Below are 72,089 nucleotides of genomic sequence, written 5' to 3'. Positions count from 1 at the left end.
CGGGCTAGACTTCCATGATCTAGCCCCGAACTCTTTCTTCAATATCTTGGCATTCTTTGTCGTGTGTGAGGCCTTCCTCCGCATCCAACCCCACTTCGGGTTGTGGCTCAAGGTCTTCAACGTGAAGCTGAAGGTGGTGGATGGCCAGCACGCGGAGTGCGGAGGCGCCATGGTGAGAAAGCTGACCAATGTCTCCTGGCCAAAAGGTACTTTCGTGGAGACTGTCAAGGAGTGGCAAAAACTGCAGTTCTACATCACAGAGCCCCACGGCGCCACCTGGGCTGCGGCTACCGAATTCAACTCCGGAGCTCCAATGTGGCTCACTTCCTGGATTGAGAAGGGCCCAAATTGGTCTTCATCAGACGAGCTGATAGCGTCGCAAACGCGCATTCAAAGCATCATGGACAAAAACATTAAGCTCGTTGACGTAATCCAAGTGATGCTAGTTCGCCAGATCCTCCCATGCCAAAGCCGAAGCTGCCTTTATGGGAATTCAATCCGAAGAAGCAGCAAACTCTGGAAAAGGCTCTTCAGAACCACTCATGAAGACGCATGGAAGTTACTCTTCAAAGGAAACGAGACGCCGCCAGCCATAGACTCAGAATGCGGGCACGACATTACCCACCCCGCCAACGAGGTAAGCCTTTAATGCATCCTCTACTTGATTGCTTCAAGGAGGATATCTAAACTTTTATTATTTCAGGTATAGACGGAGAGAGCGGAGCGGATTCGGTGTCCGGCTCCACTACCCAAGGAACCAGTCATCCCGCGCCTGGCGAAGGTGCTAGTAGGCGCCGGAGAAGAAGGCCAAGGGGGTTCGGAGTGGCCCCCGTCACAAGGGCGCTTCGGACGTGGCGTTCGAAGACAAGACCCGCTCCTCTGCCGTCGAAGACGATGATGAGGAGGAGGAGGACAGCGACTCTCCCCCTGATGGGGGGAGGAAGAAGAGGGCAGCCTCCACAAATCTGGAGGCAGCGGCGCCCAAGAGGGGGAAAGGCCCTCTCGCGGATAACTCCGCATGGGACGTCGATAGCAGCCCAGAGCGAAGCTCCCGAAACAAGCCTCCAGCCGCGTCGTAAGTACCTAAACCCACGTATGTCCATGCGTTCGTCCTCTCTTGCTTCATAATATAATATGTTAATTTATGCCATTGCAGTCCGGCCCACGACAGCTCCCAGCGATCCTCATTAAGAGGTTCGTTGAATTCAAAGGCGATGGCTAGTGAGTCACCGGCGATCGCTCACTCTCCCGCGGCCAAGGGCGACGATGAGGTGTTGTCCCAAAGGACCTTCCCAGGCCAGGGAGAGGTTCAGGAGGCTGCCGGGGCGGCGCCAGGAGGCAAGACCTCGGCTTTCGAACACATGGGAGAGCAGATCCCCATGGCGACTGGGGACGGGGGCCTTGCTTGATTCGGCCCCCAGCCGAATACAAGTCCGGGGACCTATACGGCTCCGGAATCCGGCGAACAACCTCCTTCAAAAGAATGGGGTGTGCTTGTTCCACCGGTGACCTCTGTCCAACCAGAGGCACCGGATAATCTGCTGGAAGCGCTACGAGGTGAAGGAAATATGCCCTAGAGGAAATAATAAAGTTGTTATTTATATTCCCTTATATCATGATAAACGTTTATTATTCATGCTAGAATTGTATTAACCGGAAACTTAGTACATGTGTGAATACATAGACAAACAGAGTGTCACTAGTTTGCCTCTACTTGACTAGCTCGTTGAATCAATGATGGTTATGTTTCCTAACCATAGACATGAGTTGTCATTTGATTAACGGGATCACATCATTAGAGAATGATGTGATTGACTTGACCCATCCGTTAGCTCAACACGATGATCGTTTAGTTTGTTGCTATTGCTTTCTTCATGACTTATACATGTTCCTATGACTATGATATTATGCAACTCCCGAGTACCAAAGGAACACTTTGTGTGCAACCAAATGTCACAACGTAACTGGGTGATTATAAAGGTGCTCTACAGGTGTCTCCGATGGTGCTTGTTAAGTTGGCATACACCAAGATTAGGATTTGTCACTCCGATTGTCGGAGAGGTATCTCTGGGCCCTCTTGGTAATGCACATCACTATAAGCCTTGCAAGCATTGTGACTAATGAGTTAGTTGCGGGATGATGCATTACGGAATGAGTAAAGAGACTTGCCGGTAATGAGATTGAACTAGGTATGAGGATACCGACGATCGAATCTCGGACAAGTAACATACCGCTGACAAAGGGAACAACGTATGTTGTTATGCGGTTTGACCGATAAAGATCTTCGTAGAATATGTAGGAACCAATATGAGCATCCAGGTTCCGCTATTGGTTATTACCGGAGACGAGTCTCGGTTATGTCTACATTGTTCTCGAACCCATAGGGTCCGCATGCTTAACGTTCGGTGACGATCGGTATTATGAGTTTATGTATTTTGATGTACCGAAGGTAGTTCGGAGTCCTGGATATGATCACGGACATGATGAGGAGTCTTGAAATGGTTGAGACATAAAGATCAATATATTGGATGACTATGTTTGGACTTCAGAAGGGTTCCGGGCAAGTTCTCACAAGTACCGGAGTACCGGGGGGTTACTGGAACCCCCTGGGGAGTATAAGGGGCCTATTGGGCCTTAGTTGAGAAGAGGAGGGGCGGCCATGGTAGGCCGCGCACCCCCTCTCCCTCTAGTCCGAATTGGACAAGGAGGGGCGGCGCCCCCCTTTCCTTCCCCCTCTCTCCTCGTTCCCTCTCTCCTACTCCTACTCTTGGAAGGGATGGAATCCTACTCCTGGTGGGAGTAGGACTCCCCTTAGGGCGCGCCTAGGAGGGCCGACCTCTCCCCCTCCTCCACTCCTTTATATACGGGGAGGGGGCACCCCATAGACACACAAGTTGATCAGTTGATCTTTTAGCCATGTGCGGTGCCCTCCTCCACCATAATCCACCTCGGTCATATCGTAGCGGTGCTTAGGCGGAGCCCTGCGTTGGTAGCATCATCATCACCGTCATCACGCCGTCGTGCTAACGGAACTCTCCTTCAAAGCTCTGCAGGATCGGAGTTCGTGGGACGTCGCCGAGCTGAACGTGTGCTGAACTCGGAGGTGTTGTATGTTCGGTACTTGGATCGGTCGGATCATGAAGATGTACGACTACATCAACCGCGTTCTCATAATGCTTCCGCTTACAGTCTACGAGCGTACGTGGATGACTCTCTCCCCTCTCGTTGCTATGCATCACCATGATCTTGCGTGTGCGTGAGAATTTTTTGAAATTACTGCGTTCCCCAATAGTGGCATCCGAGCCAGGTTTATGCGTAGATGTTATATGTGTTGGAAATATGCCCTAGAGGCAATAATAAAAGCATTATTATTATATTTCTTTGTTCATGATAATTGTCTTTATTCATGCTATAATTGTGTTATCTGGAAATCGTAATACATGTGTGAATAATAGACACCAACATGTCCCTAGTAAGCCTCTAGTTGACTAGCTCGTTGATCAACAGATAGTCATGGTTTCCTGACTATGGACATTGGATGTCATTGATAACGAGATCACATCATTAGGAGAATGATGTGATGGACAAGACCCAATCCTAAACATAGCACAAGATCGTGTAGTTCGTTTGCTAGAGTTTTTCCAATGTCAAGTATCCTTTCCTTAGACCATGAGATCGTGTAACTCCCGGATACCGTAGGAGTGCTTTGGGTGTACCAAACGTCACAACGTAACTGGGTGACTATAAAGGTAGACTACGGGTATCTCCGAAAGTGTCTGTTGGGTTGACACGGATCAAGACTAGGATTTGTCACTCCGTATGACGGAGAGGTATCACTGGGCCCACTCGGTAATGCATCATCATTATGAGCTCAAAGTGACCAAGTGTCTGGTCACGGGATCATGCATTACGGTACGAGTAAAGTGACTTGCCGGTAACGAGATTGAATGAAGTATTGGGATACCGATGATCGAATCTCGGGCAAGTAACATATCGATTGACAAAGGGAATTGTATACGGGGTTGCTTGAATCCTCGACATCGTGGTTCATCTGATGAGATCATCGTGGAGTATGTGGGAGCCAACATGGGTATCCAGATCCCGCTGTTGGTTATTGACCGGAGAGTCGTCTCGGTCATGTCTACATGTCTCCCGAACCCGTAGGGTCTACACACTTAAGGTTCGGTGACGCTAGGGTTGTAGGGATATGTATATGCAGTAACCCGAATGTTGTTCGGAGTCCCGGATGAGATCCCGGACGTCACGAGGAGTTCCGAAATGGTCCGGAGGTAAAGAATTATATATAGGAAGTGCTGTTTCGGCCATCAGGACAAGTTTCGGGGTCACCGGTATTGTGCCGGGACCATCGGAAGGGTCCCGGGGGTCCACCTGCCCCGGGGGGTCACATGGTCTGTAGGGGTGCGCCTTGGCCTACATGGGCCAAGGGCACCAGCCCCAAGGGGCCCATGCGCCTAGGGTTTCCAAAGGGGAAGAGTCCCACAAGTGGAAGGCACCCCTAGGTGCCTTGGGGGGGGGAGGGAAACCTCCCTTGGCCGCCGCCCCCCTTAGGAGATTGGATCTCCTAGGGCCGGCGCCCCCCCTGGCACCCCTATATATAGTGGGGGAAGGAGGGCTTTTTGACCCACGCCTTTGGTTGCCTCCTTCTCCCTCTCCAACACCTCCTCCTCCTCCATAGCGCTTGGCGAAGCCCTGACGGAGTACTGCAGCTCCATCACCACCACGCCGTCGTGCTACTGCTGGAGCCATCTTCCTCAACCTCTCCTTCCCTCTTGCTGGATCAAGAAGAAGGAGACGTTACGCTAACCGTATGTGTGTTGAACACGGAGGTGCCGTCCGTTCGGTGCTAGGATCTCCGGTGATTTGGATCACGTCGTGTTCGACTACCTCATCCCCATTCTTTGAATGCTTCCGCTCGCGATCTACAAAGGTATGTAGATGCATCCGATCACTCATTGCTAGATGAACTCATAGATGGATCTTGGTGAAACCGTAGGAAAATTTTGTTTTCTGCAACGTTCCCCAACAGTGGTATCAGAGCCAGGCCTATGCGTAGTTCTTCTTGCGCGAGTAGAACACAATTTGTTGTGGGCGTAGATGTTGTCAACTTTCTTGCCGCTACTAGTCTTATCTTGCTTCAACGGTATTGTGGGATGAAGCGGCCCGGACCAACCTTACACGTATGCTTACGTGAGACCGGTTCCACCGACTAACATGCACAAGTTGCATAAGGTGGCTGGCGGGTGTCTGTCTCTCCTACTTTAGTTGGAGCGGATTCGATGAAAAGGGTCCTTATGAAGGGTAAATAGAAGTTGACAAATCACGTTGTGGCTTTCACGTTGGTAAGAAAACGTTCTTGCTAGAACCCTACTTCAGCCACGTAAAACTTGCAACAACAATTAGAGGACGTCTAACTTGTTTTTGCAGCAAGTGCTTTGTGATATGATATGGCCAAAGTTGTGATGAATGATGAATGATCTATATGTGATGTATGAGATGTTCATGCTATTGTAACAGGAATCACGACTTGCATGTCGATGAGTATGACAACCGGCAGGAGCCATAGGAGTTGTCTATATTTTTTGTATGACCTGTGTGTCATTGAGAAACGCCATGTAAATTACTTTACTTTATTGCTAAACGCGTTAGCCATAGTAGTAGAAGTAATAGTTGGCGAGCAACTTCATGGAGACACAATGATGGAGATCATGATGATGGAGATCATGGTGTCATGCCGGTGACAAGATGATCATGGAGCCCCAAGATGGAGATCAAAGGAGCTATGTGATATTGGCCATATCATGTCACTATTATTATTTGATTGCATGTGATGTTTATCATGTTTTTCATCTTGTTTACTTAGAACGACGGTAGTAAATAAGATGATCCCTCATAATAATTTCAAGAAAGTGTTCCCCCTAACTGTGCACCGTTGCGACAGTTCGTTCGTTTCTAAGCACCACGTGATGATCGGGTGTGATAGATTCCAACGTTCACATACAACGGGTGTAAGACAGATTTACACATGCAAACACTTAGGTTGACTTGACGAGCCTAGCATGTACAGACATGGCCTCGGAACACAGAAGACCAAAAGGTCGAGCATGAGTCGTATAGAAGATACGATCAACATGAAGATGTTCACCGAGGTTGACTAGTCCGTCTCACGTGATGATCGGACACGGCCTAGTTGACTCGGATCGTGCTATACTTAGATGACTAGAAGAGGGATGTCTATCTAAGTGGGAGTTCATTGAATAATTTGATTAGATGAACTTAATTATCATGAACTTAGTCTAAAATCTTTACAATATGTCTTGTAGATCAAATGGCCAACGTAGTCCTCAACTTCAACGCGTTCCTAGAGAAAACCAAGCTGAAAGACGATGGCAGCAACTATACGGACTGGGTCCGGAACCTGAGGATCATCCTCATAGCTGCCAAGAAAGATTATGTCCTACAAGCACCGCTAGGTGATCCACCCGTCCCACAGAACCAAGACGTTATGAACGCTTGGCAGACACGTGCTGATGACTACTCCCTCGTTCAGTGCGGCATGCTTTACAGCTTAGAGCTGAGGCTCCAAAAGCGTTTTGAGAGACATGGAGCATATGAGATGTTCGAGGAGCTGAAAATGGTTTTTCAAGCTCATGCCCGGATCGAGAGATATGAAGTCTCCGACAAATTCTTTAGCTGTAAGATGGAGGAAAATAGTTCTGTCAGTGAGCACATACTCACTATGTCTGGGTTACATAACCGCTTGACTCAGCTGGGAGTTAATCTCCCGGATGATGCGGTCATTGACAAAATCCTCCAGTCGCTTCCACCAAGCTACAAGAGCTTTGTGATGAACTTCAATATGCAGGGGATGGAAAAGACCATTCTTGAGGTATTTGCAATGCTGAAATCAGCAGAGGTAGAAGTCAAGAAGGAACATCAAGTGTTGATGGTCAATAAAACCACTAAGTTCAAAAAGGGCAAGGGTAAAAAGAACTTCAAGAAGGACGGCAAGGGAGTTGCTGCGCCCGGTAAGCAAGCTGCCGGGAAGAAGCCAAAGAATGGACCCAAGCCCGAGACTGAGTGCTTTTATTGCAAGGGAAGTGGTCACTGGAAGCAGAACTGCCCCAAATACTTAGCGGACAAGAAGGCCGGCAAAACGAAAGGTATATGTGATATACATGTAATTGATGTGTACCTTACCAGTACTCGTAGTAGCTCTTGGGTATTTGATACCGGTGCAGTTGCTCACATTTGTAACTCAAAGCAGGAGCTGCAGAATAAGCGGAGACTGGCAAAGGACGAGGTGACGATGCGCGTCGGGAATGGTTCCAAGGTCAATGTGATCGCCGTCGGCACGCTACCTCTAAATTTACCTTCGGCATTAGTTTTAAACCTTAATAATTGTTATTTAGTGCCAGCTTTGAGCATGAATATTGTATCGGGATCTCATTTAATTCGAGATGGCTACTCATTTAAATCCGAGAATAATGGTTGTTCTATTTATATGAGAGATATGTTTTATGGTCATGCTCCGATGGTGAATGGTTTATTCTTTCTCGAGCGTAATGCTACACATGTTCATAGTGTGAAAACCAAAAGATGTAAGGTTGATAACGATAGTCCCACATACTTGTGCGCCTTGGTCACATAGGTGTCAAACACATGAAGAAGCTCCATACAGATGGACTTTTAGAGTCTCTTGATTATGAATCATTTGACACGTGCGAACCATGCCTCATGGGTAAAATGACCAAGACTCCGTTCTCAGGAACAATGGAGCGAGCAACCAACTTACTGGAAATCATACATACTGATGTGTGCGGTGCAATGAGTGTTGAGGCTCGCGGTGGCTATCGTTATGTTCTCACCCTCACTGATGACTTGAGTAGATATGGGTATATCTACTTAATGAAACACAAGTCTGAAACCTTTGAAAGGTTCAAAGAATTTCAGAGTGAGGTTGAGAATCAATGTGACAGAAAAATCAAGTTTTTACGATCAGATCGTGGAGGAGAATACTTGAGTCACGAATTTGGCACACACTTAAGGAAATGTGGAATAGTTTCACAACTCATGCCGCCTGGAACACCTCAGCGTAATGGTGTGTCCGAACTTCGTAATCGCACTCTATTAGATATGGTGCGATCTATGATGTCTCTTACCGATTTACCGCTTTCTTTTTGGGGCTATGCTTTAGAGACTGCCGCATTCACTTTAAATAGGGCTCCGTCGAAATCCGTTGAGATGACACCGTATGAATTATGGTTTGGGAAGAAACCTAAGCTGTCGTTTCTAAAAGTTTGGGGATGCGATGCTTATGTCAAGAAACTTCAACCTGAAAAGCTCGAACCCAAGTAGGAAAAATGCGTCTTCATAGGATACCCTAAAGAAACTACTGGGTATACCTTCTACCTCAGATCCGAAGGCAAGATCTTTGTTGCCAAGAATGGATCCTTTCTAGAGAAAGAGTTTCTCTCGAAAGAAGTAAGTGGGAGGAAAGTAGAACTTGATGAAGTATTACCTCTTGAACCGGAAAATGGCGCAACTCAAAAAAATGTTCCTGAGGTGCCTGCACCGACTAGAGAGGAAGTTAATGATGATGATCAAGATACTTCTGATCAAGCTCCTACTGAAATTCGAAGGTCCACAAGGACACGTTCCGCACCAGAGTGGTACGGCAACCCTGTCTTGGAAATCATGTTGTTAGACAACGGTGAACCTTCGAACTATGAAGAAGTGATGGCGGGCCCGGATTCCGACAAATGGCTGGAAGCCATGAAATCCGAGATAGGATCCATGTATGAAAACGAAGTATGGACTTTGACTGACTTGCCCGATGATCGGCGAGCCATAGAAAATAAATGGATCTTTAAGAAGACAGACGCGGATGGTAATGTGACCATCCATAAAGCTCGGCTTGTCGCTAAGGGTTATTGACAAGTTCAAGGGGTTGACTACGATGAGACTTTCTCACCGGTAGCGAAACTGAAGTCTGTCCGAATTATGTTAGCGATTGCCGCATACTATGATTATGAGATATGGCAAATGGACGTCAAAACGGCATTCCTTAATGGTTTCCTTAACGAAGAATTGTATATGATGCAGCCAGAAGGTTTTGTCGATCCTAAGAATGCTAACAAGGTGTGCAAGCTCCAACGCTCGATTTATGGGCTGGTGCAAGCATCTCGGAGTTGGAACATTCGCTTTGATGAGATGATCAAAGCGTTTGGGTTTACGCAGACTTATGGAGAAGCCTGCGTTTACAAGAAAGTGAGTGGGAGCTCTGTAGCATTTCTCATATTATATGTAGATGACATACTTTTGATGGGAAATGATATAGAACTCTTGGACAGCATCAAGGCCTACTTGAATAAGAGTTTTTCAATGAAGGACCTTGGTGAAGCTGCTTATATATTAGGCATCAAGATCTATAGAGATAGATCGAGACGCCTCATAGGTCTTTCGCAAAGCACATACCTTGATAAGATATTGAAGAAGTTCAATATGGATCAGTCTAAGAAGGGGTTCTTGCATGTGTTGCAAGGTGTGAAATTGAGCTCAGCTCAATGTCCGACCACGGCAGAAGATATAGAAGAGATGAGTGTCATCCCCTATGCCTCAGCCATAGGTTCTATTATGTATGCCATGCTGTGTACCAGACCTGATGTAAACCTTGCCATAAGTTTGGTAGGAAGGTACCAAAGTAATCCCGGCAAGGAACACTGGACAACGGTCAAGAATATCCTGAAGTACCTGAAAAGGACTAAGGAAATATTTCTCGTTTATGGAGGTGACGAAGAGCTCGTCGTAAAGGGTTACGTCGACGCTAGCTTTGACACAAATCTGGATGACTCTAAGTCACAAACCGGATACGTGTATATTTTGAATGGTGGGGCAGTAAGCTGGTGCAGTTGCAAGCAAAGCGTCGTGGCGGGATCTACATGTGAAGCGAAGTACATGGCAGCCTCGGAGGCAGCGCATGAAGCAATTTGGGTGAAGGAGTTCATCACCGACCTAGGAGTCATACCCAATGCGTCGGGGCCAATCAAACTCTTTTGTGACAACACTGGAGCTATTGCACTTGCCAAGGAGCCCAGGTTTCACAAGAAGACAAGGCACATCAAGCGTCGCTTCAACTCCATTCATGAAAATGTTCAAGATGGAGACATAGAGATTTGTAAAGTACATACGGACCTGAATGTAGCAGATCCGTTGACTAAACCTCTCCCTAGGGCAAAACATGATCAACACCAGAATTCGATGGGTGTTCGATTCATCACAATGTAACTAGATTATTGACTCTAGTGCAAGTGGGAGACTGTTGGAAATATGCCCTAGAGGCAATAATAAAAGCATTATTATTATATTTCTTTGTTCATGATAATTGTCTTTATTCATGCTATAATTGTGTTATCTGGAAATCGTAATACATGTGTGAATAATAGACACCAACATGTCCCTAGTAAGCCTCTAGTTGACTAGCTCGTTGATCAACAGATAGTCATGGTTTCCTGACTATGGACATTGGATGTCATTGATAACGATATCACATCATTAGGAGAATGATGTGATGGACAAGACCCAATCCTAAACATAGCACAAGATCGTGTAGTTCATTTGCTAGAGTTTTTCCAATGTCAAGTATCCTTTCCTTAGACCATGAGATCGTGTAACTCCCGGATACTGTAGGAGTGCTTTGGGTGTACCAAACGTCACAACGTAACTGGGTGACTATAAAGGTAGACTACGGGTATCTCCGAAAGTGTCTGTTGGGTTGACACGGATCAAGACTGGGATTTGTCACTCCGTATGACGGAGAGGTATCACTGGGCCCACTCGGTAATGCATCATCATTATGAGCTGAAAGTGACCAAGTGTCTGGTCACGGGATCATGCATTACGGTACGAGTAAAGTGACTTGCCGGTAACGAGATTGAACGAAGTATTGGGATACCAACGATCGAATCTCGGGCAAGTAACATATCGATTGACAAAGGGAATTGTATACGGGGTTGCTTGAATCCTCGACATCGTGGTTCATCCGATGAGATCATCGTGGAGTATGTGGGAGCCAACATGGGTATCCAGATCCCGCTGTTGGTTATTGACCGGAGAGTCGTCTCGGTCATGTCTACATGTCTCCCGAACCCGTAGGGTCTACACACTTAAGGTTCGGTGACGCTAGGGTTGTAGGGATATGTATATGCAGTAACCCGAATGTTGTTCGGAGTCCCGGATGAGATCCCGGACGTCACGAGGAGTTCCGGAATGGTTCGGAGGTAAAGAATTATATATAGGAAGTGCTGTTTCGGCCATCGGGACAAGTTTCGGGGTCACCGATATTGTGCCGGGACCACCGGAAGGGTCCCAGGGGTCCACCGGGTGGGTCCACCTGCCCCGAGGGGTCACATGGGCTGTAGGGGTGCGCCTTGGCCTACATGGGCCAAGGGCACCAGCCCCAAGGGGCCCATGTGCCTAGGGTTTCCAAAGGGGAAGAGTCCCACAAGTGGAAGGCACCCCTAGGTGCCTTGGGGGGAGGGAAACCTCCCTTGGCCGCCGCCCCCCCTAGGAGATTGGATCTCCTAGGGCCGGCGCCCCCCTGGCACCCCTATATATAGTGGGGGAAGGAGGGCTTTTTGACCCACGCCTTTGGTTGCCTCCTTCTCCCTCTCCAACACCTCCTCCTCCTCCATAGCACTTGGCGAAGCCCTGACGGAGTACTGCAGCTCCATCACCACCACGCCGTCGTGCTGCTGCTGGAGCCATCTTCCTCAACCTCTCCTTCCCTCTTGCTGGATCAACAAGAAGGAGATGTTACGCTGACCGTACGTGTGTTGAACGTGGAGGTGCCGTCCGTTCGGTGCTAGGATCTCCGGTGATTTGGATCACGTCGTGTTCGACTACCTCATCCCCGTTCTTTGAACGCTTCCGCTCGCGATCTACAAAGGTATGTAGATGCATCCGATCACTTGTTGCTAGATGAACTCATAGATGGATCTTGGTGAAACCGTAGGAAAATTTTGTTTTCTGCAATGTTCCCCAACAATATGCACGAGTAGAACACAAAGGAGTTGTGGGCGTGGGTATAGACATATTTCTTGCGGTCACTAGTTGATTCTTGATTCAGCGGCATTGTTGGATGAAGCAGCCCAAACCGACATTACGCGTACGCTTACGCGAGACTGGTTCTACCGACGTGCTTCGCACACAGGTGGCTAGTGGGTTTATGTTTCTCCAGCTTTATTTGAATCAGATTCAATGAACCGGGTTCTTTCTGAAGATCAAAAAGCAATCACTATACCACGTTGTGGTTTTTGATGCGTAGGTAAGAACGGTTCTTGCTCAGCCCGTAGCAGCCAGATAAAACTTGCAACAACAAAGTAGAGGACGTATAACTTGTTTTTGCAGGGCATGTTGTGATGTGATATGGTCAAGACATGATGCTAAATTTTATTGTATGAGATGATCATGTTTTGTAACACAGTTATCGACAACTGGCTGGAGCCATATGGTTATCTCTTTATTATATGAAATGCAATCGCCATGTAATTGCTTTACTTTATCACTAAGCGGTAGCGATAGTCGTGGAAGCAATAGTTGGTGTGATGACAACGATGCTTCGATGGAGATCAAGGTGTCAAGCCGGTGACGATGGTGATCATGACGGTGCTATGGAGATGGAGATCACATGCACAAGATGATGATGGCCATATCATATGTAACATCCCAAAATTCTAAATTTTGGAATGTTATATTAAATAGATAGTTTTGATTGTTTGCTTGATTGTGATGAGTGAAATTGAGTAATATTCGAAAACTTTTGAAAGTTAAATGAGAGGGAATGAAATGACTTCCCAAACTTTCACCTTTGCTTTCTAATCTTCGTGAATTCAAATTCTTTTCAGATACAAAACCCTAGAGAGAATATGACATGACTTCTTCCATTTAAATAAAATGAAAGGGGTTCTGAAAATATTTGAATTTCATTTGGAAATATTTCAAATTCAGAAACTTTAAGAAACTCAATAGTTTCACGAGAGAAGATAAAACGACTTCTTCAAAACATATGAAATATGAGTTGGGAGTTTAAAAGGATCAAATTTAAAGTTCCTTTGAAATTATTTTCAATTTAGAGTTATTTGGTTTTATTCAAATTATTTTTCTACAAAAATAAAATATATGGGAATTAGGGTAAAATGATTCCCTGCAATAGAAAATTGGAGAGAAATAAATTTGAAATCATTTTGGTATTTTTAAAATTATTTTATGGCATTTTATTGCAATAATAGAACTCTTTGCTTTATTTGAATTTTTGTGGATTTTATTTGACGCTAGAAAAATGTTCATGTCGTAGAAAATCGTTTTCTGAAAATTTTGATATATTATATGCCTATATAATATTTTTATTTTTATTGTTTTTATTATTTTTTTGTTTGTATAGAAAAGTAGTTTTATAAAAAAATCCTTCTCCCGCCGAACTGGGCCGGCCCAGCTCCAGCTAGGCCAAGCCCAGCCGCCAACCGCCATCGCCCCGACCTCCCGCAGGTCTCCGCCGCGCACACGACTCCGCCACTACCGGAGTCCTGGCCGAACTCCTCCTCCGTCCCGACCCCTTCCCCATGCCACTCCTCGCCCCATCTTCAAAGGCGCTGCCCCGGGGCCCCTGGACCCCAATCCGCCGCCGCCAAACCACGACGCCGCCGCCCTCGCCCCACATTGCCGCTTGCCGCCGCTGCCGCCCGCGCCAGCGCTAGCTGCCGCTCCTGCGCCGTGTTACCCCTTTGCCAGCGCCGCTGCCCGAAGTCGTCGCCGAACCGCCGTTGTCCGCCGCCTCGCCGGAAAGCCGCCGGAAAATAGCAGCCGCTGACGAAACCGCCACGGACCAGTAAAACCGTCGCCCCGATCCGATCTGGTTTTTTTCTCTCTCGGTTTTCATTATAAACCCGTTTTTATTTTGTCTAGTTATTTAGAGAACGCTCGCTGGTTTAGCCTTTGGAGCGAACGAATTTGTTGGTCTAGGTTCTGTAGCGAACGTTCGTTCGGTAGAATTTTCTTTTTCTTTTTAATTTGGGCCAGGGACCCATCCATGAATATTTTATTTTCAAATTAGTCCCTGATCTTCAATCTATCACAACCTTTTGCTTGTTGGTCCAAATCCAACGAAACCAATGCCCACTTCTTCGTTATGATCCCCTCTATCCCGATAATCAACTTCAACATATTTTTGAAAAATTTAAACAGATTTGTATTTGAACTTCTTTTGTTCGTAACTTGAGTTTTATAACTCCGATTTAGTTGATTCTTTTTGCAAATCGAAGCTCTTGACCTAAACTTTTTGATAAGGCCAAATTCACAAAATTTTGGTACAGTTAGAACTTGTTTTATGTTGCAAGAGTTATTTGCTTGGTTTTGATGTTTTCTGAATTGTCTTCTTCGTTCTTTCCGATCTTTTGAGTGATTGCTTATGTGTGTTTGCTATTGCTTGCTCATGATAGATTGACCGGAGTGTGACGAATAGAACTATTAGGAGTTATGAGTGTGAATCATCTTCATCAACAGTACGAGGCAAGTTCACACTTTGATCATACTTTTCATTACCCAGTTTTTATGCATTAGTTTCAACCCTAAAACTTTGCATGAGTAGGATCTGATTAACATGTGGGGATTGGGAAGTAATTGATGAGTGTCGGATTTTGGGTTCCGACAGACCCTTGAGGTTCGAACACTGGGGTGCGCGCGGAGATCTCTCCCCTACCGATCTACATCCAATCTCCTCGCGTGATCTTAGCTAGAAACAACGAACAACACAAGGGACACGAGGTTTATACTGGTTTGGGCCACCGTTGTGGTGTAATACCCTACTCCAGTGTGTGGCGTGGTGAATCGCCTCAGGGGCTGATGATGAACAGTACAAGGGGAGAACTGCCTCGCGAGAGGTGTTCTTGAGCTGGTGCGACGAACTGCTTGGGTGAGTTCAGTCGCCTCTCTCTCTCTCTGCTAGGGTTCTACCAGATCTCTAGCTGTCCCTCTACTCTGTGGTGGCCAGCTCTATTTATAGAGGCCCTGGGCCTCTCCCCAAATAATGAGCGGGAAGGGCGCCAACAATTGGCCATTTTGAAGGGGAACATCTAGTACAAGTTATCCTAACCAAAGGTGGTCTTCGGCTGCCAAAAGCACTGGTGATGACGCCGTCTTGGGCTCCACGGTGACCTCCGTCCTGCCGCTCTGTTGGTCTTGGTCTCATTGCACCGGAATGGTAACCTTTGCCCGATGCCTTGGCCTGTGCTTGCCCCCTTTGCACCAAAGGGGAAACAGGGACACTGTGCAGGCCGGCGCCCGCCTGGTCTCGATCATCATGGCTTGCGTCACGGGCTCCTCACGAGGTATCCCCACCTTGATCTCTCCGCCTCCTCGCGAGCCTGCCTGATGAGGCTGCCTCTAAGGAAGCTTTCGGTCGTTCGCCATGCGAGGCTTGGCCCCTCGCGAGGGTCTTGAGCTTGAGTTGATGAAGATGGGCTGCGTTGGGCCCCCACTTGAGCCACGCCGCAGGCTGCAGGCAGGCAAGTCTGGGGACCCCCGTTCCCAGAACGCCGACAGTAGCCCCCGGGCCCACGGTGCGCCCGTGCTTGGCGTAGCAGGGGGCGAAGAGGCAAGCGCGAAGCGCCGCGGGCCCAAAAAGCCTGCGGCCTCGGGTGCCGCGTGGCGATTGATTGGTCGTGGGCGTCTGTGTTTCCCCACGACGCCTTGTTACCCGCCCGGCTAAGCGGACCCGTAGTTTCACACAGTTGTTCCTCCTTTCCGCTGCTCGCTTGCCTCCTACCTTTCCTTCTTCTTCAAGCTCCAGCCTCCGCCGCCAATCCGGCTCGAGTTCTTCCTCCTCTTCACCGCCATGGCGTCGACGAAGAAAGGAAGGGGAAAGAAGCCCACGCCTTCGCCCCGCACACCTCCGGCGGCGCCCCCCGCCGTTGCCCGGTCGATCATACTCAATCCAGAAGCTTTGAACAAGGTTCGCTCCGCCCTTGCCACTACCTTCAACGAGTGCGGCAGGACCACAGTCTGGCCTGCGTCCCATGCCTCCCTTGATAGGATCGTCACGGAGGTCCGATTCTTCGCTGATGCCCTATGGGCGGGTCTGGTTCCCTCCTTTTCCACCTTCTTCAATGTGATGCTCTCCCATTATCAGATCCGCATGATGCACCTCTGGCCGGAGTCCATTACTCTGCTGGCTGTCTTTGCTTTTGTTTGCGAGGCGATGATAGGCATTCCTCCTTCCGTTGCCCTGTTGCACCACTTCTTTTCCATGCGCCTGAGCGATCCCACTCATTGCTTAGGGTGTGTGAGCTTCTTAGCCGTGCCAGAGACGGCCGCTTCAGGGATCGAGTTCGGCCTTCCTCCTCCTAAGGCCAGGTTCAGAGTGCGGTGGCTGTACGTGGACGTTGGAGTGCCCAACCCTCTGCTCTCGCATCCGACCTCGCCTGCTGTTCCTCACGCGGGTTGGGACCATGAGGTGCTCGCGAGCCCCCGGCTCGCCTTCATCTGGCGCCGTTTCCAGAGTTTGAGGGTGCTCAATGTGACAACACCCAAGGTGGTGAAGGAGTTCCTCCAATGTCGCATTGCTCCTCTCCAGTGCCACTCTCGCCGGATGTGGCACTTTGCGGGGCACAGAGACCGCATGCGGCTTCAGGAGGAGGACTTGGTGCCTGAAGTGCTGCGGACGATGCTTAGGGTCTTGACTGGTGATCCTTCCCCAGGCAACCTTCGGAGTAATGGTGTCCTCTTGTATCTTTGCTCCGACAGGGCCAATTTTGTGAGGCAGATGCCCAGCTTCGACGAGTGGGGGCTGCGCCCGGCTGGCTTCACGGGGCCCCGCGAGAACCCAGCCACCGTGGTTGCTTCCCCTGCCGCCCACAACGGTCCTTCCTCGGGCGACAGGGCGGGGAGACGAGAACCGGCGAGGGTTGAGGCGCCCGATGTCGAGGTGCCGACGCCGCGAGAAGCCTCGAAGGCGGCGCCTCCCGAGGCCCTCCCTGGAGCGGCGACAGGTGCGGAGTCGCGGGCTATGGTTCCTGAGGCCGGGGCTTCAGAGCCCCCAGCCGTTCCTCGCAAGGCGACGCCTGACGGCGCCCCCCAGGCTGACTCCTCCAGCGCTTATCATCTTGACGCTTCTTCTGCACCAGGGGTCGAGCCCTGCGCCAGGCGCTTAGGTTGGTTCCGTGTAGACTTCGAGGCCCTCCGCAAGAGGAAGGAGGCCTTGGGTGGCAACGACCGCCCTTGCCGCTTATTGAAGCGCAGGAAGTACTTTGCCATGGATGAGTAAGTCTTCTTCTTTCCTTGCTCATTTACTTTGCTATCCCTGCGACTGATTGCGGCCCTTTCAGGCCCTGCCCTGCGAAACTCGCCGAGTCATCCCGGGAGCCATCCTCCCAAGCTTCGCCTTCTCCGCTGGCCCTGGGCTCGCCGAGCTCGAGCGGCTCCCCTGCTGCCAGACCAGTTGGTGGAGTGGTCCGTTCCATAGGGCACCTCGAGCCTGCGCGCCCGCTGTCCTTTCTTCATGATTCCTCCTGGGGCACATCCGGCTTGCCCCGCATTCCTCCTCTGACCATAGATGGTGAATGGCTGAAGTCTGTCTTTGGCTCCTCCTCCGTGGGTGGACCGACGCCAGGCCGGATTCCCAGAGAGGTCCGTTAGGGATGGCTAGGGCGCCAGCCCCCAGCCCCATGCCGGGCGGGGGCCTGCCGTATCGGGGCCCTCCGCAAGCTCCGGTGGAAGAGGGTGATGTGGAAGACGTGCTCAGGCGCGCTCGGGAGCGACGCGCCCTTCGCGAAGAGTTCCTCCAGAGGGTGGCGGATGCAGTGAGCCGGATCAGGGCAGAGCTTGCTGACGAGGATGCGCGCCTCGAGGCTGAAGGTTTGTGCCTTGCTGAGGAGAGGCTCAAACTAAAGGTTGTCATCGTCCTTGCGCGTCACCAACATGATCTCGACAACGCGAAGGCCAAAGCGTCGCTGGCAGCTTCGTGGGAGGCCTGCTCCCAGGCCATCGAGGAGGCTCGGGAAGCAGACCGACGGCGCAAGGATGCGGAGGAGCGTGTGTGGGAGCTCCAAGCCTGGAGCAACTCCCCGGAGCAGCAAGTGGAACTGCGCCAGGCGGCCCTTGAGTCGATGGAGGGGGCCCCTATTGATCGGGCGGAGCTTCTGAAGCGCGAGGAGGCGCTGACGCTGGAGGCCGCCAAGCACAACCTTGATCTTGAGCGGTTGGAGATGAGGGAGTGCCTGGTGGCTCGGGCGGAGGATGACGTTGCCGCGCGCGAAGCCCGGGCCCAAGAAGAAGTCGATCGCCGCGTGGCGGAAGCTCGCTCGGCCTTCGAGCGCAAATATGGGACGAGGTTGGGGCTGATCAAGGCCGAGGCTGAGGGCGGGACCGCAGCCCTCAGGGCCAAACTGGCCGAAGTGATGCGTCGTGCGGACTCCTCCGCATCCGCCCTCAGCACAACACAGGCGGAGCTGTCCTCTTCCCGGGTCGAGCAGCTTCTTCTCCAACAGAGGGTTGATGACGCCGAGGCCATCGCGCAGCGGAATGAGGACGAGATCCGTCGGCGGCGGGTTTTGGAGCGCGAGCATGCCCCCATGCTTCAAACACTCAGAGAAAGGGCCAACACAGCTTTGGGCAACATCTGCGAGGCTGCCGCTAAGGAGCCGCACGAGGTCAACTAGGCCGACAACCTCCAGTTTTTCACCGATGTGGTGACGCTTCTGGAGAACTGCTCTGAAAGGTCCCATTGGCTTGTCAAAGAGAGGAGCTGAGCCTTTCTCGGGCGTGCATTCTCCCGCGTCTTCAGCTATTTACTGGACAGGGACCCCCACTTTGACTTCGACGCTGCCATCGCACCCGTGCCCATAGCCGTTCGGGGTGACCTGGCGCGATGGGTGGAGAACAACATGGACGCCCTCGTCAGGGCCTTTGCATCTGATGATGATGGCGTGGTCGTGGCCGCCAATGAAGGCGGTGTTGTGGACGAGCCTGGTGCTGACGGAGATGCTGGCGGCGGCGGCGGCAATGTCAACGATGCCAGTGATGCCTCCGAGGATGCCCAAGAAGACACGGTGAGTGATATGTCCGACTGACCGCATGTCACTGCTGTTTATCCTGCACGAAGAAGGTTCGGGCTTGGCCCCGAAGAATGTAAGAGCATTTTGGGAGGGGAAGCCCCCCATGTAAAGGTTTGCAATTAGTACCCTGGTAAGTACAACGTTGCGTGTGAAATTAGCCGCTGGCCCGGTGATGGGTCAGCTGACTTGTGTACCTTCCGACCCCGACGAGTCCCGAGCGGGCCTGCAGGGCCGCCGCACCTCGGGTGTCTTCTGATTAACTTGTAGATTCCGCGATGAAAACCTCCGAAAAGGGTGCGGTAACAGCGGTCCTGGTTGTAAACGTGCCTGGCCCGGCCCGGCTCGCGAGGGGCTCGCGAGGGGGGGGGGCAGCCGATGCTAACTTGGATGCAAAGCCGAAACCAGAACGCAACAGATTGCTCGAACGAGGCTAAACACCCCTTCCCCCAAACACAGCAAGCATCAAGCTCAAATCCAACTTAAATCCAAATCGAAGAACTTTGTCAACAAGGAAAGGCAGAAGCAAAAGGCCACGTCCGGCACCTAGTCTAGTCTTCGACATCTTCTCACTAGCGCGGAGCTAAGTGCTGCCACTGGGCATGGGCGGGAGCCCCCGAGGCCCGATGGCGGCTCTCCGGAGACTCCGGGGCGTGTACAGCCCCACTCATTATTACGTGAGAGTGTCACGGGCGGCGAGCTTCACAGGCACTGGGCCTTCTTCACAGGTACTGGCCTTGCTTCATATCGCCAGACGAGGGCCCCGCCTTGCGCCTCACTCTGCTGCCATTGACGGCGACCGGAAACTAGGATGACGCCAATGAGGTAGAGCGGTCGCCAGCGGTTCCCCCGACGACCACGGGTCCCCTGCCGGGGGCAGGCCCTGGAGCACCTCCCCGGCAGCGGGCCTACCTCCTAAGAATGCCTTGCTCCGACCGTCGCGGGGACGAACCCGAATCTCGGCCCCTCTCCTACAGCTCCCTGCGCCCTCCTCCTGAGGGGTATGAGGCTGTAGAATTGGGGCAGCCAGCTGCTATGGCGACCTGTATCTCCTGCGACCCATGGTTAGCATAAGCTTGCTCCTGAGGGATGAGTGGTACCCGATAGTTGCCGCCGCCGGTGCGGTTGTCGAGGCTCTCCTGGGGTTCCCGAAAGAGCTCAGCTTCTGGCGCCTCCTCGCCCCAGCCTGGCCCGAGGAATGAGCCATGATCTTCATCTAGTGCGCACCCCTGATCCACCATGTGGGGCACATAAGCTTCTAGGGCCACCGCCCCGTGCGCCTCGCCGTAGCACCCCGTATGCCATGCAGCCTGGCTTGGAGCGCCGTCTTGGGGGTGAGGACGCGGCGGTCCACCGAGGCCGAAGGCCGCGGCGTGCACCCCTTCGCTGGCCTGAGAAGAGGCCGGCGTGACTTGTCGCCCGGTGCCGGCGGAGGTGTTGACGCTGAACGGGCCCTGGAGTCCGCTGGAAGTTGCGTGCATGCACGCGATGCCGCCATACGGCCCGCTTGGGTCTGGGGTGGCAGCGGGACGCAGAAAGGAGGTGTTCCTGAGGTGGCGGCATGCAGGAGCTCGGCTACTCTCTCCAACAACACGTCGCGGCCGCCCTCCAGCAGTCGGCACCATAGCAGCTCTCGGGCCACCGTGAGCGCGGCCCTGGAATTCGCTTGCTCCCGTCGGGTGTACGGCGTTGTGGCCGCAGCATGGTTTGAGACCCTTGCTGTGGCCCGCACCTGCCGTGGTGTGAGGGCAGGCGGCGTCTGGCCGCATCGCCCGTGCCCTGCAGTGCCCTGCGGAGCGCGGGTTGCCTGAGGCGCAAGGTTGAGGTCGCCCTGGGCTGGGGCCACGGCGTGGGCGGGCCACGCTGCCCAGCGGTCGATGTTGGCCGCCGGGTCACTTGACATCTGAACGGCAAGGCGACGGAACGGGATGCGGAGGAAGAAGGATTCCGGCGCACCCCTACCTGGCGCGCCAAATGTCAGATTTCGGGTTCCGGCAGACCCTTGAGGTTCGAACACTGGGTGCGCGCGGAGATCTCTCCCCTACCGATCTACGTCCAATCTCCTCACGTGATCTTAGCTAGAAACAACGAACAACACAAGGGACACGAGGTTTATACTGGTTCCGGCCACCATTGTGGTGTAATACCCTACTCCAGTGTGTGGCGTGGTGGATTGCCTCAGGGGCTGATGATGAACAGTACAAGGGGAGAACAGCCTCGCGAGAGGTGTTCTTGAGCTGGTTTGACAAACTGCTTGGGTGAGTTCAGTCGCCTCTCTCTCTCTGCTAGGTTTTTACCAGATATCTAGTTGTCCCTCTACTCTGTGGTGGCTAGCTCTATTTATAGTGGCCCTGGGCCTCTCCCCAAATAATGAGCGGGAAGGGCGCCAACAATTGGCCATTTTGAAGGGGAACATCTAGTACAAGTTATCCTGACCAAAGGTGATCTTCGGCTGCCAAAAGCACTGGTGATGACACCGCCTTGGGCTCCACGGTGACCTCCGTCCTGCCGCTCTGTTGGTCTTGGTCTCGTTGCACCGGAATGGTAAGCTTTGCCCGATGCCTTGGCCTGTGCTTGCCCCCTTTGCACCAAAGGGGAAACAAGGACACTGCGCAGGCCGGCGCCCGCCTGGTCTCGATCGTCATGGCTTGCGTCACGCGCTCCTCGCAAGGTATCCCCGCCTTGATCTCTCCACCTCCTCGCGAGCCTGCCTGATGAGGCTGCCTCTGAGGAAGCTTCCGGTCATCCGCCCCGCGAGGCTTGGCCCCTCGCGAGGGTCTTGAGCTTGAGCTGATGAAGATGGGCCGTGCTGGGCCCCCACTTGAACCACGCCGTAGGCCGCAGGCAGGCAAGTCTGGGGACCCCTGTTCCCAGAACGCCGACGATGAGGTAGAACCTATTGCCCTGTTTATTATCAAACCCTGGGAGTTACTTCTACGTTATGCTTATATTGCTATGCTATGCTCGTAGGCGTGGGTTGGTTTGAGAGATCCATGACAGTTGTGAGATTTCTAATTAACGGTTAACTTAAGGTGGCTACTTTAATACACATCTGGGTGGAATGGTAGGGGCACCCTGGAGCACCTAGTGGTTTGCCCGGGCACCTGGAGAATCTAGTGCTTGCCCAAGGGGATCTCGGAGGACCCGTGTGATCACCCTATGGAATGCCACCCAGGATCAAAGGGACCATAAGATTATTCATGCAAGAAACTTCTGTGTGCAACCACAAGCTATTATGGGCTCTAGCATAGTTGAGTATGTTGCATGACCTCTTCCAGTGGTAGGCTAGCAGATGTAGGGGATGTAGGTTGGTACTGTCTACCCAGGGTTAGAGTTAATGCTTCCGAAAGACTGTGTCTCGGTCATCCGTTTCTCAAACACCCTGTAGTGAGAGAAATCCAACGGAGGAGATCGAGTCTTGTGGGGAAAAGTGCGCAAACATCTCCAGAGTGTACAAACTAATCATGATTACTCGTGTCCCCGGTTATGGACATCTTGAGTATCTGGTTCTTGAATCATCATGTTGATCTCAACACTTTACTTAAATAAATTGGTCGGGTTGATGATTATTCTAATCGGGATTGAGTTGGAGGAACCTTCTCAATGTTTTCAACAAACTTTGTAGTTAAATAAAATATATTCCTTTGCTATAGGGAAAATTTGGCTTCATGCAAAAGTAAACTTAGAGCTTTCCACCAGCCAAATATGCATATAGTGATAGCTATTATTCATCATTATCCTATGGTGTGAATTTGCCAGTACATTCAATGTACTGACCTACATGGCTGCAACGTCTCATGTTGCAGGAATCTTATGACGAGTAAGTGATATGTTAGGGTTATGATTTCTACACTCAACTTTGTCGTTGGTGTTGATGGGAATCCATAATCTTGTTATTACTTCCGCTATATGGATTGAGGTAATAGTATTTACGTTATTCATACATGTGATTTACCTCTGTTATAAATCCTTGAGTACTGTGTGTGTCAGCATACCGATCCAGGGTGACACTTAAGCACGGAGATTTGACCGTGTGAGGTCGGGTCGCTACAAGATGGTATCAGAGCACATGTTGACTGTAGGACGCGACCCTAGAAAATTGACAAGCCAATTAGAAAGATTTTCTCAAAAACCTTCTTTTCAAAAAGATCTTTTACCTCTCTTCTCTTATGAGCTTATTCAAATATTCCCTTTTAGTGAGACCATACCCCTTTTCCCTTTTGACCACTCGAAAATTTGACTGATGAGACCACAACAAGAAGTACAAGACATCGGACAACTAAGACCACTTCGGAATGAAGAGGATTTTACCGTGCATTACAATAATGGAAACTACAATGGTTGAAGACTCCGAAGACTAGGAGAATTTGAAGGCTCTGAAGAATTCCCAGATTTATATGACTTAGGAAGATTACCCTTATGGAACTTGGTAGACTATTGAAGCTGTCAATACCCGAGATCAAGGTATGTCAGAGAAAGATCGGAACATGGAGCACTAAAACTCGAAGTTCTTGTCAAGAAAACCCTAAGGCAGGACAGATCAATTATGAAATGAATGCTCATGGCAGTAACATGGGCATAGACATAGCTATCCATGATGTTATCACCCGCTTACGCTAGTATCATCATCCCGAGTTAAACATGCATTTCATCTGAAGGATTGGATGGTAAAAGGCTAATGGAGCACCTATCAGCAAAAGATGAAGTTTTAACCTTAGCTGGTGTATCACCAGGATCTGGAGTATTACATCAAGAATTTTAAGATGGACCTGCAGGAAGCCGTATTTGACAAGAAAGCATTTCGTGAAGAACTTAGGAACCAGAAGCTAAAAGTAGCCAAGCTGGAGGAGCAAAACCTCGAGCTACAGGAGAACCGCCAGGAACTGAAGGACAGTAGGACCGCGGTTCATGACAAGGATGTTGAAAACCCATAAATTTGGAACACAACCCCATAATATTGAAGGACGTCATGAGAGACTTCGCGTCGACAGAGATGATCTGGCAAAATAACTTGAGAAGGACAAGCACGATTGGAAGTAGCCACCAGAGACATGAACAAGATGTGAAGATGTTTGATGACTTTGAGGTTTATTGACCATTAGAAGACCAAACCCCCATTATATACTTACGTTAGATGCGACGTTTGTGAGCTGTCATTTGTTTGATGTTTTTCCGACAGCCACGGATAAAATCTATCTTTTCAAAACCATTGTTTGCATTGTGTGTATCCCTCTCTATCTCTCTTATCTCACCCCAAACCCATGGACCCAATAGAGGATGAATGGAGATGAACTCATATTTCCTGGACTGATAAGTCAATTGCAGACTGACCGATGGATTCAGAACATGGAGGATCACATGAAGAATAACCCTATAGTCGAAAAGGATATGACCCAGCATGCTCTTTAGTGCTTTGAAAGAGGTGCTGCTACTTGGTGGAGGATGTACCAAACCATCAATGGATGGCAAGGAGTAACCACTTGGAAAGAATTTAAGTTGACTCTGCTTAAGTCTCGGCTTGTGTCCCAGGAATCGAAGCCTTATGGATATGATAAGAGGAAGTCTTGTGCATGCAAGCTTTGTGGAGAAATAGGACACAGCCATAAGGAACACAAGGATGAATGCCCTAATTGTGAAGGAAGTCACCCAGCTGAAGAATGCCCAACTAGGCAGATTACTTGTTTCTTATGTGAAGGGACTACCCACTACCCTGCTCAGTGTCGCATTTACCCCATGGTTCGAAGAACCACCCAACAGAAGAATGAAGTAATGAAAGAAGCCCTCAGGGAAAGTTTTGAGGAACCAGTGAAGGAGGAAGTTGTTGAAGACCCCGATGGAGAAGGCCTAAACAGATTTTACTCCCATGCTTGTTATTCATGTGGATAAGAAGGACATTCATCACGGTATTGCACAAAGGAAAGCCGAGAGTACCTGGAGGATTTCATCCACAGGAAATGGAAGTATTGATCGGAACGAAGAAATCCAGGAGGAAGAAGAGAAAGTTTACCGGGAAGAACCAAATCTCTGCAGAGAAGGACCTGAGTTACATCACTTGTTTCAAGTGCAGAACCTTGGGTCACTATGCCAATATGTGCCCAGGAAAGGAGCCAAGAAACCAAGGAATGGGCACAATCACAAATAAGCCCTGATATTTGTCGAAAGTCATTTGTATACGTTGCAAAGAAGTAGGACATGGTGCTAGGCAATGTCCAGAACACAAGGAAGCATGAGCAGAGTACTTCAGAATTTTGATACTGGAGTAAGGAATGTAATAAATAGAGTAGTAAGCACCCTTATTTTCAGGAGAAGTTAAATTATGTAAAGGAAATACAGGAGATTGTAATAATCTGAGAATCAATAAAGTTATCATCGTTGGTACTGATTTGGATTTTTATGAGTTGTTACTCTATGAAGAAAGATTTTGACCATTTTCGAGGATATGAGAAATATGGTCTATGGATGAGCTTGTGCATTTTAAGGGTGGTAGTAACTGTGAGGACCCTTTGACCCCTGGAAAATATGATGATATTCCACGGAGTGGATTTCGGACAAAATAAGTATGAGTTTTGTCTCGATATGTGGGATACCCCAAGAGTATGAAGGGATGAAGTACTATTGGATATAAAGGAGGTTGAATGTTGGTAATATGGAGCAATAGTAACCCCGTGATGAGTCTGAGTAATCACGTCTTAGTTTGGTACCAATAGAAGGGAGAAAGATAGTAGAATCGGGTGGATTTAAGAATGTTGGGAAGCTGGATATTGGAATAATGACCAGTTGCCCCGATGATGAGTTCAAGGTTTACAAGTGATGAGATGGGCCATAACCCACAGACCCCAGGACCTGCCAAGAAGCAAGCACATTCTTGCTGAAGGAAAAATCCTGGAAGAAGTTACGATTTTATCGATATACGATTTTTTTAGGAGTAACGCAAAACCTGAGAGTGGTGAAGTACGATAGATGTTTGTCTGGCTTGCATAATCAATGGATTTATCCGAACTTAGTTCGTCGACAAAAGAAATTCTGCAAAGCTTGTGAGGATGACCGAGTGTTAGGGTGCGAGATTCGCTAAACCATATACAAGGTAATGATTTGGGTGCGGGATGGATTGATCACCATACCGACTTACTCTTATTACTCGCCTTGCTATATGGGATGGTAAATCTGAGTGACTTACCTATAGTAGAGCGACGACGATCAAACCTCATTTGAACCTTAGGATGGTATAAGTATTTTTCCTTGTACAAGGCAGCTGTTGCCACATGTAGGATATGCGGTGAGGATGAGGCCCAGACCCATTTTCCTGCAGGAGAAACCATAAATTGATGACCACCATGAGATATCGATAGTTGTTTAGTATTGGCGCCAGATCCGTCAGCTAAGAAGACCTAGTCTCGGAATAACCTTACCAAGATGAAAGGACAGAAGAATTGAGGAAAATGTTATGCCACCACCGGAAGAGCCCAGAGAAGGAATTTTCCCGAGAATCTGAGAAGACCAACACTAATTTTTCTCCAAAAATAAAATATATGCAAATTAGGGTAAAATGATTCCCTACAATAGAAAATTGGAGAGAAATAAATTTGAAATCATTTGGTATTTTTAAAATGATTTTTATGGCATTTTATTGCAACAATAGAACTCTTTGCTTTATTTGAATTTTTGTGGATTTTATTTGACGCTAGAAAAATGTTCATGTCGTAGAAAATCATTTTTCTGAAATTTTTGATATATTATATGCCTATATAATTTTTTATTTTTTTTTGTTTGGAAAAAAATTATAAAAAAATCCTTCTCCCGCCGAACTGGGCCGACCCAGCTCCAGCCAGGCCAAGCCCAGCTCCCAACCGCCATCGCCCCGACCTCCCGCAGGTCTCCGCCGTGCGCACGACTCCGCTGCCGCCGGAGTCCTGGCCAAACTCCTCCTCCGCCCCACCCGTTCCCCGCGCCACCCCTCACCCCCTCTTAAAAGGCGCCTCCCCAGGGCCCCTGGACCCCAGTCCACCGCCGCCAAACCATGATGCCGCCGCCCTCGCCCCGCGTCGCCGCTTGCCACCGCCGCCGCACCGCCACCTAGTCCGCCGCCCGCACCGCCGCTATCTACCGCTGCCGCGCTACCCCTCCGCCAGCGCCGCCGCTCGAAGTCGCCGCCCGAACTGCCGCTGTCCGCCGCCTTGCTGGAGAGCCGTGCCACCGAAACCGCCATGGACCGATAAAACCGTCGCCCCGGTCCGATTTGGTTTTTTTTCCTCTCGGTTTTCATTAAAAATCCGTTTTTATTTAGTCTAGTTATTTAGAGAACGCTCGCTGGTTTAGCCTCTGGAGCGAACGAGTTCGTAGGTTTAGGTTCTGTAGCGAACGTTCGTTCGGTAATTTTTCTTTTTCTTTTTAATTTCGGCCAGGGACCCATCTGTGAATATTTTATTTACAGATTAGTCCCTGATCTTCAATCTATCACAACTCTTTGCTCGTTGGTCCAAATCCATCAAAACCAATGCCCACTTCTTCGTTATGATCCCCTCTATCCCGATAATCAACTTAAACATATTTTTGGAAATTTGAAAATTTGAGTTCAAACTGATTTGTATTTGAACTTCTTTTGTTCGTAAATTGAGTTTTATAACTCCGGTTTAGTTGATTCTTTTTTGCAAATCGAAGCTCTTGACCTAAACTTTCTGATAAGGCCAAATTCACATAATTTTGATAATGTTAGAAATTGTTTTATGTTGCAAGAGTTATTTGCTTGGTTTTGATGTTTTCTGAATTGTCTTCTTCGTTCTTTACGATCTTTTGAGTGATTGCTTATGTGTGGTTACTATTGCTTGCTCACGATAGATTGACCGGAGTGTGACGAATAGAACTATCAGGAGTTATGAGTGCGAATCATCTTCATCAACAGTACGAGGCAAGTTCACACTTTGATCATACTTTTCATTACCCAATTTTTATGCATTAGTTTCAACCCTCAAACTTTGCATGAGTAGGATCTGATTAACATGTGGGGATTGGGAAGTAGTTGATGAGGTAGAACCTATTATCGGTGTCAAAACCGGCAGATCTCGGGTAGGGGGTCCCGAACTGTGCGTCTAAGGCGGATGGTAATAGGAGGCGGGGGACACAATGTTTACCCAGGTTCGGGCCCTCCCGATGGAGGTAATACCCTACTTCCTGCTTGATTGATCTTGATGATATGACTATTACAAGAGTTGATCTACCACGAGATCGTAGAGGCTAAACCCTAGAAGCTAGCCTATGATTATGATTGTTGTTTTTGTCCTACGGACTAAACCCTCCGGTTTATATAGACACAGGAGGGGGCTAGGGTTACATAGAGTCGGTTACAAGGAAGGAGATCTACATATCCGAATTACCAAGCTTGCCTTCCACGCAAAGGAGAGTCCCACCCAGACATGGGACGAAGTCTTCAGTCTTGTATCTTCATAGTCCAACAGTCCGGCCAAAGGATATAGTACGGCGGTCTGAGGACCCCCTAATCCTGGACTCCCTCAGTAGCCCCTGAACCAGGCTTCAATGACGATGAGTACGGCACGTAGATTGTCTTCGGCATTGCAAGGCGGGTTCTTCCTCCAAATACTCCATAGAAGATTTTGAACACAAGGATCGTGTCCGGCTCTGCAAAACAAAATCCACATACCATCATAGAGAGTATAATATTTCCACAAGTCTAATCTGCCGAACACTTTTCATAACGTGACATCACGCCATGGCCCGGTCATTATTCGAACCATTTTCTCAACCAGCTACTGCACATATTGCGAGGCGGTTTTCTTGGCACGTCTCGTTGAAGCAGAGATCGTGTCCCCTTATCACGGGATTCTCATCAATACAGGTGTGGGTAACCCAACCTCCCCACCAATCACGGCGCATGGGGAATAAGCGAGTTTACCAGGCAAGTGGGGAGGCGCAGAATCCCTGCTGCCTTTATAAGGGGATAAGGACTCCCTTTCATACCCACACTTTCTTCTTCCCGATCCATTCCCCTTCGCTCGAGCTCCAGCGCCCGAGCATTCATCTTCTCCGCCCACAAAGGCCTTCCGAAAATGTCCGGATCCGGAGCAGGAGGCAAGTGGATGGCCTTTACCGTCCAGGAGAAGGATATCAAAAAGCTTCAGGAGGCCGGGTATCTGGCCAAAAAAATCGGCCACCGTCTCCCGACGGCGGGACAAATCGTTCCCACTCCGGAACCCCAAGAGATGGTTGTATTCCTCCCTCATTTTGTCCGCGGGCTAGGGTTTCCCCTCCATCTGTTCATTCACAGCATCATGTATTATTACAGGATCGATTTTCATGATCTATCCCCCAATTCCTTCCTCAACATCTCGACATTCATCGTCGTGTGCGAGGCTTTTCTCCGCATCTCGCCACACTTCGGCTTATGGTTGAAGATCTTTAATGTGAAGCCCAAGGTGGTGAGCGGCGAGCACGCCGAGTGCGGGGGCGCTATGGTGAGCAAGATTCCCAACGTCACATGGCCAATAGGTACTTTTAATGATTACATCAAAGATTGGAAACAGAAGTGGTTTTACATCACTGAGCCCCGCGACATGGAATGGGCCGCTGCTCCAGAGTTCTGATCCGGAGCCCCTCTGCGGCTTACGTCCTGGCCCAAGAAGGGCCTGAACTGGTCTTCGTTCGACGAACTGTCGGCACTCCAGACACGCGTTAAAGACATGGAAGACAAGAACATCGAACTTGTCAATGTAGTCCAGGTTAGGTTAGTTCGCCGGATCCTGCCTTGTCAACACCGGACTTGCAATCTATGGGAATTCGATCCGGCCAAGAACCAGACCCTGTGAGAGCTCTTTGGCTCCTCGCACAAAGACATCTGGACGATGCTTTTCAAGTCCGGCAAATCATGGCCGGACTTGGCCGAGGACCGCGGGTACCAACTGTCCCGCCCTGCAAGCTCGGTAAGTTTTTATGCGTTTTATCCGCATAACCCAAGGGAAATACTTAATGTGTTTTCCTCAACTCCCCTAGAGCTGGACGAAGAAGGCGGGGCGGATGCACTGTCCGGCCCCATTGCCTGAAGAACCGGCCGGCCCACTTATGACGAAGATGCTGGTCCCGGCGCCGTACAAGGTGCCTAAGAAGAAGACCAAGAGGGAGGCCAAAAAGACCCGGGGCATCCTTCGTCACCGCGGCACTTCGGACACAATATTCAAAGGCTCCAACGTCCGTTCTGCCTCCAAAGAGGACTGTCGGTGTCAAAACCGGCGGATCTCGGGTAGGGGGTCCCGAACTGTGCGTCTAGGGCGGATGGTAACAGGAGACAGGGGACACGATGTTTTACCCAGGTTCGGCCCTCTTGATGGAGGTAAAACCCGATGTCCTGCTTGATTATTCTTGATAATATGAGTAGTACAAGAGTTGATCTACCACGAGATCAGAGAGGCTAAACCCTAGAAGCTAGCCTATGTTATGATTGTATGTTGTCCTACGGACTAAAACCCTCTGGTTTATATAGACACCGGAGGGGGCTAGGGTTACACACAGTCGGTTACAAGGAAGGAGATCTACATATCCGTAGTGCCAAGCTTGCCTTCCACGCCAAGGAGAGTCCCATCCGCACAAGGGACGAAGTATTCAATCTTTTATTTTTCATAGTCCAACAGTCCGGCCAAAGGATATAATCTGGCTGTCTGGATACCCCCTAATCCATGACTCCCTTAGTATCCCCTGAACCAGGCTTCAATGACGATGAGTCCGGCGCACAGATTGTCTTCGGCATTGCAAGGCGGGTTCCTCCTCCGAATACTTCATCAAAGATTTTGAACACGAGGATCGTGTCCGGCTCTGCAAAATAAGTTCCATAGAGGGAATAATATTTACACAAGTCTAATCTGCTGACGTTCCCCATAGTGTGACATCACACCACAGCCAGGTCTTTATTCAAATCGTTTTTCATAACATGTCTCAGCGTGTTTCGCGAGGCGATTTCCTTGGCACGTCTTATCGAAGCAGAGATCGTGTCCCCTTATTACGGGATTCCCATCAATACGGACGTGGGTAACCCAACCGCGCCATCAATTACAGCGCTTGGCGGATAAGCAAGTTTTACCAGGCTGGTGGGGGCGCATAGTTTTGTCCGCCCTTATAAAGGGATAAGGTCTCACCTTTTTTCTACCCACGCCTTCTTCCTCCTTGCCCATCCATTCTCGCGCACTCGAGCTCCAGCGCCCAAATCCGCATCCTTTTCCTCAACTCTCTCCAAACATGTCCGGAGAGGGAGGCAAGTGGATGGCCTCCTCCGTCACGGAGGGACACATCTGTCGGCGTTTTGGGAACGGGGTTCCCCAGACTTGCCTGCCTGCGGCATGGCTCAAGCGGGGGCCCAGCGCGGCCCATCTTCATCAGCTCAAGCTCAAAGACCCTCGCGAGGGGCCAAGCCTCGCGGGGCGGACGACAGGAAGCTTCCTCAGAGGAAGCCTCATTAGGATCAAGGCAGGGGTACCTCGCGAGGAACCCGTGACGTAAGCCATGACGATCGAGACCAGGCGGGCGCCAGGCGGGCGCCGGCCTGCGCAGTGTCCTTGTTTCCCCTTTGGTGCAAAGGGGGCAAGCACAGGCCAAGGCATTAGGCAAAGGTTACCATTCCGGTGCAACGAGACCAAGACCAGCCAAACGGCAGGACGGAGGTCACCGTGGAGCCCAAGACGGCGTCATTGCCAGTGCTTTTGGCAGCCGAAGACCACCTTTGGTCAGGATAACTTGTACTAGATGTTCCCCTTCGAAATGGCCAATTGTTGGCGCCCTTCCCGCTCATTATTTGGGGAGAGGCCCAGGGCCTCTATAAATAGAGCTAGACACCCCAAGAACATGTAGAGGTCTGGTAGAACCCTAGCAGAGAGAGAGAGGCGATGAACTCACCCTAGCAGTTCATCACACCAGCTCAAGAACTCCTCTCGCGAGGCTGTTCTTCCATTGTACTGTCCATCATCAGCCCCAGATGTAATCCACTGCACCACACACTGGAGTAGGGTATTACACCACAACGATGGCCCGAACTAGTATAAACATCGTGTATCTTGTGTTGTTCATCATTTTCATCTTAGTTCGCACGAGAGGATCGGACGTAGATCGGTAGGGGAGAGATCTCCGCGCGCACCCCAGTGTTCAAACCTTAAGGGTCTGCCGGAACCCGAAACCCGACATTTGGTGCGCCAGGTAGGGGTGCGCCGGAGTCCTCCTTCTCGACGACCCGCTCTCCCCCGACATCGCATCCCGCCCTCATGGCGGAAAACGTGCCGCCCGCTCCAGCAACGGATGCCGACACTGGGGCCAGGGGGCTCTGGGCCTTGGCCCCTGCCTTGCGGCAAGTGCAGTGGCCACGCAAGTTCAGGCCCGAGATGCCGCCGCGCTATGACGGCGCGACAGACCCGATGATTTTCCTGCTGGCGTACGAGGAGGCCGTCCTCGAAGCCGGGGGCAACGATCGGGTGATGGCCAACTGGTTACCCATGGCCCTCACCAGCGTCCCGTGCGCGTGGCTCCTCGACCTGCCGACGGCCTCTGTCACCTCCTGGGAGGAGCTGCGCGACCTCTTCCTCGCCCGTTTCGCCGCACCAGCGCCGCCCGTCGTCGCAGCTCTCCTGGGTGGCTCCCAGGCACCACCCTTGATTCATCACGTCAAGCCGTTCGCCCGCCGGATCAGCACCGCCTCCAGGCGCCAACAAGCCCCCCCTGGGCTGGGTGGCGCTCGAGGCCAATCTAACCTTCGACTCGGAGGACCACCCCTTCAACCCCATTGGTTCGGGCGCACTCCCGATGTTGTGCACCCCCACCATCTGCCAGGTAGCCGTCACCAGGACCATCATCGATGGTGGTGCCGGCCTCAACATGCTCTCGGTGGAGGCCTTCAGCCTGCTCCACGTGCTGCCGGAGCGGCTCCAACCCAGCAGGCCTTTCTCGGGTGTCGGAGCCGGTTCCACCGCCTCCTTGGGACAGATCCGCCTCCCAGTGACCTTCGGCACCTGCGACAACTTCCGCACGGAGCTGATCGACTTTGACATCGCCCCTATCAGCCTCCCCTACAACGCCATCCCGGGCTATCTGGCCTTGGCTCGGTTCATGGCAGCAACTCACCCGGTGTACAACCTCATGAAGATGCCAGGGAGCAGCGGCGTCCTCACCGTGTCAGGAGACACAAGGGATGCGTTGCAGGTGCTCCGGCTTGTTTTCAGGGCGGCCGCGGTGGCGCAGCCCACTAGCACTGACGCCCTTGAGCCCAAGGGGGCTGCGCCGGCTAAAAAGAAGCATCTGTTCACCCAAGACAAGGCGGAAACCAAGTAGGTACAAGTCGATGAGGACGGGTCCACTGGCGCCACCTTCACCATAGGGGCCAACCTCGAGCCCGAGCAGGAGAAGGCCCTAATCAGGTTCCTGCGTGCGAACAAGAAGGTGTTCGCTTGGGAACCAGATCAGTTAGTGGGGGTCCCAAGGGAAGTGATTGAGCATCACCTCAACGTGTGCCCCAATGTACACCCCGTGAAGCAGAAGGCAAGGCGGCAGTCTACTGAGAAACAGGCTTTCATCGTTCAAGAGACCCGGAAGCTAGAGGCGGCGGGGGTTATCCGCGAGGTCCGCTACCCCGATTGGCTGGATAATCCTGTTGTCGTGCAAAAGAAGGGGGGAAGAGCGCATGTGCGTCGACTTCACCAACCTCAACAAGGCCTGCCCGCAGGATCCATTTCCGCTCCCCCGCATCGACCAGATAGTCGACTCCACCGCAGAGTGTGACCTATTGTGCTTCCTGGATGCCTTCTCGGGCTATCACTAGATCAAGATGGCGGTATAAGACATGGAGAAGACGGCTTTCCTGACCCCGTGTGGAGTGTACTGCTATACGTGCATGCCATTTGGGCTGCGCAACATAGGCGCAACCTTTCAGCGGCTGATGCACATCGCCTTAGGCCGGCAGCTCGGGAGGAACGCTGAATCTTACGTCGATGACATTGTGGTGAAGTCTCGTGAGGCAAGAACCCTGATACAGGACCTGGAAGAAACCTTTGCCAGCCTCAACGAAGTGGACCTACGGCTCAACCCGGAGAAGTGCGTATTTGGAGTCCCCTCGGGCAAGCTCCTGGGTTTCCTCATATCCCACAGGGGCATCGAGGCCAACCTAGAGACGGTCAAGGCAGTCGAAGATATGAGCCCGCCGAGGACCCTCAGCGAAATGCAGAAGCTCACCGGGCGTGTGACTGCGTTGGGGCGCTTCATCTCCAAGCTGGGGGAACGAGCCCTGCCCTTCTTCAAGCTGATGAAGAAAAAGGGCCCCTTCGAATGGACTGAAGAGGACGACAAGGCATTCCAAGACCTCAAGAGGTATCTTACCGGTCCGCCAATGATGATAGCTCCGCGTCCTCGGGAGCCCCTGGTGCTCTACCTTGCAGCCACCCCCTACTCCACCAGCGCAGCCCTGGTGGCAGTCAGGGAGGAACGCTGTGCCAAGGCCGCATCGACCGTCCGAACTGAAGCAAAGTAGAGCCAGGAGGGCCTCGCGAAGGCCGCAACCACAGCTGGAAAGGAACAGCCGCAGCAGGAGAACGCACCCGAAGCAGGAGAGGCCTCTTCTGGTGACCAAGCCCCGGGGGCTCCATCGTCTCCAGAGACGCCTCGACCTCCGGAGGACGCAAGCAGTGCCAACACCCTCAACCTCGTCGAACATCCCGTGTACTTCGTCAGCACGGTGCTACGGGACGCAAGGGCATGGTATCCCATGCCTCAAAAACTCCTCCTCGCGCTACTAGTGGCCTCGCGCAAGCTGCGCCACTACTTCCAAGGACATCCCATCAAGGTCGTCTCAGCATACCCCTTGGAAAGAGTGCTCAGGAGCCCCGACTCAGCTGGAAGGGTCGCCGAATGGAACATTGAGCTACATGCATTTCAGCTAGAATCCAGGACGACCAGAGTTATAAGGGAGCCGCACTTGCAGATTTCGTGGAAGAATGGGCAGAAGCACCGGGTCTCGAGGCAGGCGAAGACCGATCACTTTCCCCGGGAAGTGAAGCACCGGACGGCTGGTCGTGTACTTCGATGGGGCATTCTCCCGACACGGTGCAGGAGCTGGCGTAGTGCTTGTGTCCCCTACCCAGGACAAACTCTATTATGCCGTGCAACTCTGCTTCTAGCACAGAGAGAAGGTCTCCAACAACATAGCAGAATACGAAGGCCTGATAGCAGGCTTGAAGGCCGCAATCGCCTTAGGGGTAAAGCGCCTCACCATCAAGGGCGATTCACAGCTCCTCGTCAACTTCTCCAACAAGATATACGAGCCGAAGGATGAGCACATGGAAGCTTACCTCGCTGAAGTCCGCAGGATGGAGAAACAGTTCTGGGGGCTGGAGCTGCAGCATGTGCCTCGCGGCACCAATCAGGAGGCTGACGACATTGCCAAGAGGGTATCTAGGCGGCTGCCGCAGGAACCTGGCGTCTTCGAGGAGCGGCTCTTCAAGCCCTCGGTGGTGCCATCGCTATCAGGTGCGGCGCAACCAAGGGAGGAGCCTCCTCATCCGCCTACCTCGGGAGCTCCAGTCTGCGGCCCGGCATCAGGGGCACGCCTACTCCTGGCATTGGAGCCTCAGGAGGGATGTTGGATCCCAGAGCTCAAGGACTACCTGATGCAAGGGATTCTGCCGGAGAACGAGAAGGAGGCGGAGCGTGTGGCACGGGAGGCCACGGCTTATTGCATCCAGGATGGCAAGCTCTACAGGAAGCGGCCAAATGACGTGTCCCTACGTTGCATTTCGAGGGAGCAAGGAAAGGAACTGCTGGCGGACATACACAGCGGAGACTACGGGCACCACGCGTCGTCACGAACCCTCGTCGGCAAGGCGTTCGCAGCGGGTTCTACTGGCTCACAGCACTCAGCGACGCCATTGAGCTAGTGAAGGCTTGCGAGGCCTGCCAGTTTCATGCTAAACAGATCCATCAGCCTGCGGGGGGTCTACCGACCATACCCTCTCCTGGCCGTTCGCAGTTTGGGGGTTGGACATTCTGGGCCCGTTCCCTCGGGTGCCAGGGGGCTGTCGCTACCTCTACGTCGTCGTGGACAAGTTCACCAAGTGGGCCGAGGTGGAAGCTGTCCGCACAGTCCCGGCAGGCTCGGCAGTCAAGTTCATCAAGGGCCTCGTGAGCCGGTTTGGGGTGCCTAACCGCATCATCATTGACAACGGTTTGCAATTCACCAGTAATCTCTTCAAAATGTACTGTGCTAACCTTGGAACGCAGATATGCTACGCTTCGGTAGCACACCCCCGGAGCAATGGCCAGGCTGAATGAGCCAACATGGAGGTCCTGAGGGGCCTCAAGGCCAGGAACTTCAAGAAGAAGCTGGAGGCCTGTGGCAGGGGCTGGCACGGTGAGCTCCAGTCCGTGCTATGGTCAATCCGCACGACATCGACCAAGCCGACTGGCGAGACCCCGTTCTTCCTCGTCTAAGGAGCAGAGGCTGTTCTCCCTCACGAGGTCAGACGTCGCTCTGCACGGGTCCTGGCATTTGACGAGGCTCAGCAGGACGCCATGCGGGGGACGGAGCTCGTGCTGGGGGAGGAACGTCGTCGGGAAGCCGCACTGCGAGCGGCAAGGTATCAATAGGCGCTACGACGATACCACAGCCGCAACATCCGCCCAGGACCCTTGAGGTAGGGGATCTCGTGCTTAGAAGGGTTCTCTCTAGGGAGGGGCTGCAAGCTCTCTCCCATGTGGGAGGGCCCGTTCAAGGTTGTTCATGTTTCCAGGCCTGGCTCCGCACGCTTGGAGACTCCGGAGGGAGTACCCATCCAGAACCCATGGAACATTCAGCATCTCCGGAGGTTCTACCCCTGAGTGAAGCCACTGCGTTTTGGAAAAGGCCTGGTGCCTGTGAAGAAGGCGAATGCCTGTGAAGCCGCTGCATTTTGGAAAAGGCCCGGTGCCTGTGAAGAAGGCGAATGCCTGTGAAGCCGCTGCATTTTGGAAAAGGCCCGGTGCCTGTGAAGAAGGCAAATGCCTGTGAAGCCGCTGCGTTTTGGAAAAGGCCCGAAGCCTGTGAAGAAGGCGAACGGCTGTGAAGCTGCCGCGTTTCAAGAAAGGCCCGGTGCCTGTGAAAAAGGCCAATGCCTGTGAAGCTCACCGCCCGTGACACTCTCACGTAATAATGAGTGGGGCTGTACACGCCCCGGAGTCTCCGGAATGCCGCCCTCGGGCCTCGGGGGCTCCCGCCCACGCCCAGGTGCAGCACTTAGCTCCGCGCTGGTGAGAAGACGTCGAAGACTAGAATAGGTGCCGGATGCGGCTTTCCCATTTGCTTTCCGCAGTTAGCTTGTTTATTCCCGTTTGAAGTTTTTATTGGAGTTGTTGACATTCCTGGCTTGTGGCTCTTTGTCTTTCTTGCTCGCTCGCCTCGTTTTCTCTCGCGAAGTCTTGCGAGGGAGGATCGTGGGCGCCCTCGCGAGTGTTTTCTGCCCCGGTCGTTTGGAGCTTTCCTATCCGAGTCCTCTGCAGGAGCACCCCTCCCAGTCCGTGCCCCACGAGCATCGGACACGAGCGCAGGACCTGGGCCGATCGCCCCCACAGCTAAGACCATAAGTTACCCCTCCTACTGATCCTTGCAGGGCACAAAGCGCATGAGGAGGCCACGGCCTCGAGAGGCGAGGATCGTGCCAAGCCCCACCGAGCTAAACTAGTTCCCACACATGGGAGCGCGGCGCGAAAACACGGCGCAGAAATAGCGGAAATAGAGCGATGGTTAAACAACAACAGTTCTAATACGGCCCCGCGGGGCCCTACATTACTTACTATTTTTGCGCGGGATAAGAAAGAAAACAAAACGGGCGCGATTCGTCCTGCGCCAACCCACAGCGAAGGCTCGAGCTGCTCCTGGGGCTCAGGCGGATCCCTCCTCTCGCTTCACCGGGGCGCGACGGCGGGCTGACCCGCTACCTTCGCCCAAGCGGGCGCGAAGGCGAGGAGGCTGGTCGCGGCCACCGCTGGAGGAGCTGCTACCTGAGAGGGGGTCGCCGAAGCTCGGTGAGCCCCGAGCACCGCCGCCTGTACGCCAGTCGCCATCTTCATCTTGGTCAGAGCCAGGGCTGGGCAGGCGGCCGCGGTTGTCGTCTTCAGGGCAACACCCGGCACGGCGGCCGTCTTCCCCGAACACCCTCACGTAGAGGGTGGTGTCGCCATCAAACTTGAAGTACAGGGTGCACCACCGGCTCAGGCCACGCGCGCGGGCAAACATCTGCCAGCCGCGTGTCAGAGCCCCGTTCCCAGAAACAGAAACCTCCAGCGATGCCCAGGAGGCCCTGCTGCAGCATCCGTCTGCGTGGAGCCAGAAGCCGCACCGGGCGCTGGCCGGCAGTTCATCTACGAAGAAATGGGGGAGCTGGAGCCTGGTGCTAGATGGGTCTGCCGACCACACGACGAACTCCGGCAGCACCTCCGCAGAGTGAAAGCGTGGCCTAGTGGGCGCACACCCACGGCGTGCCCCCCGTCGGCAACCGGGCACTCACCACCACGCGGGGAACCGCCTCCATGGCCGCGGGAGGCCACCACGGGGACCGTGGTATACTTGCAAGGGCGGCCTCGGCCGCGCTTGGCTGGAGGGGAGTCAGGCCCAGCCTGGGGGGCCTTTCCTTTCTCCGCAGCCGAGAATCTCTTTGGAGCCATGGGAGCGACGAGTAATCAAGAAGAAAGAAAGGAGCAGCAAGGAGGGACGGGCCGAAAGGGGTCGCCCAGCCCCGTACTTATAGCCAGAGGAGGCCAACCGTCGTGCACCACGATCGTAGGTAATCATGACCGGTTTCTCTGCATGCAGGGACTTATCAAGTCATGCAGTTGCCGAGGCATCGTGGGAAGTGCAGACGCCCACGCCCAATCAACCGCCATGCGGCGCCCAAGGCCGCAGGCTGTTAGGGCCCGCGACACTTCGCGCTTGCCCCTTTGCTTCTCTGCTAAGCCAAGCCCGTGCGCGCCTTGGGCCCGGGGGCTACTGTCGGCGTTCTGGGAATGGGGGTCCCCAGACTTGCCTGCCTGCGGCCTGCGGCGTGGCTCAAGCGGGGGCCCAGCGCGGCCCATCTTCATCAGCTCAAGCTCAAAGACCCTCGCGAGGGGCCAAGCCTCGCGGGGCGGACGACAGGAAGCTTCCTCAGAGGCAGTCTCATCAGGCAGGCTCGGGAGGAGGCGGAGAGATCAAGGCAGGGGTACCTCGCGAGGAACCCGTGACGTAAGCCATGACGATCGAGACCAGGCGGGCGTCAGGTGGGCTCCGGCCTGCGCAGTGTCCTTGTTTCCCCTTTGGTGCAAAGGGGGCAAGCACAGGCCAAGGCATCAGGCAAAGGTTACCATTCCGGTGAAACGAGACCAAGACCAGCCGAACGGCAGGACGGAGGTCACCATGGAGCCCAAGACGGCGTCATCCCCACTGCTTTTGGCAGCCTAAGACCACCTTTGGTCAGGATAACTTGTACTAGATGTTCCCCTTCGAAATGGCCAATTGTTGGCGCCCTTCCCGCTCATTATTTGGGGGGAGGCCCAGGGCCTCTATAAATAGAGCTAGACACCCCAAGAACATGGAGAGGTCTGGTAGAACCCTAGCAGAGAGAGAGAGAGGCGATGAACTCACCCTAGCAGTTCATCGCACTAGCTCAAGAACACCTCTCGCGAGGCTGTTCTTCCATTGTACTGTCCATCATCAGCCCCAGAGGCAATCCACCGCACCACACACTGGAGTAGGGTATTACACCACAACGGTGGCCCGAACCAGTATAAACATCGTGTCTCTTGTGTTGTTCGTCATTTTCATCTTAGTTCGCACGAGAGGATCAGACGTAGGTCGGTAGGGGAGCACCCCAGTGTTCGAACCTCAAGGGTCTGCCAGAACCCGAAACCCGACAACATCAAACAACTACGTGGAGCCGGATACTTAGCTGCTAATATCGTGCACCGGCTGCTAGCCGTGGGGCAGATCGTCCCTACCCCGGAACCTCACGAAAGGGTGGTTTTCCTCCCCCACTTCATCCGCGGACTGGGGTTTCCCCTCCATCCATTCGTCCGCAACCTTATGTTCTATTATGGGCTGGACTTTCATGATCTGGCCCCGAATTTCATCATCAACATCTCGGCGTTCATCGTCGTGTGCGAGGCTTTCCTCCGCATCCGGCCCCACTTCAGCCTATGGCTGAAGACCTTCAATATCAAGCTGAAGGTAGTAGGCAGCCAACAAGCGGAATGCGGCGGAGCCATGGTGGGCAAAATGCCCAACGTTACATGGCTTGAGTGCTCCTTCGTGGAGACCATAAAGGGGTGGCAATTGGGGTGGTTCTACATCACCGAGCCGCGCGACACCAACTGGGTGGTGGCCCTCGAGTTTCGATACGGAATCCCCACGCAGCTCACTTCCTGGAAGGAGAAGGGCATGTCTTGGGGCTCATCGGTGGAGCTGGATGGACTCCACAAGTGTATCCGGAACATGACAAGCAAGAAACTTAAGCTTGTCAACATAGTCCCGGTCATGCTCTTCCGCCGGATCCTCCCGTGTCAACAACGGGCTTTCAACTTATGGGAGTTCGACCCGGCCCAGCACCAGACTCTACGTGAGCTCTTCGACACGACGCATAAGGATGACTGGAAGGTGTTGTTCAAAGGCGCCGAGGTCCCCCCTTCTCTTACCGAGGATCGTGGGTTAAGCGCGAAGCGCCCTGCGTATCCGGTAAGCTCTATACACCGGATAGGGTATTTATTTCCCATAGCTTAACCATGTGTGGGGTCTGAGCTCCCATGCCTTTGACAGGACTGGGTGGAGACATTAGAGCAGATTAACTGTCCGGCCCCTCTGCCCGAAGACTCTGCAGACACTCTCCTGACGGAGATGCGGACTCCGGCTCCTTATGAGGTGCCAGAGAAGACCAAGAAGAAGGCCACGGGAACCCGAAAGAGTTCCCGGCGCCAGGTGGTATCGGACACATCGTCCGATAACTCCGAGATGCACTGCTCCCGTGAAAACAAGGAGAAGGAAGATGAAGATTCTCCCCCTCCAGCCGGGGGAGACAAGAAAAGGAAGGCCGCCCCAACCGGGGAGGCTGAAGGGTCCAAGAAGGGAAGGAATCTCCTTCCGGACTGCTCCACCACCGTTGCCGACGGCGAAGACGAGTGGTTGTTCAGGGCCAAGCCCCTGGCGAAGTCGTAAATATTCGGATACCAGAGTAACTCATAGCATACTTTTGTTGCACTGCTTCTCCTAATGTCGAATATGATTATGCAGTCCGCCCCAAGCCCGTATCGACGTATCCTCATCGGGCGATTCCTTGGACTCGTTGGACATGAAGAGTGATACACTTCCAACCGCCTCCTCTCCTTGCCCTACGGACAATGCCGAGGTATTGTCTCAAGGGGCACCGAGCCGGGGGGAGATAGTCCCGGAGTCGCCTCAAGGCGACCTTCCGGACTCCAGGAGTAAAGGGAGCAAGGCTCCCAGGGGCTCCAAGTTCGGCCCTCAGCCAAACACCGCGCCGGAACCTCCAGTGGTTACGGACTCGGGCAGGCGGCACCCTTCCAAGAGGGGCAAGCCATCCGTGCCGGTGACCTCTGTCCATCCAGAGGCACCGAATAACCTGCTGGGAGCGCTTTGCGGCGCTTCCATCGACGAAGAGCACCGCACTATTATGAGTGCGGTGATCAAGAAGGTTCAGTCCGCCAAGAGCGGACTGACTGAAGCCTATGCCAGCGTTCTAACAGGCTTTGAGGTAAGTATTTAAAATATAGGAAAAATATTACCGCATAGACAGTAGCCCCTGATGCTCTGTTTTGTGTTCACAAAGAAAAGCCGAATAGAGGACCAAATGATATTTGCAGGAGTCTAATATAAGTATGTCTGTATGCATATGCAGGCTTCACTGCTGACCTCTGCCGCACTGACTGCGGAGGTCGCCGCACTGAAGCAGAACCTCGAGCGGTCTGAGAAAGAGCTCAGCCTTGCCAAGAGGCAGCTCGAGGAGAACAAAGGTAAGTAATACCTTGTCTATATAAAAAAGAAAATGTTGTTGCGAAATGACAGGATCATCATGAATGTGCCAGGGGCCACGACCGAAGTGGTGACCCTGAAGCAAGCGTTGTCCGAGGCCGAAAACAAAGCGGCCAAGGAGCGCACCGAGCGGGAGAAACAAGAGGCACGGGTGGGCAAGGTGCAGCAAGAGCTCCAGGCTCTCGTGAAGAAACACGAGACTTTGGAGCTTGACTCGAAGACGTGAGAGTCCGAGCTTGCTGCGGCCCTTGAGAGCACAAAGCATGCCAAGGCTGAAGCCCAAAAGGCCCTCTAGGAAATTGAGGCGATGAGGAAGATAGCGGCGGGTAAGGCATTCAATATGCAAAGCAAGCATGTGAAAGTAAATTACTTGTTACTTACCCGAGTCCGGAGCTCTCCAGGAGCATTTCGCAGATTTGCCCCGCAGCGTGTCGGATGCCGCGAAATATTACCAGGCCGAGGAGGGAAGCTCGGCGAAGAAGTTGTTCTGGTCTTAGTATACTGGGACCGAACACCTAATGCTATGAGTGACTAGCTGAAGCAACTGGTCGAGCTGCACAAGGCGGTCGAACAAGCCATGAGGGTCCTTATAGTCCGGATGTGGCCTGGCGACTCCCTTCCCAACAGCTACTTCGGCCTGGTGAGGCGGCTTGTGGACGCCTGCCCCCGGCTGGAAGTCATCAAGCGGTCTGTCTGCATCGAAGGTGCCCGCCGGGCTTTTGCCCGTGCGAAGGTGCACTGGGCCAAGATGGACGCCGAGAAGCTGGTGAAGGAGGGGCCGCCGCAGGGCAAGGAGCATCGCCACCCCCAAAATGTATTATGAGGGTGTCCTGAAGGGTGCCTGTCTTGTGGCGGACGAGTGTGCGAAGGATGTAATTTTTGAATGAACTTGCTCGTGTGATCCTGTATTATGAAAACTTGTTCATATGCGCTATGCAATGCTTGTTTGAATTTAAAATATTACCTTCTGTGCGGTTGTTTGTTAAATCTGAGAGATGGCCAGTCGTCGGCTTCTGCCCCATGCCCTGAGGGTTGGGGTGTTCGGGATAAATCTGAGCACTCTTTTTCCCATTGTTGGGTCCTTCGAGGGAGGTGCTCAGCACAACGAACAAGGCAATCAGACTATAATGCTTTATCACTCTCACTTAGCCATAGAAGTCTACAATTTTAAATTTTGGCGAAGCCCCTAGTATTCGGAAGGCCGAATTCGGGGCGCTATACACGCCTTAAGCCGGACAAAGCCGACTCCTCGCTCTAAGCGGCATAAGTCTTTCGGGACTCGAGACCTCTCAAACAGCGACCAGCTCTCGCCTTATCATGACAGTCAGTTTTAGCTTTCTCTACTAAGGTGCTTTCCTAGATGAACCGGGGCACAATCACAGTAGTTCTCCCAGTGCTACCTTAGCCAATATAGCAGAACGTAAGGTACCAAAACATGGGATCCGGGCAAACCCAACTATTGACCCAAGACATGATTCGGAGTTGATGCATATAATGCTATAAGTTCGGGGTGCCGCACTGTTGAAAGTGTTCGAACTTCTCACGCCGTATTATGGGGTACGCTTAAGCCCCTGGCATATTGGCCGTACCAAAGTGTATGGGTGCTGAATGTTGTGAATATATATATATATATATATATATATATATATATATATATATATAAAGAATAGAGAATGTAGTGATAGTCTAGTGCTATGCATTGTTTATTCAAAAAGGTGTGTCGAAGCAGAATGATACAAGTAGTGCGATAAGCAAAAAGTAGGACTATTTGACATATCCCCTCCAAGGGCAACCTGAGGAATGGTATTTGAAGTAAGTATTTCACTCGTTATCAAAGACCACCTGGGAGTTCCGTGGTGCGACGTAGCTTTCTGCCTCCTTGGTTGTTGCATCGTGTGTCCGACAATCGTACTGCCGGACGGGGTTTCCAGATATTAAAGTCCTGAAAGAGAGAAAAATAACAAAGTGGGAAGCCCCTAGTGCGGTTGAGTCGCGTCTTGGTGCGTGCCGTAGTCGTGCCCCCCTCCCCACCTATGCCCATGGTATTTTTAATGCGTAATTATGTACGTGTGGCACGGATTTCGCTGTTAGGCTGGGACTGGGGTGGGGGCCGCATTGCTATGCGAGCTCGGAACGTGCCAGGTGGTCTTGTTGCCTATTACTCTGGGCGCGCTTGAAGGTGTCTGTGTCTTTAATCGTCAAACTGGTGGATTGCCTTAAGAGGCTGCTTTGCACTTCTACTGCGAGGGCCGCAGTGTGATCCTCCGTGCGGAGAGAGCGCTTTGTGTTTCCATTGACTGTGATGACCCCCCGAGGTCCTGGCATCTTGAGCTTGAGATATGCATAGTGCGGTACCGCGTTGAACCTCGCAAATGCGGTTCGCCCAAGCAGTGCATGATAGCCACTGCGGAACGGGACTATATCAAAGATTAACTCCTCGCTTCGGAAGTTATCCGGGGATCCGAAGACCACTTCCAGTGTGACTGAGCCTATGCAATGGGCCTCTACACCTGGTATGACGCCTTTGAAGGTCGTTGTTGTGGGTTTGATCCTTGAGGGGTTTATACCCATTTTGTGCACTGTGTCCCGATAAAGCAGGTTCAGGCTGCTGCCGCCGTCCATAAGGACTCGAGTGAGGTGAAATCCATCGATGATTGGGTCTAGGACCAGTGCGGCGAATCCGTCATGACGGATTCTAGTGGGATGGTCCCTGTGATCGAAGGTGATCGGACAGGAGGACCATGGGTTGAACTTTCGGGCGACTGGCTCCAATGCATATACATCCCTTAACGCACGCTTCCGCTCCCTCTTGGGGATGTGGGTTGCGTATATCATGTTCACCGTCCGCACTTGTGGGGGGAACCTCTTCTGTCCTCTGGTGTTTGACTGTCGGGGCTCTTCCTCGTCATCACTATGTAGCCCCTTATCTTTGTTTTCGGCGTTTAACTTGTCAGCCTGCTTGAACACCCAACATTCCCTATTGGTGTGGTTGGCTGGCTTGTCAGGGGTGCCATGTATTTGGCACGAGCGATCGAGTATACGGCCCAAACTGGACGGGCCGGGAGTGCTTCTTTTTAATGGCTTTTTCCGCTGACCGGGTTTAGAGCCTTTGAATCCGGCATTGACTGTTGTATCCTCGGTATTGTCACTATTGATGCGGTGCTTATGTTTGTTGCGACGTGACCTGCCATTGCTATCCTTCGTATCTGAAGTACCGTGGTTCTTTGATATGTTATTGCTGCGAGCCAGCCAGCTGTCTTCTCCTGCACAAAAGCGGGTCATGAGTGTCGTGAGGCCTGCCATAGATTTCGGCTTTTCCTGGCCAAGGTGCCGGGCAAGCCACTCGTCGCGGATGTTGTGCTTAAAAGCTGCTAGGGCCTCTGCATCTGGACAGTCGACGATTTGATTTTTCTTTGTCAGGAACCATGTCCAGAATTGCCTGGCCGATTCCTCTGGCTGCTGAATTATGTGGCTCAAGTCATCGGCATCTGGTGGTCGCACATAAGTGCCCTGGAAGTTATCGAGGAATGCAGCTTCCAGATCTTCCCAATAGCCAATGGATTCTGCTGGCAGGCTATTGAGCCAATGTCGAGCTGGTCCTTTGAGCTTGAGTGGGAGGTATTTGATGGCGTGTATATCGTCACCGCGGGCCATGTGGATGTGCAGGAGGAAGTCTTCGATCCATACTGCAGGATCTGTTGTGTCGTCGTATGATTCGATATTTACGGGTTTGAAACCCTCTGGGATTTGGTGATCCATTACTTCGTCTGTGAAGCATATGGGGTGTGCGGTGCCTCTGTAGTGGGCTATGTCGCGACACAGCTCTAATGAGTATTGTCCGCTGTGTTCGGCCCGGCTGGATTTACTTTTATTGTATCCGGCGTGACGGTTATCGTCTCGCGTAGTGGCGCGCCCTCGTGATCCGTAGATTGATCTTCGTGTTTTGCTTTGTCCTCCAATACGTCTCGCAGGTCTGCATGTTTCCCCGTGCCTTGTCATTTTTATTTGAGTGGCGTAGGGGTGCGGGCTGAGTTTTTGGCTGAAATGCCTCTCTGTCGCGGCCACGAGGTGGCCGATCAGCCGTGTCATATGCTAGAGATGTAGGTTTTAATGCTTCCTCCTCCAGTCGGGGTAGCAACCTACACTTTGGGTAACTCTTGGAGGGGCGTTCGAGTTCATATTCCTCGGCCGCAAGGACTTTAGTCCATCTGTCAGCTAGCAAATCTTGATCAGCTTGAAGCTGCTGCTGCTTTTTCTTAAGGCTATTTGCCGTGGCTATAAGCCGGCGCTTGAAGCGCTCTTGCTCGGCGAGATCCTTCGGCACGACAAATTCGTCATCGTCGAGGCTTGCCTCGTCTTTGGAGGGAGGCATGTGGTTATCATCCTCTGCCTCTCCATCTTCCGCTCTCACGGGAGGGCTGGCTTCTCCATCCTCCTGCTCTAAATCTTACTGGAGGGGATTGTTGTCGTCTTTCGCACTGTCCAGAGTGCTATTATCTCCTGTGCCGGTGTCACCGCTTTTGCTTTCGCGAGACTTAGAGCGGCGCCGCTGACGTCGGCGCTTGGGTTGCTTCTTGGAGGGGTCATCCTCCGATGTCCCATCGCCATTGCCTTCTTTGGGTGTGTCCACCATGTACATATCATATGATGAGGTGGCTGTCCAGTGCCCTGTGGGCAGTGGTTCCTCTTTGTCTCCCGCATCGTCGTCCATACCGTCGATGTCTTCGGAGTCGAAGTCGAGCATGTCGGTCAAATTGTCAGACAGTGGCTACTAAGTGGGTGATGGGTGGGCGACGAATTTCTTCGTCATCCGCATCCCTATCCTGCCAAACATAGTTCGGCCAGGACTCTCCTGACAGGGAGAGAGACCTTAATGAGTTCAGCATGTCGCCGAAGGGCGAGTGCCGAAAGATATCCACGGAGGTGAACTCCATGATCGGCGCCCAGTCGGATTCGATAGGCACGGGCGCAGGCGGTTCGGAGTTCCTGGTCGGGGAAGAATCCGGCAATTTGGCGTCACGGCTCTCATGAAGGGTAAGGTCAATACTCGGCTCGATCGCTGCTGAGAATGCGGCCTCCGTGGCGGGGTCTATCCCCCCGTCCGTGGATGGCGCAATCGGCTCCGAATTGAGGGTCGGAGCGGTTGCCAGTGCGATCTCCTGCACACTGTCCGACGATAGAGCTAAATCATGCTCATCGTGACCGTGCGGCGTACTCGGCAGGGGCTCGAATCCGTCAAAGATCAAGTCTCCGCGGATGTCGGCCGTGTAATTTAAGCTTCCAAACCTGACTTGGTGGCCAGGGGCGTAACTCTCGATCTGCTCCAGATGGCCAAGCGAGCTGGCCCGCAGTGCGAAGCCGCCGAATACAAAGATCTGTCTGGGGAGAAAAGTCTCACCCTGGACTGCATTGCTATCGATGATCGAAGGAGCCATCAAGCCTAATGATGACGACACAAAGGAACTCTCAATGAAAGCACCAATGTCAGTGTCAAAACCGGCGGATCTCGGGTAGGGGGTCCTGAACTGTGCGTCTAGGGCGGATGGTAACAGGAGGCAGGGGACACGATGTTTTACCCAGGTTCGGGCCCTCTTGATGGAGGTAAAACCCTACGTCCTCCTTGATTATTCTTGATAATATGAGTAGTACAAGAGTTGAACTACCACGAGATCAGAGAGGCTAAACCCTAGAAGCTAGCCTATGGTATGATTGTATGTTGTCCTACGGACTAAAACCCTCCGGTTTATATAGACACCGGAGGAGGATAGGGTTATACAGAGTCGGTTACAAGGAAGGAGATCTACATATACGTAGTGCCAAGCTTGCCTTCCACGCCAAGGAGAGTCCCATCCGGACACGGGACGAAGTCTTCAATCTGGTATTTTCATAGTCCAACAGTCCGACCAAAGGATATAATTCGGCTGTCCGGATACCCCCTAATCCAGGACTCCCTCAAGGACGAGGAGGAGGAGGAAGACGAATCCCCAGCGGGGGGAAGAAAGAAGAGGGCGGCCTCCATACACTTGGAGGTCGAGTCGCCTAAAAGGGGAAAAGCTCCTCTTCCGGAAGAGTCCACTTCCGCCGCCGACAGCAGCCCGGCGTGGGATCCCAGGGCCCAGCCCCTCGTAAACTCGTGAGTATAAGATCCGAACACGTTTATGTGTCCAGACTCATTATGGCATAATATTTTAACCTGAGCAATATTTTTTGTAGTCCGGCGAGGTCCCGCACCGAACGATCCTCATCAGAGGATTTGCTGAGCTCGGATGCTATGGACAGCGGGACGCCCCTGAGGGACCCTTCCCCCAAATATGTGAATATCACCGAGGCTTCGTCCTAGAAGGACCCCGGCAAAGGAGGGGGGGAGATCGTGAAAGTGGCGCTTGGAGGTCAAACTTCGGGGGTCGGAGACATGGGGGAGAAGATTCCCATGGGAGTCGACGGCGGGAGCCATCTTGATTTCGGCTCCCAGCTGGACGCAATTCTGGAGACCAATACGGCTCCAGAATCACGCAGGCGGCCTCCCTCGGCTGGAGGGGGCGTGCCTGTTCCACCGGCAATCTCTGTCCAACCAGAGGTGCCGGATGTTTTGTTGGCGGCGCTGAAGAGCGCCTCCATCGACAATGAACACCGCGCCCTGATGGGTGCGGTGATTAAGGAGATTCAGTCTGCTAAGAGTGGACTGAATGAAGCCTGTATCAGGCTTATAAGACGCTTTGAGGTATGTTTTATGAGGTTTTGAAGAGTGTCATAGTATGGATAGTAGCCCCTGATACACTGTTCGGTCAAGAAAGGACCGGACAGAGGATCGATTTTATGTTCGCAGGAAGACTCACTTGATGACATCTATCTCTCTTCTTTCATAAACAGTCGTCTGCAGCGGCTGCTGCCTCCCATACTACGGAGGTCTCCGGACTGAACCAAAGTCTGGAGCGGGCCGAAGAAGAACTTGGCCAGTTAAAAAGGTAGTTGGAAGATAAACAAGGTATGCGCAAGCCTTGTTCGTGTTCAATGCGAACAAGTTTCCCATATGATAAAATATTTTTCATTATTTGTGCCAGGGGACATGACCGAATTCGAGGCTCTGAGGAAGGCTGTTGCTGAGGCCGAGGAAAAGGCAGCCGCAGAGCAGGCTCTTCGTGAGAAGCACGAGGCCGGGGTTATTGAAGCTGAGTAGGAGCTTCAAGAGTCTGTGAAGAAATGCGAGACCTTGGAGCAGAGTTTAACGGAGAAAGAATCCGAACTCGCCCGGGCTCATCAGGCCGTGCGCTATGCCTAGGGGAAACCCAAGGCGCCCTGCAGGAGATCCAAGAGGCGAGGACGCTCGCGACGGGTAAGGCTTTTTCCATGTAAAGCAATTATTTTGAGGAGAAAATCATGTTTCTAATTTTGAGTTCGGATTTCTCCAGGGGTATTTGCGGAACTACTCGGCAGCATATCGGATGCCGCCCAATTCTACCGAGTCGAAGAAGGGAACACTGCGGATAAGCTCTTCTGGTCGCAGTATCTAGCACCAAATTAGCCGAACTAGCCATGAAGGATTTGATTATCCGGCTATGGCCCGCAGAGCCGATTCCAGGCAGCTACTTCGGGCTCGTGAAGCGGCTTGTGAGTGCCTGCCCTCGACTTGACGTCATCAAGCGGTCGGTCAGTATAGAGGGTGCGCGAATGGCCTTCGCCCGCGCAAAGGTGCACTGGGGGAAGATGGATGCTGAAAAGCTGATGACCGAGGGGCCGCCAGTGGGGAAGGAGCACCGCAAGCCCGAATTCTATTATGAAAGTGTCCTGAAAGCATCCTGCCTTGCGACGGAGCAATGCACCAAGGACATTATATTTCCATGAATACAATCATGTTGTCCTTTGTAATGTTGAACAAGGTCATTTCTATTATTTATTGCTTGTTATATAAAAGTTTATCCTCCTGCGCGACCATTTTATATATTAATCCTGAGAGTTGGCTAGTCCTCGGCTTCTGCCCCCACGTAGGAAGTACGGGGGTGTTCGGGATAAACCTGATCACTCTTTATCCTAGTTATGGGTCCTTCGAAGGAGGTGTTCAGCACAACGAACCAGGCAATCAGACTATAGGGCTTTATCACTCTCACTTAGCCATAGGAGCTTTATAAAAGGAAGGTAGGCGCAGCCCCTGGTGTTCGGAAGACCACACAAGGGGCTATATAAGCACCTGATCGGAAGAAAAGCCGGTTCATCGCACGCTACATTGGTTATGGCATTATGCAGGAGAAATCCTGAAAGATTTTGCAACCTCTCGAACAGCTGACCAGCTCTCGCCGTATCATGACAGTCAGTTTTTAGCTTTCTCTACTGAGGTGCTCGTCCAGAAAAACCGGGACACAATCGCAGTAGTTCTCCCAGTGCTACCTTAGCCGATATAGCGGAACATAAGGTACCAAAACATGGGAGCTGGGCAAACCCAACTATTGACCCAAGACATGATTCGGAGCTGATGCATATAATGCTATAAGTTCGGGGTGCCGAACTTCCATGAAGGTGTTCGGACTTGATTGCCGTATTATGGGTAAAACGAAGCCCCTGGCATATTTAAGGCATATCGCAGTGTACAGATGCCGCTTGACAAAAGAATTTCAACAAGAAATAATAGTAGATAAGTGTTATATAAATCCACGTGTTGTATTTAAATAGTATGTCGATGTGTGTGAGTATATGTAATGTGATAAAAAGGAAATATGACTATGGAACCTGCTGGGACCAGGAGGGGAGAAGCTGTGTGCAGATTCGGGGTATAGTCGGATGGTCATCGCGGGGAATATCTAAGGATTCCCTTGTGCGTTCGAGCTGCTTCTATATCGCCAGTCCTGGTCTACGGAAAGTTGAACCTGTAAACAAAATGTAAGAAATGCTTGTGTGCCGCAGAGCGGTTGACCCGCGGTATGTGGCCTATCCTGCCTTCGCCGGAGTGTTTAATTGAGCTCTCGATGAGTCGGGCTATCCTGGCGCGAAGTAGCTCAAAGTCCTTTTGCTGTGTCCGGGAGTCGGGCCGTCGACTCGAGATTCGGTTGGAAGGTGCCACTTGTAGCTTCTGCTATTAAAGCAACGGTATACTCCTTGGTGCCGAGGGAAAGTTTGTCCTTGCCATTAACCGTGATGACGCCGCGCGGACCGGGCATCTTGAGCTTATGGTAGGCATAATGTGGTACCGTGTTGAATCGAGCGAACGCGGTTCGTACGAGCAGTGCCTGATAATCACTGCGAAAGGGGACGATGTCGAAGATTAACTCTTCGGCACGGTAGTTGTCTGGTGATCCGAAGACTACCTCAAGGGCGATGGAGCCTGTACAGCTGGCCTCCACACCTGGTATAATACCTATGAAGGTGGTTTTAGTGGGCTTGATCACCGAACGATCGATGCCCATCTTGCGCACTATGTCCTGGTAAAGCAGGTTTAGGCTGCTACCTCCGTCCATAAGGACTTGTGTGAGGTGGAACCCATCAATTATTGGGTCGAGGACTAGTGCGGCTGGACTGCCCTGATTGGTGTTAACCGGACGATCCGTGCGGTTGAAGGTGATCGGCCCTAGTTTATATTGTGGGACAACTGGTTCCGTTAAGTCGACATCCCTAAGGAGGTGTGCGCTGTCCGGGTTGGGAGTGTAGGTGCCATTTACCACGTTCACCGTTTGGATTTGCGGGGGAAATTTCTTTTGCCCTCCTGTACTTGGTGATCTGGGCTCCTCGTCGCCATTGTCGCTTTGACACCCCTTATCTCTGTTTTTGGCCCCTGACCTACCGGCTTGTTTGAAGACCTAGCATTCCCTATTGGTATGATTGGCTGGTGTTCCTGTGGTGTCATGAATTTGGCATGGGCGATCGAGTATGCTATCCAGACTGGACGAACCCGAATTGTCACTTTTGAGTGGCCCATTCTGCTGACTAGGCTTAGAGCCCCTAAATCTAGCATTGACTGTCATATCTTTAGCGTTTTCACCCTTTTTGTGGCGCTTGTGTTTGTTGCGTCGAGGTTTGCCGTTGCTATCTCTGGCTTCTGATGTGCCAGGGTTGCTTGTTGTGTTGTTGCTATGGGCCAACCAGCTATCTTCACCCACGCAAAAGCAGGTCATGAGTGTTCTGAGGGCTGCCATGGATTTTGGCTTTTCTTGGCTAAGATGTCGGGCGAGCCACTCGTCACGGATGTTATGTTTAAAGGCCGCTAGGGCGTCGACATCCGGACAGTCAACAATTTGGTTCTTTTAGTTAGGAGCCGAGTCCAGAATTTCCTGGCTAACTCTCCGGGCTATTGTGCTATGTGTCTTGAATCGTCAGCATCCGGTGGTCGCACATAAGTGCCCTAGAAGTTGTCCAGGAATGCGTTTGCCAGGTTCTCCCAACTTCCGATGGAGTTTGCCGGCAAGCTATTCAGCCAATGCCGAGCCGGCCCCTTGAGTTTTAGCGGGAGATACTTGATGGCGTGTAGATCATCCCCACGGGCCATGTGAATGTGGAGGAAGAAATCCTCTATCCATACCATGGGGTCTGTAGTGCCATCATATGATTGAATGTTCACGGGTTTAAAACCTTATGGGAATTCATGATCCATTACTTCATCAGTGAAGCATAGGGGGTGTGCGGCGCCTCTGTGTCGGGCTGTATCACGACGCAGTTCATACGGGTCTTGCCTGCTGTGTTTGGCCCGGCCAGATTTGCTTTTAGTGTATCCAGCGTGACGGTTGTCGTCATGCGTTGGCGCGCGCCCCCGTGATCCATAGACCAATCTTTTATTTCTTGATTTGTTTTCCGATACTTCTCGCAGGTCCTGCGTGTTACCCTGGTCCTTGGTATTTTTGTTTAGCTGGCGACGGGGTGCGGGCTGGACTTCGGCCTGATATGCCGCTTTGTATCGGCCACGAGGTGGTCGGTCAGCCGCATCATACGCTGGGAGTGTAGGCTCTAATGCTTCCACCTCGATTTAGGGTAGCAACCTGTGTTTTGGGTAACTTTTGGTTGGGCGCTCGAGTTCGTATTGCTCGGCTGCCGGGATCTCAGTCCATCTATCTGCTAGCAGATCTTGGTCAGCTTGAAGTTGCTGCTGCATTTTATTCAGGCCTTTTGCTGTGGCTATAAGCCGGCGCTTGAAGCACTCCTGCTCGACGGGATCCTCAGGCACGATAAATTCTTTGTCGCCGAGGCTGACCTCGTCATCGGAGAGGGGCATGTAATTGTCACCCTCTGATTCTTCATTTGTCGCCTGTTCCTTAGGGCTATCTTGCCCATCGTCCCGCTCGAAACCTGGCTGGAGGGGATTGTCTTCGTCTTCGGCACTATCGACAGTGTTATTGTCTCTTGTGCCGGTATTGGTGCTTTTGCTATGGCAGGGCTTAGAGCGGCGCCGATGACGCTGGTGCTTAAATTGCTTCTCGAGGGATTATCCTCCATTGCCTTATTGCCATTGCTTTCTTTGGGGGTGCCCACCATGTATATATCATATGATGAGGTGGTTGTCCAGCGCCTTATGGGCGGTGGTTCCTATTATTCTCCTACATCATCGCCCATACCGTCGATGTCTTCGGAGTCAAAATTGAGCATGTCGGTTAAATCATCGATAGTGGCTATTAAGTGGGTGGTGGGTGGGGAACGAATTGATGTCCCACTCAAGCCGGACATAGTTCGGCCAAGCGTCTCCTGACAAGGAGAGAGACCTCAATGAATTTAGCACTTCGCCCAAGGGCGACTGTTGAAAGATATCCGCAGAGGTAAACTCCATGATCGGTGCCCAATCAGATTTGATAGGCACGGACGCAGGTGGTTCAGAGCCTGTCGCCGGGGGTGAATCCAAGGGTCTGGCAACATAGGTCTCATAGGGGGTGAAGTCAGTATTCGGCTCTTTCGCCGCTGAGTGTGTGACCTCCGTGGCGGGGTCCATCCACCCATCCTCGGACGGCACGATCTGCTCTGGATCGAGGGCCAGAGTAGCCACAGGTGTGATCTCCCGAACACCGTCCGGTGGCAGAGTCATGCTCGTCGTGACTGTGTGGCACACCTGACATGGGCTCGAATCCGTCGAAGGTCGAGTCTCCGCGGATGTCGGAAGTGTAGTTCAAACCTCCAAACCTGACCTGCTGGCTAGGGGCGTAGCTCTCGATCTGCTCCAGATGGCCAAGTGAGTCGGTCCGCAGTGCGAAGCCGCCGAATACGAAGACCTGTCCAGGGAGAAAAACCTCACCCTGGATCGCATCGTTGCCGATGGTCGAAGAAGCCATCAAGCCTTATGGTGACGACACAGTGGAACTCTCAATGAAAGCACCAATGTCAGTGTCAAAACCGGCGGATCTCGGGTAGGGGGTCCCGAACTGTGCGTCTAAGGCGGATGGTAACAGGAGGCGGGTGACACAATGTTTACCCAGGTTCGGGCCCTCTCGATGGACGTAATACCCTACTTCCTGCTTGATTGATCTTGATGATATGAGTATTACAAGAGTTGGTCTACCACGAGATCATAGAGGCTAAACCCTAGAAGCTAGCCTATGATTCTGATTGTTGTTTTTGTCCTACGGACTAAACCCTCTGGTTTATATAGACACCGGAGGGGGCTAGGGTTACACAGAGTCGGTTACAAGGGAGGATATCTACATATCCGAATTACCAAGCTTGCCTTCCACGCAAAGGAGAGTCCCAACCGGACACGGGACGAAGTCTTCAATCTTGTATCTTCATAGTCCAACAGTCCGGCCAAAGGATATAGTCCGGCAGTCCGAGGACCCCCTAATCCTGGACTCCCTCACCTATTGCCCTGTTTATTATCAAACCCTGGGAGTTACTTCTACGTTATGCTTATATTGCTATGCTATGCTCGTAGACGTGGGTTGGTTTGAGAGATCCATGACAGTTGTGAGATTTCTAATTAACGGTTAACTTAAGGTGGCTACTTTAATACACAGCTGGGTGGAATGGTAGGGGCACCCTGGAGCACCCAGTGGTTTGGGTGGGCACCTGGAGAATCTAGTGCTTGCCCAAGGGGATCCCGGAGGACCCGTGTGATCACCCTATGGAATGCCACCCAGGCTCAAAGGGATCATAAGATTATTCATGCTAGAAACTTCCGTGTGCAGCCACAAGCTATTATGGGCTCTGGCATAGTTGAGTATGTTGCATGACCTCTTCCAGTGGTAGGCTAGTAGATGTAGGGGATGTAGGTTGGTACTGTCTACCCAGGGTTAGAGTTAATGCTTCTGAAAGACTGTGTCTCGGTCATCCGTTTCTCAAACACCTTTTAGTGCGAGAAATCCAACGGAGGAGATCGAGTCTTGTGGGGAAAAGTGCGCAAACATCTCCAGACTGTACAAACTAATCATGATTACTCGTGTCCCCGGTTATGGACATCTTGAGTATCTGGTTCTTAAATAATCATGTTGATCTAAACACTTTACTTAAATAAATTGGCCGGGTTGATGATTATTCTAATCGGGATTGAGTTGGAGGAACCTTCTCAATGTTTTCAACAAACTTTGTAGTTAAATAAAATATATTCCTTTGATGTAGGGAAAATTTGGCTTCATGCAAAAGTAAACTTAGAGCTTTCCACCAGCCAAATATGCATATAGTGATAGCTATTATTCATCATTATCCTATGGTGTGAATTTGCCAGTACATTCAATGTACTGACCTACATGGCTGCAATGTCTCATGTTGCAGGAATCTTACGACGAGTAAGTGATACATTAGCATTACGATTTCTACACTCAACTTTGCCATTGGTGTTGATGGGAATCCACAATCTTGTTATTACTTCCGCTATATGGATTGAGGTAATAGTATTTACGTTATTCATACATGTGATTTACCTCTGTTATAAATCCTCGAGTACTGTGTGTGTCAGCATACCGATCCAGGGATGACACTTAAGCACAGAGATTTGACCGTTTGAGGTTGGGTCGCTACATCATATCACTTATATTTATTACATGTGATGTTTATCTTTTATGCATCTTATTTTTCTTAGATCGACGGTAACATTATAAGATGATCTCTCATTAAATTTCAAGTTATAAGTGTTCTCCCTAAGTATGCACCGTTGCGAAAGTTTGTTGTGCCGAGACACCACGTGATGATCGGGTGTGATAAGCTCTATGTTCACATACAATGGGTGCAAGCCAGTTTTGCACATGCAGAATACTCGGGTTAAACTTGACGAGCCTAGCATATGCAGATATGGCCTTGGAACACTGAGACCGAAAGGTCGAGCGTGAATCAGATAGTAGATATGATCAACATAGTGATGTTCACCATTGAAAACTACTCCATCTCACGTGATGATCGGACATGGTTTAGTTGATATGGATCACGTGATCACTTAGATGATTAGAGGGATGTCTGTCTAAGTGGGAGTTCTTAATTAATATGATTAATTGAACTTTAATTTATCATGAACTTAGTACTTTATAGTATTTTGCATGTCTATGTTGTTGTAGATAGATGGCCCGTGTTGTTGTTCCATTGAATTTTAATGCATTCCTTGAGAAAGCAAAGTTGAAACATGATGGTAGCAATTACACGGACTGGGTCCGTAACTTGAGGATTATCCTCATTGTTGCACAGGAGAATTACATCCTGGAAGCACCGCTAGGTGCCAAACCCGCTGCAGGAGCAACGCCAGATGTTATAAACGTCTGGCAGAGCAAAGCTGATGACTACTCGATAGTTCAGTGTGCCATGCTTTACGGCTTAGAACCGGGACGTCAACGATGTTTTGAACGTCATGGAGCATATGAGATGTTCCAGGAGTTGAACTTAATATTTCAAGAAAATGCCCGGATTGAGAGATATGAAGTCTCCAATAAGTTCTATAGCTGCAAGATGGAGGAGAATAGTTCTGTCAGTGAGCATATACTCAAAATGTCTGGGTATAACAATCACTTGATTCAACTGGGAGTTAATCTTCCGGATGATAGTGTCATTGACAGAATTCTTCAATCACTGCCACCAAGCTACAAGAGCTTCGTGATGAACTATAATATGCAAGGGATGTATAAGACAATTCCCGAGCTCTTCGCGATGCTAAAGGCTGCGGAGGTAGAAATCAAGAAGGAGCATCAAGTGTTGATGGTCAACAAGACCACCAGTTTCAAGAAAAAAAGGGTAGAGGTGTAGGATCTAGAAGTAGATGTGTCTAGAGGGGGTGATTAGACACTTAATGCTAAAGTTGCAATTTTTAAGCTTTTTCGGTTTAAGTGGAGTTTAGGCACAATTTCAACATACACAATACATATCAAGCAAGCATGCAAAGAGTATATGAGCAGCGGAATGTAAAGCATGCAACTTGCAAGAATGTAAAGGGAAGGGTTTGGAGAATTCAAACGCAATTGGAGACACGGATGTTTTTCCCATGGTTCGGATAGGTGGTGCTATCCTACATCCACGTTGATGGAGACTTCAACCCACAAAGGGTAACGGTTGCACGAGTCCACGGAGGGCTCCATCCACAAAGGGTAACGGTTGCGCGAGTCCACACAGGGCTCCACCCACGAAGGGTCCACGAAGAAGCAACCACCCACAAAGGGTCCACGAAGAAGCAACCTTGTCTATCCCACCATGGCCATCGCCCACACAGGACTTGCCTCACTAGCGGTAGATCTTCATAAAGTAGGCGATCTCCTTGCCCTTACAAACTCCTTGGTTCAACTCCACAATCTTGTCGGAGGCTCCCAAGTGACACCTAGCCAATCTAGGAGACACCGCTCTCCAAGAAGTAACAAATGGTGTGTAGGTAATGAACTCCTTGCTCTTGTGCTTCAAATGATAGTCTCCCCAACACTCAACTCTCTCTCATAGGATTTGGATTTGGTGGAAAGAAGATTTGAGTGGAAAGCAACTTGGGGAAGGCTAGAGATCAAGATTCATATGGTAGGAATGGAATATCTTGGCCTCAACACATGAGTGGGTAGTTCTCTCTCAGAAATAGGATGCTGGAAGTGTAGGCTTAGTCTGATGGCTCTCTCTACAAATGAAGAGGAGGTGGAGGGGTATATATAGCCTCCACACAAAATCCAACCGTTACACACACTTTTCCAATCTTGGTGGGACCGAATCGACAAACTCGATCGGACCGAAAAGGTAAACCTAGTGACCGTTAGAGATTTCGGTGGGACCGACTGGATCAACTCGGTGGGACCGATGTGCTAGGGTTAGGGTAAATCCAAAACTCGGTTTGACCGATTACTCAAACTCGGTGGGACCGATTTGGGTAATAAGTGAAACTGAGATTTGGCCAAGCAAACTCGGTGGGACTGATAGCATATCTCGGTGGGACCGAGAATACTGCAATGGGTAACAGAGAGTTTGCAAGCCCATCTCGGTGAGACCGAGATCCCATCGGTGAGACCGAACTGATTAGGGTTTGGCAGTGGCTTATGACAAGTGAAACTCGGTGGCTCCGGATAGGAAGAATCGGTAGGACCGAGTTTGGCTTAGGTTTAGGTCATATGTGGAAGTGGGAAAGTAGCTGAGGATTTTGGAGCATATCATTAAGCACATGAAGCAAGAGGCTCATTAAGCAACACCTCATCCCTCCTTAATAGTATTGGCTTTTCCTATGGACTCAATGTGATCTTGGATCACTAAAATGTAAAATGAAGAGTCTTGAGCTTTAAGCTTTAGCCAATCCTTTGTCCTTAGCATCTTGAAGGAGTTCCCACAACCTTTAGTCCATGTCACTCCATTGTTGAACTTATCTAAAACATGCTAGATAGAAATGTTAGTCCAACAGGAGATATGTTGTCATCAATTATCAAAACCACCTACGGAGCACTTGTGCTTTCAATCTCTCCCTTTTTGGTAAGTGATGGCAACATACATCAAAGCTTTAGATAAAGATATAAAGAACAGCAAGTAAAGCTTTGGAAGGACATGTAACAAGCATAGGCTCCCCCTATATGTATGCACTCATGTAAATATGAAATATAGAGGCATGTGAGAGCATAACCATGACAGAGTAGGCAATGTGTTACATGCATCTTGGCCATATGCATCAGAGCAAAAGATTATCAAGGAAAATACCTTCATGCTCATGAGTCCTTCTTGCAAACAGTATGTACATAAGCAAGAACTCCTCATACTCATGATTTTGATGCATATACTTACCTTGTGGTCTTGAGTTGGCTTAGGATGGAATGAACCTGCACAAACAAGGTTAGATAACATAGGTACATCCACTAGCCAGAGCAAACAAAAGAAACCACAAGAATACCAAGACTGGGATGACATGTAGAGAGTGAGTACAAGGTACCACATTGAATTCAACATGTCCCCAAGAATAAAGATATGCAATTAATTTGACTGATTTCTTTCCCTTAGGTGTCTTGCTCCCCCTGAATCTTACATGGGATATTGGGAGAAGATAGGGAACAGAAAATCAGAGCTGAGAGATACAAATGGATAGAACTTAATGCAAATACATGTCTTTCCCCCAAAAAGACATGTGACATCTCTCCTCTTGAACATCAAGCATCTGGGATCCTCGAGTATTTTCCCTCCCTGGAAATCTCTCTCTCTCCCTTAATAACATTTGGGAAATCTCTCTCCCCCTTAACAACATCTGGGATCCTTAAGACTTTCTCTCCCCCTTGAGCTTTGATGTGATCTCTTTCTCCCCCTTTGACATCAATTTCCAAGAAGGTTTTTCCTGGAATCCGTCGAATAGGTTTGGTCCTTGAGATTCAGCACAAAGCAGAGGATAAAATTGTGATGCTTGTAGAGGACAAGATTCATTGAGTGGAGCTGGATTAGAAGAAATGTAGAACAAGTGGCAAACTGTTTTTCTGATTGCAAAGTCGGTGGCACCGAGTGGCACATTTCGGTGGTACCGAAAAGATTCGGTTGGACCGAAAATTGCAAGTCGGTGAAACCGAGTTTACATAGAGAAAAACACTTGTCACCTCAGCTCACTAGACATGTAGGATCTCACAAAGATTTGCAATGAATTTCCTGAAGGATTTGCAAGGAATTAAGTGCAGAAAATGCAGAACAAAAACAAAGAGAAAAGAGAAGAAACTGAAAGATCTAGATGAAGTTTTTTTTGTTTTTGAAAAAGGAGAGAGAAAATAAAAATGCATGAGACAAATGCAATAACACAAAGAAAGAACACAAGAGAGCTTCATCTAGAGTTGGGCAGTGACATAGTCACCTATGTTAGAGTATATTGACTTAGGAGTCAAGTGAGAACACTTGATCATAGGTCATACTCATCGTTTAAGCTCAAAATGGGGTTAGCATTTTTCGTTTAAGCATCTTGATGTATTCACATCTTGTTGAGTTGCTTTGACTCATGTCTTGGAGTAAAGCTTCTCTAAGATGGAATAACATACCTTGGGTGGTGGTGTGGTTCTTGCTCATGTAGTTGAACTTGTGTGGGTGCTCAAGGTTGATGTAGCTCATCAAGAGTTGGAAGCACCACTTGGAGTTTGAGTTAATCTACCTACATGGGTTAGTTCTTGCAAGGAAGAGCACTTGTGTATCCAAAAATGACAATCATGAAGCTTAACATAGAATTTGTCAAAGGATATGTTTGAATGGTTTTGTGCTTCCTTGTCTTCAACCACTATTGTGTAGAGTCTTGGTGATGTAGAGATTGCTCAAGATGTGAGTGAGTCGCAATCTCATGGAATTAGATTCAACCAAGCACCTACATGGGTTAGACAACATGCAAGGTGCAAATATATCCAAGACATAAGATAGTTATCATAAGAGATATATCATGGATTAGTCATAAGCTCATGTCTTGCATGTATCCAATGGAGTTTCTACTCCAAGTTCGAAGCATCAATGATGTTCAATTCTCCTCTCAACCTGCAAAACACTTTCTCATCAAGTGGTTTAGTGAATATATCCGCAAATTGCTTATCGGTGCGAACATGCTTAAGATTGATGTCACCCTTAGCAACATGATCTCGAATGAAATGATGACGAACTTCAATATGCTTAGTTCGAGAATGTTGTACAGGATTATGACCAATTTTGATAGCACTTTCATTGTCACAAAGAAGTGGAACATGTTTCACATAAATCCCATAATCTTTAAGAGTTTGGGTCATCCAAAGTAATTGAGCACAACATGAACCAACGGCAATGTATTCTGCTTCGGCGGTGGATAAGGATACCGAGTTTTGTTTCTTGGAAGACCAAGACACAAGAGATCTACCAAGAAATTGACAAGTACCCGAAGTGGACTTTCTATCAACCTTGTCTCTGGCATAATCCGAGTCGGAATAGCCAACAAGATTAAAAGAAGACCTCTTAGGATACCAAATGCCAAAATTTGGTGTATGGATTAAATATCTCACTTTCCTTTTCACAGCCTTAAGATGACAATCTTTAGGAGCAGCTTGATATCGTGCACACATGCACACACTTAGCATAATATCGGGACGTGAAGCACATAGGTATAACAATGAACCAATCATAGAGCGATAAACCTTTTGATCAACTGTAGGATCAAAAGTATGTCTAGAGGGGGGGTGATTAGACTACTTGACCAAATAAAACTTAACCTTTTCCCAATTTTAGTTCTTGGCAGGTTTTAGCTAATTTAGGACAAGTCAAGCAATCATCACATCACTCAAGCAAGCATGCAAAGAGTTTATGGGCAGCGGAAAGTAAAACATGCAACTTGCGAGAATGTAAAGGGAAGGGTTTGGAGAATTCAAACACTATTGGAGACACGGATGTTTTTCCCGTGGTTCGGATAGGTGGTGCTATCCTACATCCACGTTGATGGAGACTTCAACCCACGAAGGGTAACGGTTGCGCGAGTCCACACAGGGCTCCACCCAAGGGCAACGGTTGCGCGAGTCCACATAGGGCTCCACCCGCGAAGGGTCCATGAAGAAGCAACCACCCACAAAGGGTCCACGAAGAAGCAACCTTGTCTATCCCACCATGGTCATCGCCCACACAGCACTTGCCTCACTAGTGGTAGATCTTCACGAAGTAGGCAATCTCCTTGCCCTTACAAACTCCTTGGTTCAACTCCACAATCTTGTCGGAGGCTCCCAAGTGACACCTAGCCAATCTAGGAGACACCACTCTCCAAGAAGTAACAAATGGTGTGTAGGTAATGAACTCCTTGCTCTTGTGCTTCAAATGATAGTCTCCCCAACACTCAACTCTCTCTCATAGGATTTGGATTTGGTGGAAAGAGGGTTTTTGTGGAAAGCAACTTGGGAAGGCTAGAGAAAAAGATTCATATGGTAGGAATGGAATGTCTTGATCTCAACACATGAGTAGGTGGTTCTCTCTCAGAACATATGAGTTGGAATGGTGTGTGTGTTCTGATGGCTCTCTCTTTTTAATGAGAAGGAGGTGGAGGGGTATATATAGCCTCCACACAAAATCCAACCGTTACATACAATTTACCAATCTCGGTGGGACTGAATCAGAAAACTCAGTCTGACCGAAATAGTAAACCTAGTGACCGTTAGGAATTTTGGTGGGACTGACATGCAACTCGGTAGGACCGATTCGGTTAGGGTTTGGTCATAACGTAATCTCGGTGAGACCAATTAGACAAACTCGGTGAGACCGAATTTGGTAATTAGCTAACCAGAGAGTTGGTCAGGCAAACTCGGTGGGACCGATTTGCTCTTTCGGTGAGACCGAAAAGTTACAAAGGGGAAACACTGAGTTTACATTGCAATCTCGATGGGACCGATTCGCTCTTTCGGTAAGACCGAAAAGTTACAAAGGGGAAACACAGAGTTTGCAACCCCATCTCGGTGAGACCGAGATCCTTATCGGTAGAACCGAATTGCTAGGGTTTGGCAGTGGCTAATGACAAGTGAAACTCGATGGCGCCGGATAGGAAGAATCGGTAGGACCGAGTTTGGCTTAGGGTTTAGGTCATATGTGGATATGGGAAAGTAGTTGAGGGTTTTGGAGCATATCACTAAGCACATGAAGCAAGAGGCTCATTAAGCAACACCTCATCCCTCCTTAATAGTATTGGCTTTTCCTAAAGACTCAATGTGATCTTGGATCACTAAAATATAGAATGAGGAGTCTTGAGCTTTTGAGCTTGAGCCAATCCTTTGTCCTTAGCATTTTGAGGGTTCCACTTTCACATCCATGCCATGCCAATCATTGAGCTTTCCTGAAATAATCATCTTGGAATAGCATTAGCTCAATGAGCTATATGTTGTTATGAATTACCAAAACCACCTAGGGATAGTTGCACTTTCAATCTCCCCCTTTTTGGTAATTGATGACAACATATAGATTAAAGCTTCGACAAATGATAATAAGCATGAAATATATCGTCGCTTTGAGAAGTATGTGATAAGTAAGAGCTCCCCCTAAATTTGTGCATATTTAAAATTTTCTTTGGACTGCAAATGCACAAAGAGTTAGAGTCATGGGTTACTCTTCCATGTCACATACATCTTGGTGGAGCGCTCAAAATGATAAGAATGAAATACATGCACTCATCACCAAGAATAATGAATGATCACACAAGATAGATAGGATAATGGCATTAAGCAAGCATTAAGTGTAGCTTATGATCAAACACATGATCATCGATGTCTCACAAATAATGACGTAGTATCAAGCACTCAAAAGCAGATAAGTTCGAAAAACCACCAAATAAAGCAAGAGAGAAAAGCAACACTCTCTCTCTCGAAGCCTATGATCTATACATCTTCTCCCCCTTTGGCAACAAGTTACCAAAAAGTTCCTAGAAAATGCATAGCACTAGATCGACGCTCAGGCTTGATCTTCAGGTGGTGGTGGAGTCCGGAGCACTCCAAGGATGAAGCCTTCGGTAGACGTGGTCGGAGTTGAGGCTGAAGTGGATGCTGGAGCTGGTGGAACTGAGGCTGTGGCTGGTGCAGACATTGTAGCTCTGATGTCAGCAACTGGCAGTGCAGACGACCTCGGACCTCGTGGCACCCTCGCAAAAGCATCAATCGTGGTCCTGCCTCTCCTCTCATTCATGTCCTCTTGGAGCTGCTCCACGGCAGTCTGTATCTCTGTCACCTTGATGTCCAAGTCATAGAACCTCTATTCCATGATCCTCTCTAAACTCGCCTGGTTCTGAGTCAGGGTGGCTATACTCTGCTCAATCCGCAGGGTGGACGCAATCAGGTAACCAAGCTGCTCTTGTTTGGTTTTCAGGAAGTAATCAGATGCCTCCGCTTGAGTGGGCATCCTGGCAACTTTCTCCTTCTTCGCCTTCTCCTTTTAAGCTTGTGCATGGGCAGATGATGGTTCACTCTCAGTCATAACAACTTGATTATCTTCGAAATCTGGACGGATGGGCAGGTGTTCCTTATCCAACAAATATACGCCTGTGCCCATCTTGGAGTTGATGAGCTCCTGAATCTGAGGGGCATATCCACAACTCCTCTTCTGATCTGCCGCAGTCCTCATCTTCAGAGTCTGAAGTTTTCTTCTTCCTTTGTCTCATGGCAGCCTTTGGCAAATTGCTAGGAGTGCTCCTGCTGCCTTCATCAGATGAACTGGAGGGACTAGTGCCCTCACTCATCACCACTTGCTGCTCTGACAGATTCTGGCTATCACTCTGGTCTGACATGCTGCAAACTGACTGCTGACCTTGTGAATAGATTATAGAGGAGATAGAGTGGATGAGCATCACAAAATGCAGAGATTTTTGCAAAAAGAATGATCCAAAAACTTAGTTTTAGTTTCCCACTGAAATCATCTCGGATCTACCGATTTTCAAACTCGGTGATACCAAAGCAGTTTTGGAACCTAAACTAGTGAACTCGGTAGGACCGAGTCACAGTTCGGTGGCACCGAGACTGCTAGGGTTTCACTGAGTTCAAAAATCGGTCACACCGATAAGTAATTCTCGGTCAGACCGAGTCTCACTTGTGCAATGGCATAAGCCAAATCGGTGGGACCGAGTTTTTCAACTCGGTGGGTCCGAGATAGTTTCGGCGGAAACCTAAACCTAGAATTTTCGAATCAAACCTAATCTATGAGCGTTTTGACTAGATAGAAGTTTATCAAACGTGGCTAGAAACAATATGATCACAATGTGCTAGGAATCAGATTGAGGAATAGCACAAAGATCAAGTCCATACCCTAGTTCTGCAGGGACTTGCTACGGCAGCAACAGCGGGGCAGAATTCCTGTTGACGGCGACGGAGACCAGCGACTGGAGGCTGCTGGCGGCGAGAAGACGATCCGGAGACCTCGAGGGCAGAGCAGGCTATCGCGCGGGCGAAGGGGCTCAGAGAAATTTCCAAATTTTGCCCGTGACTATATATCGCCCGACCCTGTCGGTGTGACCGAGTGGAACAACTCGGTGACACTGAGATTCATAACTGCGTGCAGTTACTGAAACTCGGTGTGACCGAAAGGTTCAAATCGGTTGCACCGAGATCGAAAACCTAGATCAACTTAATGATCTCGGTAGGACCAAAAGTGGAGTATCGGTCAGACCGAGAATCATAAAGAGGTTTTGGAAGTTTAAGTCTATGACGAATCGGGGACTCCGAGCGCTCCTCACACAGAGTGGTTCGAATCTGACTTGATCAAATTTTGTGATGCAGCATGAATAGAGTTTGAGACGAGAAAAGCATAGATAGCTAGAGGACGTTCTTAGGCATTCTTGTCCATCCACTTGGCAAAAAAGGATAAAACCAAGCAATCAAAACAACAAGTGGATGTCCTCGAATGAGTAAAATATGCAATCAGCATGCTCACACAATAAGATGGCAAATGAAATATGTGGCAAGGCATGCACAACCAATTCTAGCATTTATCAAGCAATTTGCGATGACTAGGTCATCTATATATGAGTACATTGACTTAGGAGTCAAGTGAGAACACTTGATCATAGGTCATACTCATCGTTTAAGCTCAAGTGGGGTTACCACTTTTACATAAAGCATTGTTGTGTTCACATCTTTAGAGTTGCTTTAGCTCAAGTCTTAGAGTAAAGCTCCCCCTAGATGTGATATCCCCCCTAAGAGGGATGAACTAACCTTGGGTTTTGTCGATGATGACTTCATGTAGATATTAAAGATGTGTATGCTCAATGTTGATGTAGATCTCTTGGAGCTATCCATTTGAGTGAATTGCACTTTCAATACCTACATGGGTTAGTCCCACAAGGAACAAACAAGGATATCCATAGACATAGAGTGATGCACACAAAAGATGATGTCCATGAAAACTTTTAGGTTACCTTGTCCCTTGTCTTACCAACAAGAGGGTTTGTGACTCCTTGAACTAGTGCAAGATGTGGAAATTGATTGCACTTGTTCTTGCCAAAATGATAAGAGTGAAGTACGTTGGCGGAGTCACCCTCAAGAACTCTCTAGTTCTTCTTCTTTTGGATCCACATCATCTTGATGGGAATCCTTGGAGTTGTAGTCGTACTTGATGAAGTGGAACTTGAAGTAGTCTTGGGAATCCACTTGACTAAGGTCTTAGGAGCTTCTCAAATGCATCAATTTCCTCTTGAAGCTTGTCCTTGCCTTTTTGCTCGTAGTCTTGTGGCGGAAGATCATCTTGAGCTTGTGTCTCCTTGAAAGAAGTATACTTATCTTGTTGAGGGACAAACTTTGTCTTGGGGTATTGATCTTCTTCCCATTCAAATCCATTGGCATTGAACTTTCGTTCAAAACCAACACCTTGATTCTTCCGGTGCATTCCTTGCTTGCGCACAATTTCCTCGAATTGCTTACTCCCGGCAAGGCTTTTGTACACTCCTTTCTCTATAATTCCCTTCAATAAGCTATTTTCTTGCTCAAGTGTAACTTGGCTAAGAGAATCATTAGTGGAATCAAGAGAACTACTAGAAGCAACAATATTGGATTTAGCATGATCATTGTTATTACTAGAGGAAGAATCTTTCTTGTTAGACTTGACTTGAGGCATGTAAGTGGATAAGAGTAAACACTTGGCAATGTAAGAAGAACTTTTCTTGCGGAGATCATCATTGATTGCCTTTAAGAACTCGTGCTCTTGCTCAAGATTGAGCTTTCCAAAGCGTAGTTTCTCATGAGCTCTTAAAAGTTCTCGATGATCTTCGAAGATAGTGTCATGAGCTAACTTAAGAGTTTTTAGTTCTTTAGTTAGAACCTCAATCTTCTCCTTATCATTGACACTCGTTTTAGCATGATTAATTGGTCTTTCATCATAGTATTCATCACTAGAGTTGTCACCAAGCAAATCATCACCTAACAAGTCATCTTCATCACTATTGAAATCAACATACTCGGGGTGTGTTACCTTAGGACCTTTGGCCATGAAGCATCTTCCAATTCCTTCATTTGGTGAGTCAAATATGTCGTAGGAGTTGGTTGACACAAGTGCTAGACCGGCAACACCTTCATCTTGAGTATCTTCGGAGTCGGAGTGATAACTTCTCTCGGAGTGGTTGTCGGAGTCGGAGCCGGATACCCATTCACCAACATGAGCTTGATGTCTTCGTCTTGTGTAGATCCTTGATGATTTTTCCTTCCTTTCTGAATCCTTGCTTCTCCGTGAGTATCTTCGTTCATAACGATCATCTTTACTCCTTCTCTCTCTTGGTGGTGATCCTTTGCTTCTTCTTTTTGGAGAATCTTCTCTTCTCTTGTAGGGAGCCGTACACTCATTGGAATAGTGTCCGGGTCTTCCACAATTGTAACAGTTTCGCTCTCTACTAGAAGATCTTTTGTCATTGTAGGACCTTGACTTGGAGCTTCTATCTTTGCTTCTACTCTTGTAGAACTTGTTGAAGTTCTTCACCATTAAGCTCAATTGTTCATTGAAGTCTTGTTTCTCACTTGATGATGTAGGGGCTTCACATGAGGATTTATAGGCACCACTTGATTTGTTGTGAAGTTCCTCTTTATCCTTAAGTGACATCTCATGAGCAACAATTCTTCCAATCACCTCCGTTGGCTTGAGATCTTTGTAATTGGGCATCATTTGGATCAATGTGCACACGGTATCATATTTTCCATCCAAGGCTCTTAGGATCTTCTTGATGATGAATCTATCGGTCATCTCTTCACTTCCTAAGCCGGCAATCTCATTTGTGATGAGATCAAGCCTAGAGTACATTTCAGCGACACCTTCACCATCCTTCATCTTGAACTTGTCAAGTTGGCTTTGAAGCACATCCAACTTGGATTCCTTGACGGAGTCAGTACCTTCGTGCATATCAATCAAAGTGTCCCAAATTTCCTTTGCATTCTCAAGGCGGATGATTTTGTTGAATTCTTCGGGGCACAATCCGTTGAAGAGAATATCACAAGCTTGAGCATTGTATTGCAACATCTTCAACTCATCCACGGTAGCTTCACGGTTTGGTTCTCTCCCGTCAAAGAAGTCACCTTGCAAACCAACACACACAATAGCCCAAACAGCAGGGTTATGTCCAAGAATATGCATTTTCATTTTATGCTTCCAACTAGCAAAATTAGTACCATCAAAGTAAGGACCTCTACGGTGATAATTTCCCTCGCTAGACGCCATACTCTCCTAGGTTGTGAAACCAAGGCTATGACCACCAAAAGCTATGGAGATCAAGCAAATGGAGACCAAGGCTCTGATACCACTTGTAGGATCGAAAGTATGTCTAGAGGGGGGTGATTAGACTACTTGACCAAATAAAACTTAACCTTTTCCCAATTTTAGTTCTTGGCAGATTTTAGCTAATTTAGGACAAGTCAAGCAATCATCACATCACTCAAGCAAGCATGCAAAGAGTTTATGGGCAGCGGAAAGTAAAACATGCAACTTGCGAGAATGTAAAGGGAAGGGTTTGGAGAATTCAAACGCTATTGGAGACACGGATGTTTTTCCCGTGGTTTGGATAGGTGGTGCTATCCTACATCCACGTTGATGGAGACTTCAACCCACGAAGGGTAACGGTTGCGCGAGTCCACACAGGGCTCCACCCAAGGGCAACGGTTGCGCGAGTCCACACAAGGCTCCACCCACGAAGGGTCCATGAAGAAGCAACCACCCACAAAGGGTCCACGAGGAAGCAACCTTGTCTATCCCACCATGACCATCGCCCACACAGGACTTGCCTCACTAGTGGTAGATCTTCACGAAGTAGGCGATCTCCTTGCCCTTACAAACTCCTTGGTTCAACTCCACAATCTTGTCGGAGGCTCCCAAGTGACACCTAGCCAATCTAGGAGACACCACTCTCCAAGAAGTAACAAATGGTGTGTAGGTAATGAACTCCTTGCTCTTGTGCTTCAAATGATAGTCTCCCCAACACTCAACTCTCTCTCATAGGATTTGGATTTGGTGGAAAGAGGGTTTTTGTGGAAAGCAACTTGGGAAGGCTAGAGATCAAGATTCATATGGTAGGAATGGAATGTCTTGATCTCAACACATGAGTAGGTGGTTCTCTCTCAGAACATATGAGTTGGAATGGTGTGTGTGTTCTGATGGCTCTCTCTTTTTAATGAGAAGGATGTGGAGGGGTATATATAGCCTCCACACAAAATCCAACCGTTACATACAATTTACCAATCTCGGTGGGACCGAATCACAAAACTCGGTCTGACCGAAATAGTAAACCTAGTGACCGTTAGGAATTTTGGTGGGACTGACATGCAACTCGGTAGGACCGATTCGGTTAGGGTTTGGGCATAACTAATCTCGGTGAGACCGATTACACAAACTCGGTGAGACCGAATTTGGTAATTAGCTAACCAGAGAGTTGGTCAGGCAAACTTGGTGGGACCGATTTGCTCTTTCGGTGAGACCGAGTGGAACTCGGTGAGACCGAAAAGTTACAAAGGGGAAACACTGAGTTTACATTGCAATCTCGGTGGGACCGATTCGCTCTTTCGGTAAGACCGAAAAGTTACGAAGGGGAAACAGAGAGTTTGCAACCCCATCTCGGTGAGACCGAGATCCTTATCGGTAGAACCGAATTGCTAGGGTTTGGCAGTGGCTAATGACAAGTGAAACTCGGTGGCGCCGGATAGGAAGAATCGGTAGGACCGAGTTTGGCTTAGGGTTTAGGTCATATGTGGATATGGGAAAGTAGTTGAGGGTTTTGGAGCATATCACTAAGCACATGAAGCAAGAGGCTCATTAAGCAACACCTCATCCCTCCTTAATAGTATTGGCTTTTCCTAAAGACTCAATGTGATCTTGGATCACTAAAATATAAAATGAGGAGTCTTGAGCTTTTGAGCTTGAGCCAATCCTTTGTCCTTAGCATTTTGAGGGTTCCACTTTCACGTCCATGCCATGCCAATCATTGAGCTTTCTTGAAATAATCATCTTGGAATAGCATTAGCTCAATGAGCTATATGTTGTTATGAATTACCAAAACCACCTAGGGATAGTTGCACTTTCATCAACCGGTTCACCATCTTTGGTCAAATCATTATGTCCACTAGTAGGCATGGGTGTAGACATACCTTTGCATTCTTGCATATTGAACTTCTTGAATAAGTCCTTGGTGTACTTTGTTTGAGAGACAAATGTACCTTCCTTAGTTTGCTTGATTTGCAAACCGAGAAAGAATTTGAGTTCACTCATCATAGACATCTCAAACTTCTCTGACATTAGCTTTCCAAACTTTTCAGTAAAGAGAGGGTTAGTTGAACCAAATATGATACCATCAACATAAATTTGGCATACAAATAGTTCTCCATTAACCCTTTTAGTAAAAAGAGTAGAATCAATTTTACCAATTTCAAAACCACTTGTAGTAAGGAACTTGGTCAAGCATTTATACCATGCTCTAGGAGCTTGTTTAAGACCATAAAGAGCTTTGTGAAGTTTGTAAACATGATTTGGTTTCTTAGGATTGATAAAGCCGGGAGGTTGTTTGACATAAACTTCCTCCTCTATTTCACCATTTAGAAAAGCACTTTTAATGTCCATTTTGTACAAGGTGATATTATGGTGATTAGCATAGGCAAGTAAGATGCGAATGGACTCAAGTCTAGCAACGGGAGCATACGTCTCACCATAGTCCATACCTTCGACTTGTGTGTACCCTTGGGCGACGAGACATGCTTTGTTGCGAATCACTTGTCCATCTTCATCTTGCTTGTTGTGAAACACCCATTTGGTACCAATGATGTTGTGGTTGTTGTCGGGCTTCTCAACCAATGTCCAAACTTGGTTTCTCTCAAAATTATGTAGCTCTTCATGCATAGCGTTTATCCAATCTGGATCTTCCAATGCTTCTTCAACCTTCATAGGTTCAATGCTAGAGATGAATGAATAGTTTTCACAAAAGTTAGCTAAACTAGTTTTTGAGCGAGTGATTCTCCCGGTTTGTATATCATTGAGGATTTGCTCGATGGGATGATCTTTGGCAATTCTTGCTCGAACTCGTGAGAGCTTTTGCTTGGGTCTTCGTTGAACATCTTCTTCATCTTGTTCTTCTTCTTGGCCTTCTTTATTGTTGACGTCGTCGTTCTCTTGTCGTGGTGGAGAAGGAGGTTGTTGATGTTCGTCTTGATGTATTTCCTCGTTTTCTTCATCTTGGTGTGTCCCACTTGTGGATGCTTCCGTGTCAATTCTTGGTTCACCTTGTCGTGAAGTAGAAGCTTCCACTTGGACGGATGAAGTACTCTCCTTCACCTCCGTTGGACGAATTTTGCCAATGGACAAGTCTTGAATTGCTTCTGAAGGGTCTTTGTCTCCTACATCAATTGGCAATTGCTCTACTTGCGAGCCATTAGATTCATCAAACTTCACATCTACCGTCTCTTCAACCTTTCGGGTGAAATTGTTGTAGACACGGTAAGTGTGAGAGTTTGAGCCATAACCAAGTAGAAAACCTTCATGAGATTTAGGAGCAAACTTTGAACGACGATGCTTATCAAGAATGTAGCACTTTGAGCCGAATACTCGAGAGTATCCAACTTGGGGTTTGTTACCGGTGAGAAGCTCGTATGCCGTCTTGCCGAGTAGCTTGTGAAGATATAAGCGATTTGTTGCGTGACAAGCTGTCTCAACCGCTTCTGCCCAAAAGT

Source organism: Triticum aestivum, chromosome 5A (genome assembly GCF_018294505.1).
Source record: "Triticum aestivum cultivar Chinese Spring chromosome 5A, IWGSC CS RefSeq v2.1, whole genome shotgun sequence".
Classification (NCBI taxonomy): Eukaryota; Viridiplantae; Streptophyta; class Magnoliopsida; order Poales; family Poaceae; genus Triticum; species Triticum aestivum.
This window is presented reverse-complemented; position numbering follows the sequence as displayed.